Source organism: Physella acuta, unplaced genomic scaffold (assembly GCF_028476545.2).
Source record: "Physella acuta isolate Inbredline_101_S28 unplaced genomic scaffold, ASM2847654v3 ptg001492l, whole genome shotgun sequence".
Lineage (NCBI taxonomy): Eukaryota > Metazoa > Mollusca > Gastropoda > Physidae > Physella > Physella acuta.
Genome location: NW_026733007.1, coordinates 46,314 through 118,402, shown reverse-complemented (window position 1 = coordinate 118,402; position 72,089 = coordinate 46,314). Strand labels below are relative to the sequence as shown.

The following is a 72,089-nucleotide window of genomic DNA, read 5'->3' as shown; positions in this document are numbered from 1 at the left end:
CTGTCTGCCTACCTAACAAACCAACTTACGCTCACACACATATGTGTATATGTATGTGTTAGTGTGCTCTAGGACTATGTATTTTTACATTTTTCTTGTTGGGTAGAACTATTCAGTATTATTAGTTGGGCGCTGTACCTGCCGCTAAAATATTCTATTTTTTACAAGCTTTTATTTAATTCACTTCCTCGTCAGTCGTCAGTCTGTCTGTCTAGATCGAAACGACCGAGCGAAATTGCAGGCACTTCTAGCTGACAGATACGATTCTATTAAATTTTTTAAATACATAACAAGCTTATATCTACTGATACACACAAATCTAGAATACAAATTATTTTCTTTACATATATAATAATGAACTACTATTTAAATAAATAAAAATACAAACGTTCTCACGTCGAACCCATCCATATTTCTAGAACGTTTTTGGTTTGTTTAACAATGAATTACCTATACGTAAAATTGAAAAAAATGTACATGTGTTTTATATTTAACAGTAAGGGACAAATATATTATCGCTTGTGTTAAAAGGGTTAAGAGTAGATATTTAAATGCATTTAATTCAAATTAGTGTGGTTAAACAATTTATTTTTAAAAAGGTTGTGTAATGAGTTTTTTAATGGGCTTATTGAAAGATCAGCATTGAGGCTAGTGTTGTTCATTCAACAAGCCATCCAGCCTTGTTAACATATCGTAAGTACAGTATGGATAGTGTGGTAAACCTAAAAATATTGTATAATGCTTTGTACAAATAGTTTCTTCACTATAAAAATTATAGTTTGAAGCTTTATTATGGTTAGTTCATTAACTTAAAAAACAAAATTCAATTAATAATTGCTTATTAGAATTGTTGATTATTGTTAGTAAAGCTATAAGAATATATTATCAAGTGCATGTATTCTGTAGTATCGCAATGTCAAATGGTTCTATGTCAGGGGTCGGCAACCTGCGGCTCGCGAGCCGCATGCGGCTCTTTTGATATCAAGATGAGGCTCTCCAGCTCCTTGAACAAATACTAATAATCTTAATAAAAAAATAAAATATTTAAAATAAAAAAAATGTTAGTGGCTCTTTAAAACCAGGGAAATTTTGAAAATTGTAACTTTTGGCTCTTCCGCTCCAAAAGGTTCCGACCCCTGTTCTATGTACATTCACGGTCAGCTTGTTCTATGTCGCTTAATGGTAAACTGGTTCGTTATCCGTTGGAAGAAAATAAAAAAAAAAACACGGTCATTACAAATCTTATATATTATGCTCAAACAAATTCTGTGCTCTGGTGGCGGACAGCGGGCGGACGGACCGTGGGAACACTGGCCACTGTCAAAAAAAACTATCAGTAAAGGACCATGACTTGTGTGTTTATTAAGCAGCATATACCCGGCATGGGCGTTTGACAAAAGAACACATAACCCTAAAAACTAACTCTAACGTTAAACTTGACACTAACCACAACCCACAAAAACCAAAAATCATAACACAAACACAAAAGCAAACACAAGCACAAACACAAAAGATAACGAAAACACAAACACAATCGCAAACACACAAAAGCGCTTACAGGATCCAAGAAGAGAATTATATATATACGAGCCGACCCGCTGCGTATCACACGCCGCTATTTAGTTTTATTTTCTACTTTTCAGTAATTCATAATTTGTGAATTCGACAGTACCAATGCTGCCACTGAAAATATTTGCTTTAAAACACTAAAACCCTCCTTTCCCCCAATCCCTACCATACCCCCCCCCCCGGTGAAAGCAGCCTCCTCATAGTTACCTCCCCTAAGTTTAAAATCGTTTCAAACTAAGTTATCTGTCCCTAATAACCGTCACTAAACCCGTCTCTACGATTGTAAACATTTAGCGTGAACAACAGCTCACCTGACCATGTGGGGAGGGGGGTGGTAGCAATATGCCTAGAGAGGAAGAGAGGGGACTGCAAGGCGCGCTGACAGCTTGGTGTCTTTTAATGTCTCCAAGAAGAGAATTTTATATATATATATATATATATATATATATATATATATATATATATATATATATATATATATATATACGCGTACCCGTTGCCGCGGGGATAGAAGAAAATCTGACGAGATATATAAGAAAGATTTTTATCCATGCTATACCAATATTATGTTCTTAGACGCGTGACCTCGTTTTCTAAAACTGAGTTATTTAAATATAAACAATGCATGCGCTTGGATTATAAATATCGGGACACGGGTTTACATCCACTACAGCATGAAAACCTTGAGTGTACGTTAATCATTCACCAAAATAATGAGGTAGAACACACTTCGGTGACCGACCGTGTGTCAGGGACGTAGAAGGGCGCTCTCGGGAGCCTCCGATTACACTACAACATAGGCGTCTTAGTGTTCGTAGGGGAATCCGTGGTGCTTCGGTTCGTGCAATCTACGGGGCGCCGATGGTTGTGCCTGTGGAAGTTTTAACGCTGAATATATGCAGGACGCACGATTAAAGGATGCTCAGTGTTAACATAGCCGCTTTGGAACTCTGGGCGCCAGATTGTGGATTGACAAAAATCGCACCTTCTCGGGCGCCGCTCATATCAGATTTTAATTATTTTGTTAACAGAAACCTTCCAGGAAGTATTCTAATAAACTCCTTAAAGTTTTTTAGCACTCGGATGAACCGTGCCGACTGCATTCGACTTTAATCTTTTATATACCGGATATAGACAAAAATCGCACCCTCCCGTGGCGATGCCCTTGCGAAATTAAAAAAAAGATTTGTTTTTGCAGAACCCTTCCCTGCAGTGTTTTAATCAACTCCATAAAGTTTCATAGCTATCGGATAAACGGTGTCGAGCCACATCCGACTTTTATTTTATTTTTAAAATTACTTTTAACGTTTCATTTGATGTAAAATTAACGTTAAGGGACAAATACATCACTAACGTTTAAAGGGTTAATATTAGATATTTAAATGCACTATATCCTAAATAATATATTTAAACTTTTAAAAAAGTGACTCAATAATTATTTGTGTATTAGAATTGTTGATTATCTTTAGTAAACCTACTAGAGGATCTATGTTAATTCATGGTCAACTTGTTCTTCGTTCCTTGATAGTAAACTAGTTCGTTATTTATTCGTTGGAACAAAATGAAAAATTATTTCAAGGCCATTAATTTAAAAAAAAAGTATAATTTACAATCCAAAGTTTGCATGTAAACTGAAGTAACTACGTTCCCAAGCATCAAACCAGTCTTAGCTCTAGGGATAGAAACAGTATTTATTATTTTATGTACAGGGCGAGAAGCTAATGATGCATATGTTGATTTTAATGATGCTTTTGCTGATCTCAGCTGAAATAGAAGCCAACCCGTTCACAAGAAGAGCTAAAGGGTAAGTTGTATTCATTTTACCCCATACACCCAGTCATTACCAATGCCAAAATAGTTTACTACTAGACATGTTTCTACATGACTCGGACAATATACTCGGCTTCGATTTGTAAAAGTTGTTTTTAAAAAGCATTTTAAGTGTCCAACATGTCGGGGGTCGTTTAGTTACACCCTCTTATTAACAATGCTATTTTATTAATAGACACTTTTTTAAAAACGTTTTAATAACAAGATTTTATGTAATAATGCACTAAAAAGTAGAAAATAAATTATACTCTATTATTTAAATTACTATAAAGAAATATATATATATATATAAATGTGGGCTGAATTAAGCTGCAAATGTCCTTACACTTTACCAAAAATTATCAAAAACTTTTTAAAATGTATATGGGCATAATAACCGTTTAGGATGCCTTGAAATGTTTTATAATGAACATGTACATAAAAAGTTTAAAGATGCCCCCAACAATAGATAGCATGATGATGGGTATAAATATTGTATGGATGCCCTTCAAATATATCAAATGAATTTAAGCTTAAGATGCGCCTGCAGTGTATAAATATAAATATGGTTATAATTACTCTACGGATCTCCTTGTAAAGTAGTATAATGAATATGGGCATAATTACTTTAAATAAATTAAAATGCCCCTGCAGTCCCTTCAAATCAAATGGTCGAAAGTATTCGTAAAGATCCCTAAAACTATACTAAACAAAATACTTTAAAAAAACTTTAAAAAAAAACACGTTTTTCTTGTGGACTAAAAAGTAGAAAATAAATTTTTCTTCCGACCCTAGGGGATCTACCAATGACTGCTCGTAGATTTTGTGCTTCCTCGAGCTGTGCAGGTTCTTGTGATGACTGTTCATACATTCGATGACAAAAAACGTGTGTACGTTCACCATCAAATTTCCCGACCCATCTGCCCGACCCACGTTTTTTTGTCATCAAATGTCATCTATCCAGATAGATGTCACATCAATTTCATTTTTTTCAGGTGATGTGGCTGATATTGTATAGCATTTCGTAGCCAAGTGCATTATATGGAAAACGTAGCTTATTGTACTCTAATTTACAGTTTACTGAATGCTGGAATTTTAGGAACTGGGACCATGATGCCGGCTAATTATTTAGAAAGATTATTAGTAGCAACACCTAACTCAAATTTGCGCAAACGTTATACAAAAATAAATATTAAAAAGTCATATATTATATAATAATACACAACGATATCAGTATCCATGTCCGTATCCGCATCCATATCCGTAACTATATATATTTATCTCAGAACAAAATTGCAATGGCGTAGTTAGGGAAGTTCTGGTGGGGCGGCGCCACGGGCCCAATTCAGGGAGAGCAATAAAGGGGTAGAATTTTTTTTTTAAAAAAAAAGCTCATTTTATGTTTATGTATTGGTTTATACACAAATGTAATAGTGTCAACTGCTAGATAGATTTACTCTCTGATTTAACTTTCGTTTTTATACAATAATTGTGTTACACAAAAAAAGCTATACGAGATAGTGACTGCTAAATAGTATCAATAAACTTTCCAAATGGGGGCATAGGGGCGTTTTTTCACTAAACTTAAATAATTATATTTTACAAAGGGCTGGACGAGGGGCGCAACATTATTAGTTCGCCGGGCGCCGGAGTGGGTCGATACACTTTTGCAACACTGACAAAGGCTTCAAGTTCAAATACTAGTAAAATTAATGACTAAAAGTACACATATCAACTTGCTCTCAACTTTAATTAATTGTAATTCATTGTCTACAATCCTACACACTACTTTTGCTATTTAGCTGTCCAAAAATAAAATTTCAATATTTAAATTCTACTTCCGAGCGAACTACATTAACACTGGTTCGACTGGCCTTTAATACTCGACTGACCAACTCACTATGACTTATGACTCGTCATCTCACGTCTCGTTGTTGCCTATATATTTCAACTAATTAAACAATCTCTATGTTAAGTTACCTACACCATTCTACATTTTTTCTCTCTTCGATTTATTTCTAATGTCTAAACTTGTATTATCACACTATAGTAAACCCAATCTCTAACCCTAACAAAATCCTTAATAGAATTTTAACCCTATCATTAACCGAAAAGAAGAAATATACATATCTTTATTCATATCCCTTTATACGTTATCATTTAAGATTCATGTTTACACATTTTTATTCAATAGTTGTGCCGATCGGAATCAAAATTGTCACTGGAGAGTGGCTTGTTGTAGCCTTAAGGATAAATGCAAGTTAGTAATTTTAAATTTTATGTTCATATTGCAAGCAATAATATTATAATATAAACACATACACATATACGCTAGCATGTACACACACACATAAAACACACACACATTATATATGTATATATATATATATATATATATATATATATATATATATATATATATATATATATATACATACATATATATATATATATATATATATATATACATATATATATATATATATATATATATATATATATATATATATACATATATATATATATATATATATATATACATATATATATATATATGTATGTATATATATATATATATATATATGTATATGTATATATATATATATATATATATATATATATATATATATACATATATATATATATATATATGTATATGTTTATTTATTTATTTATAAATATATATTTGTTGTTTGTTTTTACTTGTTCTTTTGTACTTTTGCTCATTTTTCCTATTTTAATTTCTTCTTTTTACTTTCTCGTATATACGAAGTATAGAGAAAGTCTTGTAATCGTGCAAAAAAAAAAATCGAGATTTTTACAAATCTCGACGTTTCACACCTCACTGATACGGAAAAACATAATTTTGCAATTTTTGTCCGTATGTCTGTGTGTCTGTGTGTCTGTCTGTCTGTCTGTCTGTCTGTCCGTGTGTAAACACGATAACTTGAGTACCGTTATAGCTAGGTTGATGAAATTTCATTTATAAGTATTTTATCAAAATCGTAGATCCGTTTCAACTTTTGAGCGATTTCCGATAACCGGAAGTGGTTCTTTTTCTACTTTGAATCTTTAAAAGCCTATAACTTGAGTTCTATTTCAGATAGATAAATGAAATTTCACATGTAAGTAAAAGATCTAATTTCTACCTTCTGTTAAATTTTGAGTAATTTCCGTTGACCGGAAGTAGTAATTTACCCTTCTTCCGATTTCTCAAAAAACTAATGTAAAATTTTTAAGTACTAATAATATTGCGCACTATTATGCACTTTTTTATTTGGCGTTCAATTGGTGTGCAATTCTTTTGTCTACGAGATTTTATTCTATTTTTAAAACTTTAAGTATTTAAAATGGATTAAAAATCATGTCTATAGCTCGAGTTCCCATCCCCTGTTTTTTTATATAAGAATATTCCAAAAAGTTTAGGAGAGATCACTCCCGGTTTATTTTTCATTTGTTCGTGCTTTTATTTCCTTGTAAATTATTTTTTTTTAATTAATTAATTTATTTGTTTTTTTTTTTACATATTTGTGTATATGTTAGTTTGTTGTTTTTATTAGTTTATACGTTGATTTGTTTATTCCCATGTGTGTTTATCCTTTTTTTAAATTTTCTTTGTTTATTTACTTTAAATGTTCTGCATGTATTATAAATACACATGTAATTTCAAGATTCAAAATGTCCTGAAAACTGAAATTCAACAGGATGCGTCCAGATCACAGATTGCCAAGATGTTTATCAATTTGATTTGCCTATGTTAAACTATTAAACTCTGGATGTCTTTAAGATTTTTTTATTATAAGTTTACTTTCTTTTTTTTTTAGCTGTTTTATTTTTTTTTAATCTGGACATCAGTTACTTATTTTAAAAGGTAAATTAGCTAAAACCACTACTAATTTTGAAGTATTTTAGATTCCCAAAAATGAAATGGTAAACATAATAAATAAAACTAAAAATCAATATTAAACAATGTAAAAAGTTTTTGCACACATATAAACAACTAGCTCATCACATGTTGCTAAAAACTATGCTCAGTTTTGCTTTCTCTGACTCAAATAGTTCACAACATTTTTATAAATTATAGTATTTTGAAACGAAATATATACAAGCAATCTCTAGGATCTATGGTATATTCATCAAGCTGTTTAGGGATAGTCATAAAGATTGTTGATGTATTAAACTAGCCAACTTCTTTCAAACTTTTGCTCAGATTTTGACATTGATCCCTCCACACATACATTACATCCTCAGATACGAACTAAATATTTACAAGTATACACTATATCCCAACACAGATACATTAAATCTGTTGACACTTACATAAAAACCCTACACACAGACACTAAATCCAAACAGAGATATACTACGTCAGTAAACAAAAACATTCCGTCTTTACAAACCCTTATCGAACCTACACTTCCCGATAAAATATTACTCTTATAATTTACTTCTTTTACACTTCTACCAACAAGATCAGAATCATTTTTACACATGATTCAAATAATTTAAATGCACGATGTAGTAAAGTGAGGCAAACTCCTTGCACTAATCCTTTTATACACAAACATACTACACATACATACAAACCCTTATCGAACCTACACTTCCCGATAAAATATTACTCTTGTCATTTACTTCCTTTACACTTCTACCAACAAGAGCAGATTCATTTTTAACACATGATTCAATTATTCAATTAATTTAAATGCACTATGTAGTAAAGTGAGGCAAACTCCTTGCACTAATCCTTTTATAGACAAACATACTACAAATTGAAGCATTTAATCTCCATGTTTAATCTTTTGTTTTTATTTCAAGATCAACGTGTTTATATTACAATACATAATTTTAAATCTTATATAATTCTATCGGAGGTGGCCGATCAGTATAATTCAGTCCTGCTAACCCAAAAGGCGCTTGTTCGGATTTGAGCCGTAAGATGTCAGTAAATTTACTCTAGTATAAGTTAAGGCGTCTAGGCAAAGAAGCGACTACAATATACTTAAACATTATAGTTGAATATGAAGTCCAAATGATTATCAGTGCTACGTTTTTTAAGTAAAAGAACAAGAACAATATTTATGCTGTAACTTTATGCCAGGGCTTATTTTGTTAACATATCACATCTGACAGGTTAATTATACATTTTAAATTCGATGATTTCCAAACATTAATTGTGTTATTGAACTAAGCAAACACAAAAGTGGTTTGAGTACAAGCTAGGGTTATAGATATCAATACAATTTGGGTGCTTAAACAAAAAAATAATAAAAACCAAATGTTTAATTTCGTCTTTGTAAAATCATAACGGAGCAACTATTAACGAGGTTTGCTGTTATGTGCCTATCTGTAACGCCCTACATTAAGCTGGGTTGCGAAAAACACTGCTATAATTTACTTCAATGTCAGATCAATTTATTCAATTTATTTATTCAATTACGGTAACAATAGTAGGCACGAAGGCATTTTTTCACGTTTTAAAATAAACAAATAAAACAACAATTCAATAACAGTAATTGCATGGTAACGACATAGCAGTAGCATAGCACTAAAAATGTGAATAAAGAAATAATATTACATAGTTATAATACAAAAAAAGATAAACAAAAGAATATAATAGATGAGTGAGAAATGTTTCAATGAGTCAGTTAGAGAGGTCATTAAATAATTGTTGTTTTAGTTTAGATTTGAATATATTTTCAGATCTAGATAGCTTTGTTTTATTAGGAAGATTGTTCCACAAATTAGAACCAGAGTAGGCGAAGCTATGTTTTTGGAAAAAAGTTGTATATGGGAATGGTAAATTAAGACGACGATTTAATTTTATGTTAAAAGAAAATAGGTCTGATAAGTAGGAGGGGGCTGTTTCGTGGAATATTTTATATAAGAAAATTGATTTAGTATATATTATCTTTTTATTTAATGGAAGTATTTTAGTTGTAAGAAAAGAATCCAGACTACTAGACAAGCCAGTATCCAGTTTTATAGCCCTTTTTTTGTAATGATAGAAGAGGACGCTGCTTAGATATAAAGCTGCCGCTCAATACTACAGAAGCATAATCCAACCTAGATTGAATAAAAGCTTCATAAAAAACTAGCCTTCTCCTATAGTCCAGAAAGTTCTTTATCGCTAGTTGAAAAGTTGTCTTTAATAAGGACATTCTTAGATGATGAATACGATCGGACCAAGTGAGGTTGTGATCTATAACCAATCCTAGGCATTTGTAACTGTTAACCTCTTCAATGCTTGTATTGTCTATAGTAATGCGTAATGCGGTGGATGGAAGACGAAGGCGTTTCTGATGAGTTGTAATAATGATGGACTTGGTTTTATCGGGGTGAAGTTTCATTTTGTTAAATTTTGTCCATGTAGCAAGCTGATTGGCACATGTTTGAAGTTTGTAACTGAGTGACTCAGCACTGTCTGCAAAGATATGTAAGGAGGTATCATCAGCAAACATCTCGCACTGACCTGCGTCGATGTGCAAAGCAAGATCATTAATGTTTAAAGAAAAAAGTAAAGGTCCTAAGATTGAGCCCTGTGGAACCCCTATATTAACATATTTCTGTGAAGAGATGGTATTAAGGTGAAACACGCGTTGAGATCGGTTAGATAAAAAGGAGTGAAGTAACCTAACTGTAAAGTCGTGGAATTTGTATGGAATTAGTTTGTTAAGAAGTATGGTGTGATCAATAGAATCAAAGGCTTTTCTGAAATCGACGAACAGCGTGCCACAGAGTAGGTTTTTGTTAATATTTTAAAGCCAGTTTTCATTCATCTTATTCAAAGCAGTGGGTCAGCGTGGTCGAGTCGGTAAAGCTCATGGTTGCTAAACCAAAAAGTCTCGAGTTCTAACCCTCGGCGGATGAGGCTCATTAGCTGGGGACAGCCACTCTTCTAGGAGAGACAACTCCAAAATAAATTAAACAACTGCTGCCTTGTAGTTTGGTCTTGGTTGGACAAAGGCTATAGAAGCAAATCCAAAAAGAAAAGCAGGCTGAAATTGGAGTCAATGGCCTCAATGGCGTATAACCAGTTGACACGTAATCCTTAATTGTGATGGAAGCATGGTCGAGTCGGCAAAGCTCATGGTTGATAAATTCGAAAAAAGTCTCGAGTTCAAACCCTCTGGCAGATAAGGCTCGATCCCTTCCTACACTAAAAATTAAGAACGAAGAAGAAGAAGAAGAATCAAAGCAGTGTGACAAGAATGAAACTAAACCCAGACTGATTACTATGGAAAAGCTTATGCTTTTCGAGGTAGTTTGACATGCATTTGTTTAGATGTATTTCTAGTGGCCCGGAGAGGGAAGAAAGTATAGAAATTGGCCTGTAGTTATTAGCATCTTGGATGTTACCTTCTTGTGTAGTGGTATAACCTTAGCATGCTTTAAATGTTTCGGGTAATAATGCTTGGCAATACAGAGGTTATACACATAGGTTAAAACTTCAGAGATTATTGGAGCTGAAACCTTCAATACTTTATTAGAGATATCATCAAACGAAGTTGTTGTAGACTGTTTAAGAGATCTTAGGCTAACATAAACCTCATGAACAGTGAGAAGCGGAATGATCAGCTCTGTCCTACCACGGTGAGCAGAATGACAAACAATTTTAAGCTCCTCACTGATTGTGTAATCAGAATCTGTGTTGAGCGCTACAGATGATATAAAATGATTGTTAAAATCATCAGCAGATATCTGGCAATGTCCAGCTGTATTACATGTGCGTTTTTTTCTAATTATTTGAATTATGGCAGTCCAGATAGATTTGGAATTAGGTTTGCCTGACAGCAGCTAATTAAAATACTCCTTCTTCGACCTACGCACGAGCAGTTTGACATAATTTCGTTGCCTACAAAAGTCCTCAGTAGTTCCATAACGTTTAAGCCAGTCTCTTTTATTAATTGCAGATTCGATATTGTTGTTAAACCAAGAAGGTTTGTATGTATTCTTAACTCTTTTAGAGAGTTTAGGTATATGTTTGTCATATATAGTATAGAAAATAAGAAGCCATTCAGAAATTGCTAGATCGGGATTTGTAATTGTATACTTTGCAGAAGGGGGCAGCCAATAAATCCGCAAGAAAAAGATCTTCATTAAATTTTCTAAAAGAGCGATAATTTATAGTGATGTGTTGCCGCGAAGGTACACATAATCTCTTTGGCGAAAAAGTACAACAAACAGGGAAATGGTCACTAACACCACAAGAGGGGACACAGACATCTATTAGGTTGCAGTCAGTGATGTGTAGATGTGATCAATTATTGTACTTGATTTATCATTGACCCTGGTAGCCGTGTGTACAAATTGTTTTAGATTCAGAGAATCAACAATATTTTGCCAATATCCTTGAGGTTTTAATAAATTTATATTAAAATCTCCCAATATGATATATTCATTGTTAGTAGATAAAACGGTATCTATCATGGAGCAAAAACGATCATACCATTCCATGTTTTCGCAGGGATTTCTATAAAGGAAGCACTTTGGTGATGAGAATACCAGACACATCCTAACATGTAAATACACCCACCACTAGAGCAAAGACATGTACGTGCTGTGAACGTATATTGGCTAAACTATCTGTTGTCATGGTCCTATAGAGACCTGTTTATGACAACCATCTAGTGTGTGTCCATAGTCCTACAGAGACAATTTTAGGCCAACCTTCTGGTGTGTGTCCATGGTCCTACAGAGACCTATTTAGGCCAACCATCTGTTGTGTCCATGGTCCTACAGAGACCTGTTTAGGACAATCATCTGGAAGTGACACGATAATGACTAAATATTAACAAAATGATCTATATTGTGAAATTCCGCTCTATTTTCCGACAAAGGTCACAAATTCACCTGCTCATCTTGTCCAGGTCATTAACCTACTCACATGACATACGTATAATCCAATACCTATCTCTTTCGATGGTAGCCCTCCGCCCTCAACCAACTAACGTGACACACATATAATCCAATACCTATCTCTTTCGATGGTAGCCCTCCGCCCTCAACCAACTCACATGACATACATATAATCCAATACCTATCTCTTTCGATGGTAGCCCTCGCCCTCAAGGCTGAACCCCAGGACTATAACTGTCATCAAGACTCACAACGTAAAACCTCGCTTTTTAATAACTAACGTTTATGTAACAATGCCCTAAAAAGTAGAAAATAAATTGTAAATTACTGTAAAGAAAAGCGTGGGTCACGTTATTATCTATTGGATACCTTTACTAATATTAAAGAGGATACCCGCGCTGTTCTTTATAGTAATTTTAATGGTAGTGTATTAAGGAAAATCATTTATTTTCTACTTTTAAATGCATTAGGGGTCATCCATAAATGACGTCACGCTTTTTTGACAATTTTTACCTCCCCCCTTCCCCTCCGTCACACTTCGTCACAAAAAGCCAGACCCTCCCCCCTAAAATGACGTCACAACTCAACCTACAACTCCCCTCAAAATTGCAGTTGAATTTTTTTTTAAACATCGATATTTTTCCAAAATCTTGTCTGAAATATGTCAAAATAGAGTATTTTAATCAATTCCCATTACAATTTATTAAAACTGTTTTCTAAAACGCAAAATAACGTCTATAATTCGTTTTCTAACATTTATTTTCTGACCCCCCTCCCCCTCATCACACATCGTCACAAAATTACCGACCCCTCCCCCTTCCCCCTACGTGTGTGACGTCATTTATGGACGACCCATTATTACATAAAAGAGTGGTATTAAACAGTTTTTAATGGATATTTTAATTATCTGAATTTCACCTCACAGTAGTCTTGCAAACATCCACACAAACAACTGATGGTTCTTAACCCCACTCAAATAGATGAGTTTTCCATAACATTAAGCTAACCACTATAGACTGTACATTTACCAGAAATAAGCGATGGGCTATGAAAAGGTACTTGACAATAGATGTATCTTGCCACCTGTAAACGTAAGGATAGCAGATATATCAAAGTTGTTTAGCCTTGGTAGCTCTGTGTGTGTTTGTGTATGTGAGTGTGCGTGTGCTTGTGCGTGAATGTGAATGTGAATCCGTGTATGAGATTATGCGCGTGTGTGGGTGTGTGAGTTTGAGTGTGTGTTGTGACTTACGTTAAATTAGAAACACGTTCTGGTCGTGAAATGAAATGAGATTTCCTAACAATGTAATAGCTAGATAAATTTAAGCTTACGATTAACAAACTCAAAAGCTAAACACCGGTCTTGAAAATCAATATGTTATCTTTCGTCCAGTCATTCAAATGTCTAGATACCGCATAATGAAGAGATCAAAAACATCTGTTTACTACAGTTTACTACATAGTCATTAGGAGACAGTGCTAAGGGGTCATCCATAAATGACGTCACACTCGTAGGGGGGAGGGGGGGTCCGTAATTTTGTGACGATGTGTGATGAGGGGGAGGGGGGGGGGGGGGGTCAGATGTTGCGACGTCAAATTTTTGCATTATAAAAAAGCAATGTTAGAAAACGAATTTTAGACGTTATTTCGCGTTTTAGATAACTGTTTTAATAAATTGTAATAGTTTAGACAAGATTTTGGAAAAATATCAATGTTTTAAAAAAATTCAACTGCAATTTTGAGGGGGGTTGTAGGTTGAGGCGTGACGTCATTTTAGGGGGGGGGTCTGGCTTTTTGTGACGAAGTGTGACGGAGGGGAGGGGGGAGGTAAAAATCGTCCAAAAAAGCGTGACGTCATTTATGGATGACCCCTAAGTTTAGTAAAGTTATTCACAACCAAATTAGTGTGTTATTTTAAATTAAGGTCACCTCTATAAATATAACGGTTTTACCGTTTTAAATACATTTTGAGCTACACACTTTGCAATTATCAGCTACACACTACATTGTTATTATCAACAAAAAAATAAATGATGTATCCCTTCTGTTTCTTATGGAGATATACAATGGCTTAGCGACGACTTTTGGGCCCCTATGCAAGAATTATCAATGGACCCCTTCGTCAACCGTTAGGCTAAAACGGAGTTAATCATGGGCAACGAAGAAATCGATTGCTACTTGCGAGGGAAGATGTGCATTTTTGTATTTTATACGTCCTGATTGTGTATTCATACTGTGCTGTAATATCATGTACTATCCCGAAGCGTAAAAACTTTTGCGTCACAAGGCAAAGGTCCGCACTAGGTAATACCATTTAGGCGCGACACCATGACGAAAAAGTTGTAAAATGTACTGTCAAAAGTATGTTTTATCCAGTTAAAATAGTAAAATCTTATGAAGAGAGTGGTGACACTCCACCGAAAATTCAAAATTGTTGGAGGGGGGTGGGGGTGAGTCGTTGGGGTGACTGACGCCTTCAGTAATGCACAGCGGGACAGCCGACCTTGTGATCACCAACAAAATACAATTTTAACATTTGTTTCATAACATCATCATAATAAATAAACAAATTCCAACATAATCTCCTTCTCGATCATCATGGAATGCTAAAGAATGTGTGTACGGTACTAGTGTACCCGTCCGCGTTGCTGCGACCTAGTCGTATATACCAGTTTGAAAAAACACTGTATAATGGTTTTTTCAACGTGTTACCTTACCAAATGTGTATTTTAGAAGTGTGACCTTGTTTTCTAAAACTGAGATCGTTCAAATGTAAACGTCACTGATGCTATAGTTCATTGATCTTTGAAGCTGGACGCGGGTTTGTCCACACTAACGCCACAGGGCGTGCTTTATGAAAGCCTTGAGTGACGATGTGCACCTGGACACACTACCGCTAGGGCGCCGGCTGATGCGCCTGTACAATTCGACCTTTGAATCAAGTAATAACCCTGACTCACTGTGCAGGACGTCCAATCAACGTAGCCCAGGACAGACAAACAAACATAAATCTTATAGTGTTAGGAGCGTCATATTGATTAAATATAAATTAGATCAGTTAACAAAATGTCAATGAGGTTAAAACAATCAGAACAACATTGACAAAATGTTAGACTTAGCTTGTTGTAAAAACACTACCCATTGTAGTTACCCGAAACAAAATTGCTCAATTGTTATCGAGGATGTTTAGTAGGATGAAATTTCGGGGAGGGCAGACAGTTAAAAGGGAGATGCAGGTCTCTGGGGGTAGAGAGTTTCTCTGTCAGTTAATTTCAAGCTTTTAGCGTTCATCTCTGAGTTTATTTTATAGGCTAATTATCTCAATGGCTTGCCCGCACTGCGGCAGCGCCTGTGGTGTTATAAATACGCGTGGGCCCTGTTCGACGCCTAAACACCCCCTACACACACATTGAATGCCGATGCTGTACACCATGAAAGGACTGGGGACCTTTTTTGAAATTTGAAAATATTTCTACTGTAGTAAAAAACTACTGGATTTTCATTTCCTTTTTAAAATTATTTATATAAAATAAATATTAACATTCCAATGTAAATGTTTTGACTTTTTTAAGACGGAAAAGGGCTTACTCTAGCTTTTCGATAGCTACTACTCTAGACATACAGGCCATAATGTAAGCTACCATTTTATTTATTGTTTAAATGCCAGTGAAAAAGCGTTTTTCTGTAACATTTGAGAGTCAGGTGAGAACAATGCATTTGGTGTAAAATGAACTTTGAAGGACAAATACATCCCTTGGCGTTTAAAGGTTAAACATCGGATAAGTAGTTTGTTCAAATAAGTTATTGCTCGAAAGAATATGTAATGCGTTTTGTGATGTGTTATTGAACAATGAATCATAGTGTAAGCAGTACATTCAGCAAGCCACCCAGCCTTGAAGAAATAGCGTAAGTAGGCCTACAGCATGGATAGTGTAATAAAACTAAAAATCCTTACAGTAACTTATTAGAAAAGTGATTTGATTACTTTTAATTGATTATCTTAAAACCATAAGAATTGTTGATTCACCTTTGTAAACCTATAAAACTGTATTAGTTATTTAAAGACCTTTTTTTATTCCCGAATTAAAAAGTGGTTCTATGTCAAATGCAGTCAACTGGTTTACAGTCAACTGGTTCATGGTTTATTTATGGTTTACTGGTTCAATGTCTATTTATGGTCAACAGATTTTATGTCCATTTTATGGTCAACTGGTTCCTAGTCCATTCATGGTCAACTTGTTTATATCCATTTCATGGTCAATTTGTTCCTGGACCATTAATAGTCAACTGGTTCTGTGTCTCTTCATAGGAACGAAATGAATAAGCTGTTCAATGATATTACATTTGCTTTTAATATAATCGGCATTCGTTGTTTTTTTTTACCCAAAATATGCACGTATACTAACGCAAATAGTTTTCCAAACATCTAAACACATTGTTCGCCACGGACCAGTTTGTAATTCTATTACCAGGAAAAGTTGCTGTCGATGTATAAGCTGATTTTCATAATGCTGATGTTGTGCTCAGCAGTCATGGGTGCTAGAAAGAAAAGGTTCCAGTATATGGGGTATGTGTTTTTCACTTTATTCAAAGGTTTAGTTTACCACTAAACAGGCTAACACAGAACTTAATGACTCTGCCTAGCTGGCCCATTCTACCGCTGTTGGTTTTGTTAAACCTCTTTTAGAAGTCTTTTTTGTTTACACTTTTTTATTCAGCTATTGTGCACCAGCAAATTTATAAGTCTTTTTTGTTTACAATTTTTACTTTCTCGTATATACGTAGTATAGAGAAAGTATTGTAATCGTGCAAAAAAAAAATCGAGATTTTTACTAATCTCGACGTTTTACACCTCACTGATGCGGAAAAACATAATTTTGCAATCTTGCCCGTATGTCTGTGTGTCTGTCTGTGTGTGTGTGTGTCTGTCTGTCTATCTCTGTGTAAACACGATAACTTGAGTACCGTTACAGCTAGGTTGATGAAATTTCATGTATCAATATTTTATCAAAATCGTAGATCCGTATCAACTTTTGAACGATTTCCGATTACCGAAAGTGGTACCTTTTTCTAGTTTGAATTTTTCAAAAGCCTATAACTTGAGTACTATTTCAGATAGATAAATGAAATTTCCCATGTAAATAAAATATCTAATTCTCTACCTTCTGTCAAATTTTGAGTAATTTCCGATGAACGGAAGTACTAATTTACGCTATTTCCGATTTCTCAAAAAAAAAAACGCATGTAAATTTATAAAGTACTAATAATATTGCGCACTATTATGCACATTTATTTTGGCGTTCGCTTGGTGCGCAATTCTTTTTTCTATGAGATTCTATTCTATTTTAAAAAGTTTAAGTATTTAAAATGGATTAAAAATCATAACTATATCTCGAGTTCCCATCCTCTGTTGTTTTATATGAGAATATTCGAGAAAGTTTAGTGGAGATCACTCCCGGTTTATTTATAAGACTTTTTTATTACAATTTTTTTATTCAGCAATTGTGCACCAGCGTATATGGCTTGTGACCAGTGGATACCTTGTTGTGACAGAAATCATCAATGCAGGTCAATAACCTCCTAGCCCTAGCCCTAGCCCTAGCCCTAGCCCTAGACCTAGCCCTAGTCCTAGCCCTAGCCCTAGCCCTAGCCCTAGCCCTAGCCCTAGACCTAGACCTAGCCCTAGCCCTAGCCCTAGCCCTAGCCCTAGACCTAGACCTAGACCTAGACCTAGACCTAGACCTAGACCTAGACCTAGACCTAGCCATAGCCCTAGCCCTAAACCTAAACCTAAACCTAGCCCTAGCCCTAGCCCTAGACCTAGACCTAGACCTAGACCTAGACCTAGACCTAGACCTAGACCTAGACCTAGACCTAGACCTAGACCTAGTCCCAGACCCAGACCTAGACCTAGACCTAGACCTAGACCTAGACCTAGACCTAGACCTAGACCTAGACCTAGACCTAGACCTAGACCTAGACCTAGACCTAGACCTAGACCTAGACCTAGACCTAGACCTAGACCTAGACCTAGACCTAGACCTAGACCTAGACCTAGACCTAGACCTAGACCTAGACCTAGACCTAGACCTAGCCCTAGACCTAGCCCTAGACCTAGCCCTAGACCTAGCCCTAGACCTAGACCTAGACCTAGACCTAGACCTAGTCCTAGACCTAGACCTAGACCTAGACCTAGACCTAGACCTAGACCTAGACCTAGACCTAGACCTAGACCTAGACCTAGACCTAGACCTAGACCTAGACCTAGACCTAGACCTAGACCTAGACCTAGACCTAGACCTAGACCTAGTCCTAGACCTAGACCTAGACCTAGACCTAGACCTAGACCTAGACCTAGACCTAGACCTAGACCTAGACCTAGACCTAGACCTAGACCTAGACCTAGACCTAGACCTAGACCTAGACCTAGACCTAGACCTAGACCTAGACCTAGACCTAGACCTAGACCTAGACCTAGACCTAGACCTAGACCTAGACCTAGACCTAGACCTAGACCTAGACCTAGACCTAGACCTAGACCTAGACCTAGACCTAGACCTAGACCTAGACCTAGACCTAGACCTAGACCTAGACCTAGACCTAGACCTAGACCTAGACCTAGACCTAGACCTAGACCTAGACCTAGACCTAGACCTAGACCTAGACCTAGACCTAGACCTAGACCTAGACCTAGACCTAGACCTAGACCTAGACCTAGACCTAGACCTAGACCTAGACCTAGACCTAGATCTAGATCTAGACCTAGTATTTTGTTAGAAATCAATTAATTAATATAAATTATATATTCACTAGTTCGTTTTTTATTAATTGATAGATTTTTGTTTGATTTTTATTTTTTTAAATATATTAAAATTGTATTAATTACCTAATTTTTATAGCTTTTAAAAAAATTGTATATATTGTGTATGTGTTGAAAAAAACAATATATGTAATTGATTCACTATTGACTCAACCATTAATTGAAAACAGATGGCAAAGGAGAAAAGATTTTTGGCCAAAATGTCTACCGAGTTGATGTTCTACTATTAAACATTGTATTGCCTTCATGGTGCTTAGTATAAACCATTTTTGTGAAGGTAGCTAGTAAATAAATTACACACTACTCGAAAGACAAGTTATTCAAATCATCACTCATTTGTTTTTAATTCAACTCGTGAAAAAGAAAGGATAAGCTTAATTAATAAAATAATAAATGCAAATATTAAGCGTAAGTGAAGATTGAAAGTAAGTGTTTACAAATCAATTATGTAAGATATAACAAAGTAACTGATTACTTTAAAAAAGTTCAGAGAACATATTTCTTTGGTTTTTTTTTTTTACAATTTCCCTAGACATTTTAGTAACTTGTTAAAGGAACGTGATAGAATCTCTGGAATCGCTTATTCCAGTAAACAGAAAAAAACAGGGTGCTTATTTTGGTAAAGTGCGAACTATATTTCAGTAAAGTGCGAACTATAATTCAGTAAAGTGCGAACTATATTTCGGTAAAGTGCGAACTATATTTCGGTAAAGTGCGAACTATAATTCAGTAAAGTGCGAACTATAATCCAGTAAAGTGCGAACTATAATTCAGTAAAGTGCGAACTATAATTCAGTAAAGTGCGAACTATATTTCAGTAAAGTGCGAACTATAATTCAGTAAAGTGCGACCTATAATTCAGTAAAGTGCGAACTATATTTCATCAGCTCCAGTGAATCCAGATCAGCCTATATTTTAAAGTTTTTGGTCGACCTATTTTTGTTATCGTTGTGGATACCAACTCGATGTCTGCCTTGGGATATTGGTTGGCGGTCTGCGCAGGGTATGCCCTCGTGAACCCGTTTTTTCCTAATTTCTTAATCTCAGGAATGATGTCCTGTCGTTCCCCATAGGTGTGTGTTGCTAATGTTATCGGATTGATTTGTATTTGATTGAAGCAGCTATGTATAAAGGTCTGGACTTTATAAATGGTTGTACTGGTCGTCATCAAATTCTATACATTAAATAAACTGGTTTGCGTTGGAGTTAGAAAGCTTAATGGAGGCCCAGATTTTCCTTACATGTGTAAAGTCTGCTCTAGCTTTGCCAATCCTTGCTGTAACTTCCGTACCTTTTCTCCCTGATGGTCCTAAATCCTTTCTAAGTGGGTAAGGACTTCTTATTCTCTCAGAGGACCCCACCAGTGTGACATGTCCAGCGTTAAACCTTAGCCCTTATGTGTTTTGTTAAGTTTTTTCTGCATCCGTGTTTATTTTCTCTTGCATCTGCTGTTGGTTGTGAGAGAGGAGAGCAATGTCATCTGCAAAGGCAAAGTCATCAATTTTCCAAAGGCATCTTGTACAGATACTAGATACACACAATTTTAGATGGTTTGTGTTAATAACTCTATGTGGGTGGGGAATGTGTGTGTACAGAAAAATAAAAACATCAGCACTGACAGATGTACTAAATGAACATATACTTAAATACCTCGGGTAAATTTAGTAAAAACAATATAAAACACTCAGGATAAGAGAAAAACTGCCTCCAAAAGATGAATAAGCAAACTCCAAATAAAGATTAGCTATAGTACTTTATTTTACAATCAGAATCATAGCTTTAAAAACAGATAAAACTCTGTGAATATTGTTTTAGCAATTATATGTAAAGCGGTGTGTGAGCAATACATTGATTTAATCCATACCTTATGATTATGTTAAAAAAAAATAAACGAATGAACGAATGAACAAATTAACAAATGAACGAGTGGCCAAATGGACGAATGGACGAATGGAGGAATGGACGAATGAACGAATGAACGAATGAACGAGTGAACGCGTGAACGAGTGAACGAGTAAACGAATGAACGAGTGAACGAATGAATGAATGAATAAATAAATAAATAAATAAATATATATATATATATATATATATATATATATATATATATATATATATATATATATATATATAAACTTGTAAACAACTCGAATTTTAGTAGTGTATAGATAGATATGTATATGTATGAAAAGGCTGTGGTCCTTCTCTAAAATCAGTGCTGATCGCCCCACCCCTCCACTCTCCTTTATTGGACTGCGGTGTGTGGTGGTCTTGTAATGCAGCCACTTTTTTTTGGCTCTGTTTAGTCTGCTGATGTCAGGATCAACCACTGAGGAGACGAATCTAGTTTGAGATAAGATTATTTTTAAATACATGGGTCCAAGCTTTTCATATACCCTCCCTTGCTTTTCCAGATTATTCAAATTGTCTACAATGTGATTGACATATTTTTATCTTATGTAAACAGCGTCAGCATTGTAAATGGGGACATAATTGACTTTAAGAAGGTTATGACAGAGGCAACGAAAACTGCTTTAAGCTACAAGGAGAAGGGTAAATAAGAATGGCTCAAAAATACATGTGACAAGATTAATGAAAGTAAAACATTGTAAGAGAAATTATTAAACATCAGAATAATGATCATGAACATGAAAATAAAAAGTATAACAAGAACACAAAGCCAAACATTAAGATATAAAAGCCCAATGCAGTTGAGAAAACCTCACTTATCATTACATACTAGTAAATAAAAAAAAACAGCATGATTCAACAGAATAAAATGTTGCCGATGAAGAAGTCCTGAAAACTAAAGTTGTATTAATTTTCTTTGGAAAATTCCTATTTCTCGCTAATGACAGCAATCTCCCCACTGTAACTGATTTCAGATTTTGATCCACTGTGAACATATGGCAACCAGTCACTTCCCGGCATGTAGACAAACGCTCCACTTGAGCCTCTACAAGTACATGTTGTGTACGTGTACTTGGTGTGCCAACCATCCCTCCTATGTTCGTGTGTCCATTGTCCTACAGAGACCTGTTTAGGACAGCCATGAGGATGTGACACTATAACGGTCAACTTGTCCACATCAACAAATCTCCTGTATTTGTCCCTTACTTTCCCACATAAATCATCAAAGTGCCGACACATCTTGTACAGTTCATCAACCAACTCCAAGTCACATGACACACATGCAAACTCACACCAGTCTTCTAAAATGTCGGACACACTGATGACCCCCCAGCCATCAAGACTGACCACTGGACTTTTATTGTCATCAAAACCTACAACACACCTTATCTGTCTCGCCTCACTGTCATCAAACACCACATGTCTGGCTGTCACCACACGAACCTCCCCCCACACTTTGCTGGGTGTGGCCGAGTATCGACACTTGACACATGGGCATGTGCCATAGTTTTCAATACCTGTGTGATTGAAAACACGCCATACTCTCCCCGTCCCTGTCCTCAACACGTCACTTCCTCTGGTGTTATAAAATGGATACTGACCCCTGAAGCATCCACTATTCTTAGGCCTCTCTACACTGGTGTTATTAATCTTTATCAAGACCGTTAGGGCAGACAAAGCTTTGATAACCTCCAACATGATGACATCACGGTAACGTAAGGGGAGATGATCCAAGTTAAAATCATTAACAGGTACAAAGTTGATATGCCCTGGATTCTTCTTACAGCTGGTATAGTGCTTGTGTAAGTCAGCTTCACCCCCATAGCAGATCTCGGCTTCATGGTGTCCTAAAGATGTACAACTGGAGTTTATACTTCTCATCAAACAATGGTGTTCAAAAGATTCAGAGAAAATAAATAAAAAACAAAATCATAAATAAATTTCAAATAAATAATTAGAAATTAGAAATTGTTAAAATATTGGTTAATTAATAATTTAATAGTTATGATGTATAAGTTTGGAATAAGACACTTATTTAAATACATTTATAATTTTTCAATGATAATTTAACTATTCAGAAACTAACCTCCCTTAGAATATTTCTTTCCACCTGTATTCCCCATACCGCATAGTTACTTTTATCTGTCAAGGTATTTTTAAAGGTTTAATTATCAAGCTTTAAAAGATAATAATATAAACTAATAAAAAAATTGCTAGTATTCTCATATTCAAAACGATTCTAATTTGCAAGGATTGATAAAGTGCAATGTGGTAGATAAAACAGAGGTATTCAAAATACTACCGATTTTTTTTTTATTTTATGCACTGAACGTACTGTTTACTAATTATTATTTTTAATCAATAAATTTTAGTAGCCGCTCGTCCTCACTGCTTACTTCTATCTTTCGGTTTGCTGCAAAGTTTTTACTCTTTCGCATACGTCCACAAAAGAACAAAAAGAAAATATTAAACGGATCAATGTCAAATAATATGTTCAATTATATACCTAGAAATAAAATGGATAATAATTGTAGGTTCGAAAAAACATAGTTGATTAAAATGTTTAATAATTTTGCCATGAGAGGTAATTCAAAAAGAAATTCAACTCACGATAAATATTGATATTTAAGTAAAAAAAAAATGTGAATGCAAATTGTGCAGACATCCGTGAGAACATTATAGTTGGAATACAAGGCTGTTTGTTTGATAAAGCTATTTGATACAGCGCCTGCATTTGTGTTTAAATTTTTATATGCGTGTGTGTTTGTGTTTGCGTTTGTGTTTTCTTTTGTTTACATTTCGTTTGTGTGTGTGTTTTTGTGTTGTGTTTGTGTATGTGTTTGTGTTTGTCTTTTTCTTTGTGTTTGCGTGTTGCGTTTGGTTTGCGTTTCCGTTTGCGTTTGTGTTTGCTTTTGTGTTTTCATTTGTGTTTGGTTTTGGTTTTGTTCTGTTCTTAAGTTGGTACATTTAAAAAAGATTCACCGTTGCGGAGCACGGGTATGCAGCTAGTATAATATAACAATCTACTTATTGAAATGCAGCAACTAAAAGTAACTTTATAGATTTCGACAGTGTAGAAAGAGATCCAAATGGAAATCATTCGACACAAGTGTGTGTAATACAAAAAAGAAAGCAAGATTATTAAAACGACATACAATTTGAAATGTAACATCATTCATGAAGGTCTGCGAACCAACGCATCTGAGATTAATTTTGGTGTTGCAGTTTCTCAAGTACACCGCAGAGTGACTGGAAAAATAATAACAGACTGAATATTTTAGAAACAATTTATCTATGTCAAAATATTTCAAGAGATATACATCAGTAAAAAGTATTTAATGAACAAAAATATCTGGGAAATACATTTTAGATCGCAACGTGTGCCTTGTTCGATATAGCAACAAGAAACTTTCAGAAAACATTGTATGTGTGGTTGTTAAACGCGAAGTAATCCTGCGCCTTAGGTTGACAAAATTAGAACATAGAATTGACTTTTTTTTTCTTTACTGAAGACACTCATTTGCGATTTCTCATTGTTTAACGAGAGAAAAATATCGTAAGAGAGGTCCTCCCGTGGTAAATGCCTCATTGAGCTGTACTGAAAAGTCAAAATGTTATATAATGCTGCGTCCTTTCAAACGTCAGCTGTTCGAGAGCAAAGCTATTTGCAATGTGCAGGAAAGCAAAGCAGTATTAATGGATTGCATTTTATTTTCAGCTAATACCTTTAAAGTTTATTTAATAATAATATAAACTGATCTAGAACATTTTCCTAGTGCATCTTTTACAAATGCATATCATTTTAGGTGGATAGTATTAAAAACTTATTTGCAAATATAGGGGGAGGTTGTTGAACTGAATAAATGTACAGACAATTTATTTTCCTACAATGTTAAGAATGGTAACACAAACGCATCCACAACCACAATCATAATCACAATTACAATCACTACAATAAATACAAACACAAAACCCAAACACAAACTCAAACTCAAGCACACTAACAAACACAAACACACGCAAACATAAACATAAATGCAAACGAAAACACAAACATAAACGTAAACACAAATGAAACAAACAAAAACACAACCAACGGTAAACATAAAAGCAAACACAAACACAAACTTTAACACAAACAGAAACTTAAGCACAAAGGCAAACGCAAACATAAACGTAAACAATAACGCAGCAAATAATGCAAACATAAACGCGAACATAAACTTAAACTTAAACGCAAACATAAAAACTCAGTAAACTACTATAACACCCTATCTTATCTATAGTCTATTAAACTTACTAAGACGAACGTAGGCGCCAAAGCACTCACTGAAATAGCACCCTGATGGAGCACCAGAGGACGCCCTGGATTCGATTCAGTGATCGACTATAGTACCCCTTTTTTTCCATATCCAATCGCACTCTTTAAAATGAACCTATGCACCATAGTGCTCACATGATAGCCTATAGCGCCAAATAGAACCCTGTCGGGACGCCGGCAGGCGCGCATAATTCAATTTTGTGAACATTAAAATACCCCATCTTATCCTCAAACGGATATGTGAAAGTTAGCATAGAGGACATTTTGGAACGTTTATAAAAATGTTATTGATTTAAAATAATAATATTAGTAAACTGTACGTTCAGTGAACAAAAAAATAAAAGATCGTATTTAAAATACCCGTGTTTTACCTACAACATTGCACTTTATTAATCCATTCTAATTTTTACTTTCTCGTATACAGAGTAGCCTATAGAGAAAGTATTGTAATCGTGCACAAAAAATCACATTAAATTCGGACAGTTTTCACGGTTTTACTCCTCAGTCGTTCATCACCTCCGGGATATAGAGGACTTATTTAAATCGGGCAAAAATTATAAATCCAGATTTATCAAAATTTTGGCGTTTTATGCGTAATGGAGTTTGAAAAACGGGATTATCCAATTCTGTCCGTGTGTCTGTGTGTGTGTAAACACGCTAAATTGAGTACCGTTGCAGCTAGGTTGATGAAATTTCATATATAAGTATTATATCAAAATCGTAGATCAGTATCAACTTTGAGCGATTTCCGATAACCGGAAGTGGAACTTTTTCTACATACAATTTTTCAAAAGCCTATAACTTGAGTACTATTTTGGATAGATAAATGAAATTTCACATGTAAGTAAACGATTTAATTCTCTGCCTTCTGTTAAATTTTGAGTAATTTCCGTTTACTGGAAGTAGTAATTTTTGTTATTTCCAATTCCTCAAAAAACGCATGTGAATTTACAAAGTACTAATAATATTCTGCACTATTATGCACATTTTATTTAACGTTCACTTGGTGTGCAATTCTTTTTCTACGAGATTTTATTCTATTTTAAAAAGTTTAAGTAGTTAAAATAAATAAAAAATCATTTCTATATCCCGAGTTGCTATCCCGTGTTGTTTCATATAAGAATATTCGAGAAAGTTTAGGGGAGATCACTCTTGTTTCTATGATAAAAGTAAATAAATAACAACGTTATTTTTTGTTTTTTTTCGAGGTAGTGGTTTTTTTTTTTTTTTGTGATCTATCAAGGAATGTAATTGGTACTAATGGAAGTAATGTATACACTTTTTTCAGACCCATTAGAATTTTTTTGTGAAGGGTGATTAATTTATTTTGATTTTGCATTTTGAAAATTACGTCAAAAAATTGATAACTTTGGAAAATAAAACTTTTTAATTAAAAAAAAACATCAATATTGATTTTTTTAGACATCTATTGAGATTTTTGAACAAAATCAAACGGCGATCACTTAAGCATAAGTTTCAAAACATATTACATACATACAAAGCCACAGAGTCCATTTGAGCTTGATATATTAGATAAATAAACATTGGCGCCTGAGTGGCAGTAGGGAGCTGGACTGCTCGAAAGTCTCGAGTTCGAATCCGAGAATCATTCACACTGGAACGTCCCTGAGTCCACCCACTTCTGCTGGGTGCTTAAATCACGTCAGGGAAGTAAAAGTGGCTGGGCAAATCTAAAAATACGTTATTACTTCCCTCTGAAATTAAACCTGCGTTTCTTACAGTTTATTGCCTTAAAAAACTTGCTATTGTTTACACTGAGGAGGGTTTGGTCTAATAAATATACATATATATATATATATATATATATATATATATATATATATATATATATATATATATATATATATATATATATAATATATATATATATATAATATATATATATATATATATGTATATATTATATATATATATATATATATATATATATATATATATATATATATATATATATATATATATATATATATATATATATATATATATATATATATATATATATGAGCCTATATATATGAGCCTATATTTATTTTTGTTATCCTACTTACCATGACTTTATCGAACACTTCTGACTAAATGTATGGTAAGTTTGCAATACCTCTACAGCTTGGTATCTAAAAATAAACACTTAAAACCGGTTTTAAGTTGTGGATATTTCCCAGAATGATTTTTAAGTTGGCATTAATAGTTAAAACATTATACAGGGCAAATGAATTGGGAAAAAACAATACTTTTTATATTAGAATTCTTTAAAAAAAAATTAAATTCATCATAACATAACTAAGCACGAATTTATTACTATTACTTAAAACAGCAGCTAGGAAAGTGTGTCATATGACGTCACATCCGCTGTTGGGCGGGGTTCAGTACTTGTCTCGAGTTGCTTATCAAAAGGATTATCAGGAAAGATTAACCTTCCCCCCCCCCCTATCTCCCCTCTCTCACCATCGGCCTCTACAATGACAACCATCTCACATCAAACTATAGCTCTTGATCTATAAATCAGAGCATAGTGTATCTTTCACATGAGTAGCGATATTTAGTTTATAAATGATAAAACAATTAAGTTCCCATATCAGAACGTTCTGCATTATTAAGACGAGACTTTTGGGTTAGCAGTCTAGTGCTCTGCTACTAGACCACACCTCTGTGTAAACAATAGCAAGTCTTTTAAGGCAATGAACTATAAGCAATGCAGTTTAGTTAACTTCAAAGGGGAGTAATAACGTATTTTTAGATTTGTCAATTCTTAAATGAGTTATTTCTCTTTTTACAATTTAACGCATTCAGGCGCTATTTTTAATAAATTTTTCACGGATTTGTCGAAAATATTTCATAAGACATGAGCGTTTATAATTTTTCAAAGTTGGTCACATTGTTTCAACGTGTTTGATTGAGAAAAAAAAATCTTTTGAGCGAATCAGTATAAAATATCCAACAATGTTTTTTGTTTCGTTTTTAATTTACTTTTAATTTATTTTTTTAGAATTCCATGTATTTTTTTTTTTTACTTTGTGTAAAAATGTAATAGAACATTATGAGAATCCAAAAATGTTGGTTTCCTTCTTAATGAAAAAAATATGTTAGAACTTTTCTCATTGGAGCGCCGCCATTTGATGACCGTATAAGTGTAATGGTGTGAGTTCTGGACAGGGTCGATGCTTGAAGTTGTAGACAGTGTTTCTTACAGACTTTTTTCTCAGGGGGGGGGGGGGGGGGGCACTTGAAATATTAGGGGGGGGGCGGTAGACTTTCTTCGCGGGGGGGGGGGGGGGGGCGGACACTTTTAAAAGTATATATTTTCTATATAAATTATATAAATTTCATTTCGTTCGGGGGGAGGGGCGGTAGAATTATTTTTTTTTGGGGGGGGGGGGCTTTGCCTCCCCCCACCGAAGAGATGCCTGGAAGAAACTCTGGTTGTAGACGATCCAATTTAAAGTATCACAGGACGGCATTGTTCCTTTTCATCTTTTAATTACATATAATAGACACGACTACATCGACGACGACAAGACGACTATTTCCACACCATCACACAACAAGGCCACAACTAAGACTAACTTCAACTACTTCCCCTAACAACCAAATCATGCTCTCACACATCACATCCTTCCTTGCCTCGTCACATTCAACATCTTTTATTAATATAAAACATTCCACTACACACATACTTCATACTCATTCGATAACTAAAATACATTTCACAACAATAAGGTTGTACATTAAAATTGATTATAAAATTATTGGTGCGGAATTGAAAAACAGGTTAATGTGGAATAGCTATAACTGGCAACTCCTTTTATTGTGGATCAACTATAGCTTCCAGCTCCCATGGACTGTAAGTGCTATAGCTTCCAGCTATTTTGGTTGTGGATCAGCTACAGCTCCCAGTATTTCGCAAAATTATCAGAAATAACGAAACACGAAAATTTTTCAGGCTTTTGTTAATGAAATCATCAGAAGTCGGCAGGAACAACAGACTAGTTTATTTCCATCAAATTGCTTTAATTGTGTTCAATAACCTTTTTATTCTGTGCATTTTTATTAAATCCATGCCCATATTGTGTTGTTCAATTCAGACTTCGTAAACTCTAATGAAAGTAATGTAAAGCAAGGCGGACATAAACGTTCTTTCAATGCAAAAAAATGTAGGTTCCACAGCTTTATGTTGGGTGAATAGATGGGCCATTGGTGGCAGTAATTATTGGTCTCTCTTTTTAATACAGATTCATTTTCCTACCAGGTCCAACAAAAGTGTTTACTGCCTGTCAGCTAACACAAAAGTGTTTAGTCTCCTTTAGTTTCCTTATATACTTCTGTTAACGTATTTGGTCTCTGTTTTTTTTCTTGTGTTTATATTTGTCTTTACAGATAAAAAAAATTGTATTGTATTATTTTGCAACGCTCTTGCTGTTTGAATGTCTATCTATAATCTATATATTTGACCTGTTAAAATAACTTAAAATATAGTTTTAAAAAATGTGTAGAGTTATATACATTACCAAAAACAATTGTTTGCTTTAGAAGTAATTGTAGTTATTAGGCTATTTTCCTACTTTAAGAGATTTTAATTAAAGGTTTAAAATGTTTTTAAAGATTAGTGTTTATCTAGCATATTTTCTTATCACAGTGAGTTGGTTAATTAGTTATGTATGTACTTTAATATACAGTTAGGCAAAGAATAATGTGTAGCATTCGAGCATTCGATAACAATTTTGCTGTTAATCGAAACAAAATTAAATAAAAAATAATTTGAACTTTAAAAAAAGAATATCACTTTTAATAATTATCATTAAAAATGTTTTTAAAAACCCACGTTTTCTGATTGAACTAAAAAGTAGAAAATAAATGCTATACATCACAATAATGCAAGCGATCACTCTACTATAAGCGATGAAAAACGTGGGGCGCCGAAGTAAAAGTTTTTTATCGGTCATTGTTAATATAAGATGTAAAAAATATATTACTATTGATTAGATAATACAATTGACTTTTATAAGGGAGCTTGTAGAGAGTCAACAGTATTAGAAACTGTAAGAAAATCACGGCGCCCCACGTTTTTCATCGCTTATAGTAGTAGTAGAGTGATCGCTTGCATTATTGTGATGTATAGCATTTATTTTCTACTTTTTAGTTCAATCAGAAAACGTGGGTTTTTAAAAACTTTTTTAATGATAATTATTTTCTACTTTTTAATCTTTGTCATTTGTTTGCTTTCAAATCTTGCTATCGATTTGATCTTCTCGCATTCACTTTTTTTTTTTTTTGGGGGGGGGGGGGGGGGTAAACGAAGACAACTCGTAAAAAATACGTGCCTTTTCCAATCGACGTTTCTTCTGTGTTAGATTTGCATAGGTTTGTACACAAACACCGCGTGACCACTACTCAGTAAGCCTGAAGAGGAAAAGTACCGAACCTTTTTTTCATCAAATTACAATTACTAGGTTATGTCCCTTTTTGTACAAATATATAGGGGTCTAAAATGATCAATAAAATGTTTCCATGGATCAATTTAGTAATAATAACAATTGAATATTGTATTGTCATCCGAAACAAAGCTTCCCTGAAAATTTCAGCGCGCTAGCTAACTGGTAAGTGCCCGAAATTTCGATCGCAATATTTGATTGGAAAACCAAACAGACGCGAAAGCAAGTTAAAGAAAACGTGGGAAAATAATTTCTAGCTCTTGAGTTAAAATGTATGTGTACTAGTTTATCAACATTATGAACTCTAATAAATAGTTACTTTTATTAAAATAAGAATTTACTAATAAAATAAACCGGGAGTGATCTCTCCTAAACTTTCTCGAATATTCTAATATAACACTACGGGGGACGGCAACTCGGGACATAGACAATATTTTAAATCCATTTTTAATTACTTAAACTTTTTACAATAGAATAGAATCTCGTTAAAAAAAAGAATTGCACAGCAAGTGAACGCCAAATAAAATGTGTATAACAATGCGGGTTATTATTAGTACTTTATAAATTCACATGCGTCTTTTTGAGAAATCGGAAATAGCGTAAATTACTATTTCCGGTCGACAGAAATTACTCAAAATTTGATAGATGGCAGAAAATTAGAACTTTTACTTACATGTGAAATTTCATTTATCTATCTGAAATAGTATTCAAGTTATAGGCTTTCGAAAAATTGAAAGTAGAAAAAATTCCACTTCCGGTTATCGGAAATCGCTCAAAAGTTTATACGGATTTATGATTTTGATAAAATACTTATATATGAAATTTCATCAACCTGTAACGGTACTCCAGTTATGGTGTTTACACACACACAGACACACAGACACGCATACACACAGACATACGGACAAGATTGCAAAAATCGCCATTTTTTTTTTTTTGCACGATTACAAGACTTTCTCTATACTTCGTATATACGAGAAAGTAAAAAAGTACTGTAACAAATTGCTGCGTCTGCTATTGATTTCTCACACTAATCGTCTCATTTTACTGTTAAGCTAATATTCTGAAAAAAATGTAATGCTGAAATACACTTTTTCAGTTGACGGTACTTTTAGAAAAAAAATATTATTTGGAATTTCTGAATAACAAGGCATGTTTTTTTTAAAAATCAAAACCAGACATATTTTTTTATTCTATCAACACCAGACATATTTTTTATCAACACCAGACACATTCTTTTATCAACACAAACATATTTTTTTAATTCCATCAATACCATACATATTCTTTAATTCTATCAACACTAGACATATTTTTAATTATATCAACACCAGACATTTTTTCATTCTATCAACAGCAGACAAATTTTTATTCTATCAACATCAGATATATTTTTATTCTATCAACACCATACACATTTTTTAAATTCTATTAACACTAGATATATTTTTATACTATCAACACCAGACATATTTTGTATTCTTTTAACACTAGACTTATGATTTAATTTTATCAACACCAAACATATTGTTATTCTATCAACACCAGACATGTTTTAATTTTATCAACACCAGACATATTTTTGTTCTAACAAAAGCAGACATATTTTTAGTCTAACAAAACCAGACATATTTTTAGTGTAACAAAACCAGACATATTTTTAGTGTAACAAAACCAGACATATATTTTTTCTAACAAAAGCAGACATATTTTGCCCTATAGCCCCTTAATCTGTCTACAATAACGATCTGACCCGCTGACCCTTGTCCATCAAACCTAGGCAGATTAGTTGTCAGGCGAGGCTTAATTCCGGTAATTAAATCTCTTTATCACACGTTTTCAAGCTTAAGCTGATTTTTTTCTTCTTTTTTTTAAAAAGCCTGTCCAGCTTTCGAGAATACAGTCAAAGATTGAAGTAAATCTACACAAAAATACAAATGTCAGATAGTTTCAGTAGACAGTTATAAAACGGCCACTGTGTCACTATATCCAATAACAAAATGTAGGGTTGTTCGATCTACATGATAGACCAACTTAAAAAAAAATTAATGCTGTACAAAAATATTTAGACCAAAATTAAATACTTTTAATAAAACAGGCAGGCGAACATTCAATAGCTGCAATACTGGATGAAGCACCATGGGCCAGCGTTATATCGTTTGAATGATGTTTGAAACATGTTGGCCCACCATATTATAATTTAAAGGCTGTAATAACCAAGCTAGACCAACATTAAATATTAAATGCTGTATGGATTATGCTGGATCAAAATTAAATAATGTCAAAGTTCTATGAAACATGTTGGAGAAACAATTAATATTATAAATGTACGAAATATATTCTGGACCCACAGTGATTATTATATGTTTTATGAAACAAGCTGGACCAACATTTAGTATTATCAACGCTGCATGCAGCACGCTGGATCAACATTTAGCATTATCAACGTTGTATGCCCCACGCTCCAGCAAACCCAGACCACCAACCGACACAATCACTGGCCCACAGACCACCAACCGACATAACCACTGGCCCATGGTGCAGCCAAAGACCACCAACCGACATAACCACTGGCCCATGGTGCAGCCAAAGACCACCAACCGACATAACCACTGGCCCATGGTGCAGCCAAAGACCACCAACCGACACAATCACTGGCCCATGGTGCAGCCTCAGACCACCAACCGACACAATCACTGGCCCACAGACCACCAACCGACACAATCACTGGCCCACAGACCACCAACCGACACAATCACTGGCCCATGGTGCAGCCAAGTTTCAACCCCTCCCCCCTCCCAGCAGACAGCCAGCACCCAACCTCTCGACCAACCCCAGCCCGACCTGCCTACCGCCTGATACCTGTTGCCTGCCTACCTGACAGCTACCCGCCACGCCCACCTGTCAGACGATCCACCCCCGTCCCTTGCCGACAGGTAAGTTCACCCCCCGATCCGTCCTAGGTCGACCTTTCACCTCCCAGCCTTTGCAATGAGTCACGTTAAAACGAACGCCTTACAAATTATAGTCTTACATTTTTTCCCCCGTCTACTTTGGCTGTCAATAAAATATTGACATGGCCTGATTCAGACAGACGCTCAGGCAACATGCAGCCCAGATTCCAACGGACGTTGCACGTATTCTAGAATGTTCGGTCGCATCGACACACGGGCAGCCAAATCAACATTCTATCAATTATATTTCCTGTATAGTTTATTAGTGGGTTCAGTGACCTTTAGCAGCTAACGATTCACTGCATCTACGATACATTGAGCCTTTTATGTGTTGATAAAAACGAATTCAACGCAGTAAATCGAGCTATTAGAGGACTCAGGGTGTAGGAACTAGTGATATTTAATACTGAAGACATGTTCTATAGGATTTTACAATACACAAAGCGGTTATATAAACTCTAAAACTTGTTTTGTTATATAAAAAGCAAGCCTCATAAAGGAAATGAAATAAAAATGCTTAACTCTGCCATCTTGTCTTTCTTTTTTAGAATTTTATCCGAACTTTTTCAAAGTTTATAAAAAAATGATGAATATTTTTGTTTTGTTTTTGTTTAATTTAAAAAAAAAAAGAATCGCAAATAAAAAAAAAAAGAAGCACAAAAAAAATGGTTGCGATGGAGCCAAGCCGGCAAACCTGTTGCATCCACCCGTGCCGTTAAACTATCAACAGGCCGGGATCTAGCGCCATTGTTACAACATCCACCACCACCTACCATCCACCATCCACCATCTACGATCCACGATCCACCATCCACCATCCACCATCCACTACCCACCATCCACCATCCACCATCCACCATCCACCATCCACCATCCACCATCCACCATCCAGAAACACTTACAACGCGGGATCACCTGATGGTGCCGAAACTTGAATGAACACTGTAATGCCAATCTCTGCCTCTCCATTAGGTTCGTCTTAGTGTTCATTAGCTTTCACGGTCCCCTCTCACCCCCCCCCCCCTCACTCCACCCACTCACCCTCAAAGCAGCGCGTTAGATGTGAAATGGTGGGTGTGATGACCCAGTCCACATTCTCCAGTGCTTGAAAAAAACAGAAATCTTCAATGACTCCCAACCCGTTTAAGTGCCTTAATGGTTGTTAAGTCTAGTCCTGCGCGCACGACGGTCTCGCGGAGATGAGGCTAGGAAATTGTTCCGAAATTTATTTTTAAACCTCATGTTTATTGAAACCCATTATGTGCAGCAGTACCGAAGAAAGGGGTGTTGGTAGTCCTTAGCGCGTGTATAAACTGGCATATTTATATGCAACGTCTTTTACAAGCGGCTCCTCGATGGTTCGCAGGCAGGATTGGGAAGCGCTCCAACCGACTCCATCATTTGATCATCGGTTTTGGTCTCTGGAGAACGGGACGTCTTCATTGAACGTAGTTGTGTTTGGAATTCCCCCACAAAGTAAAGAGGGGATTGGACCGCACCATAAAAACCACTCTGTACAGTTCATTTCAAAATGCGGTGCTCAAAAAACAGGTGGAAGTTTCGGGAATGCCCGCGGCTGATGTGAAATCGGTGGTCATAAATAACGAAAAGATACGTGCGCATAACAGTTGCACCGAAACGCCAGCAGAGACTGAGGCAGTGTCTACGGCTGGGGCCAAACGGGGGGTGTTTAGTACTAGTCTGGGGGGCTCTAAGAGCCCTTCCCTGTCACGTGTGGCTCATAAACCGGACCAATTAGTAAATAATTATAGCTCGCGCCGCGTTATAGTGTTTTAACACATAATCTGTCAATCAAAAATATCTCTTTATGGATCCTTAAATAGAACGTTTATTGGCGAAGTGTTTCGCGATAGGTCTATTTCTTGACTTTTCATTGCCAAGAAACTTTGGCCGTATTAGTTTGGCCACCGAGTTTAGAAATATCTTGGCCACCATATGCTGGAATGGGCGGTTCTACGTTTTATAAAAACTATTTTGGAAATCATTTTCAAAGGTTTTCATTTTTCTTTTTGGCTAGCAGATGGGAGCTTTATTAATGAAATATTTAAAACTTGAAAAAATATGCCGTGTTCTCGGCTGAAAATAAATAAAAAATAACGTGATCATAAAACAATATTTATACACTTAGTTAATCGCTTACATATGAAACTAAATAGTGTATTATGAAGTGATCCTTATATGAAAGTGACCTAGCGTCTAGTATTCACATTTTATTCTTTTATAAAAAAGTATATTTTAGTGTTTCAGTTTGTAACTGGGCATTGTATTTTGTGTATAACACGTAGAATACAAATATTATAATTTTTCTTTATTTAATGTTCGGCCGTTTGTTCATATTTAAGGTTCAGCCGTTTGTTCAAATTGAATGTTCGGCCGTTTTTTCATATTTAAGGTTCTGCCGTTTGTCCATAACTCTAATGTTTCTCTGATTCCTTGCTGCAATTATCTAGTGGATACCGCCCCTCCCCCCCCCCCCCCCCTTCCCCAACGCCTTTTAAACATAGCCTTTCATTAATCACGAAACCCTCCTTAAACACACCTGTTCAATTACGCATGCGCAGTACCACGTCAGACATGAACACGTAAGTGAACATTTGCAGGAGTATCAAGGTAGGAAGATTCGAGCTTCCCCCACTTTTACCCTCATCACGTCCCGGCCTTAACGTTGTAGACATTTATGACTGTTCACTCTCTCCGCCAAATAGCCCAAAAAACTATTCATGTCTGGGTATGGGGGTGGTACACCAATAATACTCAACAGCATTCAAGTTAACATACACTGTAGCATTACTGTTTTTTTCTTCTTGAAAGACGAATCCCGCTGCGTCGTGACGGGTGCATCCAGCCTAACAATAAGTATTTAAAGAAGCATTAGCTGGGGTCTAGGAGTCGAGTTGGACTTTTTTCTACAGCCGTCTGCTTATCTTGTTGGCGCTCTAGAGATTTAATATGGAAGCTGGAGGTGGCGCGTCGGTAGAACGTTGCGCATGCGCATCAATGCTGGCTCGCGTTGATGAGACACAGGATCTCATAGTTACAAGTCCAATATTAGAAGATTTTTTTTTCATCGAGTTTAAACAAAGACTGTAAGAAACGAAAGTAGGGTAAACTATAGAGGTTATTACAGGCAGACGTCATTGTAATACCAGTACAGGCTATAAAAGGCAGACGTCATTGTAACCAACACAAAGGGACGTCAGTGTAACCAACGGACAGTACAGACGGACGTCAGTGTAGCTAACAGGCCATTACAGGCGGACGTCACTACATTCTTAAATTGTTTGCAAGTTGTTTTTTTTTAATCTCAGACTGAACGACAGTTTGGGGGGTGGGGAAGAAAAAGGGGTGGGTGGTGAGGTGAGTGAGTGGTGTTTATAGAACCGTCGGGTACACAATGTATTTTTAGCCGTGAGGTAGTCTGTCGGCATGGGCGTGTCAGTTCCAGACTGGTTTGGCTCCAGAGCAGGCGGGTCTAGGGGCGCAGCTGGTGTGGGGGTGTGGGTGGGGGTCTAGAGGCGCAGACTGCCAGCTGGTGTGTGGGTGTGGGGGTGGGGTGTGGGGGTCTAGAGGCGCAGACTGCCAGCTGATGTGTGGGTGGGGGTGGGGGGTGGGGGTGAGGTGGGGGTCTAGGGGCGTAGACTGCCAGCTGGTGTGTGGGGTGGGGGTGGGGGTGGGGTGGTGGTCTAGGGGCGCACTGTCAGCAGGTGTGTGGGGTTGGGGTGGGGGGCTAGAGACGCAGACTGCCAGCAGGTGTGTGGGGGTTGGGTGGGTGGGGGTGGGGGTGGGGGTCTAGAGGCGCAGACTGGCAGCAGGAGTGTGTGGGGTGGGGGGGGTCACAGCGAAAGTTTTTGAGAGTCATTGGCAGTACATTTGTGGGGTGCACGGCGAAAACTCTACAGTAGTCTACAGCATCGATGGTAGCACACTTGTGGGGTGCCCAGTTCTACAGCGTCACTGTTGTGAATGGTATTTTAGTGTACTGAATAGCTATGAGAGTATATTTGGGTTGTTAGGGCAAGGAGTGGAAATGAGTGTAGGTGTTATCGCGTTAGGGTGTGGATGTCTTTGTCTGTCGTCGTCCATGTAGTCGTATCTGTTGCAGTGGCTTAGCTAAGGGAGGGCGGGTGGGGCGGCCGCCCCGGGCACCAACCTTAGAGGGGCGCCAAACGGGGTAGAAAAATATATACAAGGCTAGTTTTGAGATTCATTATTTTAAGACTACTTATTGGGTTAACAGACTGATCAAACTAAATCGAGTGTGGGACACTAAATAAAAACAGTTTAAACACAGTAACTGTTAAAAAAACGTGTGTGTATGGACACATAGTTCGCCCCGGGCGCCGGAATAGGTCGCTACGCCTCAGTATGCAACTAAACTATGAAATGAACAACTGCCGTCCTGTCTTGATTTTTAAGTGTGTTGGATCGTCGTTTTCTGCGTTCATTGTTCTTCGACGCTGTCCACATCTCGCATTCGTAACACTTATCATTACATTCATTTGTGGGGTAAAAAGCGCAAGTTCTTAAGCGCCCTTGGTAGTATATATAAATATATATATATATATATATATATATATATATATATATATATATATATATATATATATATATATATATATATATATATATATATATATATATATATATATATATATATATTTTTTATTTATTTATTTATATTTTTATTTATATATATATATATTTATATTTATTTATTTATATATATTTATATATATTATTAGAACTTTTTACCCCAAACACCCCACCCCCCACATTACCATCTTTTAGTCCGCCCCTGGCCAGACCCACACGACCCGCCTGTGCATTAAAAATGTCTTCCATCTCCCAGCTATTGTGTGTGGTCGCGCGGCCTAAGAAAACAGGCGCCTTATCTGAGCGGGCAGGTAACGTGTTTATTCGCCCGACATCAAAGGGCACCCATCACGACAAATCGCCCCGGCATTATTGTCATTAGGAAGTGCCCTTACAATTTTCTTTAATAAAAGAGAAACCGAAAAAAAAATGTTGAATATTTTATTGAATTTTGTTTATAATTATCTAATTTAACTAGAAATAGATTAGTCTAAACAGAAAGAATTTACGGTTGTATTGTTGTTTCTTAATCAGATTTTTTTTTCGCTTTAGAAATAGGGGAATGTCTGGTAGATGCTGTTTGTAGTTGTGTCTTGTGTTTTGATGTTTCTCCTAAGTGTTTGAGACATTGTTAACACATTTTTTCCCATTATAACACACACATCAGTAGAATAATAATACACCAACAAATCAACATGTTTAGATCAAAATGGACCCTTTGTGATCACAGGCAAGAAATAAAAGTATGTTCAACATATTAAATTGTTTTTATTTTAAAATTTATTTTTATAAATTTAAAAGAAAAACTAAATAGAAAGGATCATTTGTCATTAAAAACCTTTAATAACTATTTAGTTGGCTATTATTTATTTATAAGTTTAATACTTCTACAAAGTTAATATGCATTGCATATTACAAGCTTTTATTTAACTCACTTCCTCTGTCGACAGTCTGTCTGTCTAGACGGAAACGCAGGAGTGAAAATTCGGACAGTTCTACTTGACCGATACGATTCACACTTGGCACGTGGGTCAAGACATGAAGACAATGCAATCTGAAACTAAATTTGACTTAATTGGATGCCTAATTAATTTTTATGAATTAATTAAAATTTGGACCGAATTAGTAGGCATGTCTAGCCAACCACACCACACGCGTCATCACCTTCAATAGCTGCGCCATCACGTAATGGCTGCGTTCAAAAACCATTGCGCGCCTACTGAACGTGATGTTCAGTAGGCGCGCAATGGTTTTTAGTCATGTAACTCTATTGTAAATAAAACATGTAAAGTACTGAAAAAAAATTCATAAAAAACGTTTTAATAACAAGCTTTTATGTAATGATGCACTAAAAAGTAGAACATAAATTATAGACTACTATTTAAATAACTATAAAGAAAAGCGTGGGTGTCTTCCTTAACATTAGTAAAAGTATCCAATAGATACTAAAGTGACCCAGGCTTTTCTTTATAGTTATTTAAATAGTAGTCTATAATTTATTTTCTACTTTTTAGTGCATCATTACATAAAAGCTTGTTATTAAAACGTTTTTTTATGAATTTTTTTTAAAATATAAAGACGAATAATTTACTGACATTGTTTATTATGTTTGGTTATGTTAATGGCATTTGCCAACTTCGTAATAAGGGACCCGATTATTATACATATGGATGAAAAACTGTAGCCTGTACTTTAAAAAAATAGTTATATTTTTTTTTTTTTTAAATTTAGTATTTCAAGAAGGTATGTAAGGTAGTTTACTTACAAATAGATCTTAAAAATAATATGTTTACAAGAAAGTTTAATATCTGTTAATTTTTAAAAATTTAATGTTTATGTTTGTTTGGTCGTAGTATAATTGTAATACAAACTGTGAATGTCTTTCTAACTAGGACCAACTTTATTGTGCGATATTTCAGTTAGAATTTTTATTTTAAAAAATAGTTCGTAATGTCCGATGTTGGCATCTAATAACAAAAACAACGAAATCGGAGGGAACTGATGAACATATGCACTGAGATATAGATTTCTAAAACAAAGTTGATTCATCCATTTTCTTATTCTATACCGACACCATCGATAAGTGGCTCAACGACAGTGTCGTTGAGAATAGTCTAGGATCGGCTGTGATTAGCTGTAGCACGACGACATAAAATATTTTGGCATTATTTTGGGGGGTGAACTAAATGATGAAACAATAATACATAGCAATTGTGCAAAACATGAAGACAAAAACACATAATACAATTTGTATGAGCACATATGTTTAATGGCACTGGGGAAAAGGGTTTAGAATATTCTCTCCAGAGTGTGTTCATCCTGTTCATCAGTATCGAATACATGACAGCTGACCTGCTATAAGTATCGAATACATGACAGCTGATCTGCTATAAGTATCGAATACAACATGACAGCTGACCTGTTATGAGTATCGAATACAACATGGCCGCTGACCAGCTATGAGTATCGAATACAACATGACAGGTGACCAGTTATGAGTATCGAATACAACATGAAAGCTGACCAGTTATGAGTATCGAATACAACATGACAGCAGACATATGACATGAAAACACCTGGTGTCTTCTGGTTCGTGGAGGACGACTAACTTGATTTCATCTGGAAAAAATAAAAACAAATACAATCGATCAAAATCGACCAAAATCGAACATGATTGAAAACAATTTATTTCCCACCTATTGAAAAAGAAAACCTAACCTAACCTAACCTAACCTAACCTAACCTAACCTAACCTAACCTAACCTAACCTAACCTAACCTAACCTAACCTAACCTAACCTAACCTAACCTAACCTAACCTAACCTAACCTAACCTAACCTAACCTAACCTAACCTAACCTAACCTAACCTAACCTCACCTCACCTCACCTCACCTCACCTCACCTCACCTAACCTAACCTAACCTAACCTAACCTAACCTAACCTAACCTAACCTAACCTAACCTAACCTCACCTCACCTCACCTCACCTAACCTAACCTAACCTAACCTAACCTAACCTAACCTAACCTAACGTAACCTAACCTAACCTAACCTAACCTAACCTAACCTAACCTAACCTAACGTAACCTAACCTAACCTAACCTAACCTAACCTAACCTAACCTAACCTAACCTAACCTAACCTAACCTAACCTAACCTAACCTAACGTAACCTAACCTAACCTAACCTAACCTAACCTAACCTAACCTAACCTAACCTAACCTAACCTAACCTAACCTAACCTAACCTAACCTAACCTAACCTAACCTAACCTAACCTAACCTAACCTAACCTACGAAACAGCATCCAATATGAAACCAATCAAGGAAGTTCACGTTTAATTTGATAAATAATTAGGCAAACAAAACCTTCCGATACACAAAGTTCATAAACACAAGCGTCTTATAATAGAGTAGACGGCACACTTATGTTATTCAAATGTAAACAAACAGCGTATATGTCTAAAAAATGACAAGTACTTGTACAGAAAGACATGTAGCCAGTTTTTGTCTAGCCAGAAAAACGCTACCAAACATAACTCCATGACATATAAACATATCGTATGTCTATCTTAGAGCTAGTCCCAGAACAAGCACGTTTGAATAGACAACAAGAAAGATAACCCTGTTTGAATGCTAATCTCCAAGTGTGGTTCAATCGAGGGCCCCAATAGCCTAACCGGTTTAAGTGTGTATCAACTAGGTTAAGCACCTTTAAGTCCCCCTATTGTAATGAACCCCGGCTATTGAGGTGTAATCTTATGCCCCCCCCCCCCCCCCCCGCGCCATGAAACAGGTCTATTACTTGGGTAACGTTTTAACGTCAACACTTGTAATGGACTTTTTACTTTGGTGGATGAATTTCACACGAAAGTTAAATTGGCTTAGATGTTTTGAAAATTAATACGAAGGGATTTAATTAGATTTTCTTAATTAAATTTTAAGGATGCTAGGGACTAAAAGTGGTACTAAAAGAATAGTCAGTTTCACGGCGTAATAGAGAGTTCTCGGTTAGGGGGGGGGGGTGAGGAGCAATTTAAAATGAATTTAGCCAGAAGTGTACAGAAGGTTAGCGAGGCTAAATGCTAGCATGTTATGGTTGTAGGTACTGCAAGTTTGGGTGTTAACAGTTTTACGTGTAAGTACTGTGTCCGTACTGCTAGTGTGAGTATTAAGGGTGTACGTACTACGAGTGTAAGTGCGAGTCTGAGTATTAACAGTGTGAGTACTGTTAGAGTACTACAAGTATCAGTACGACGAGTGTGAGTCTGGGTATTATCACTCTGAGTACTGCTAGTGTGAGTACTACAAGAGTGAATAATACGGGTGTAGGTACTACGAGTGTAAGTACTACGAGTGTAAGTACTCCTAGTGTAAGTACTCCTAGTGTAAGTACTACAAGTGTAAGTACTACAAGTGTAAGTACTCCTAGTGTAAGTACTACAAGTGTAAGTACTACAAGTGTAAGTATTCCTAGTGTAAGTACTACACGTGTAAGTACTACAAGTGTAAGTATTCCTAGTGTCAGCACTACAAGTGTAAGTACTACAAGTGTAAGTACTACAAGTGTAAGTACTAAAAGTGTAAGTACTACAAGTGTAAGTACTACAAGTGTAAGTACTCCTAGTGTAAGTACTACAAGTGTAAGTACTACAAGTGTAAGTACTCCTAGTGTAAGTACTCCTAGTGTAAGTACTACAAGTGTAAGTTCTACAAGTGTAAGTACTACAAGTGTAAGTACTACAAGTGTAAGTACTACAAGTGTAAGTACTACAAGTGTAAGTACTAAAAGTGTAAGTACTACAAGTGTAAGTACTACAAGTGTAAGTACTACAAGTGTAAGTACTACAAGTGTAAGTACTACAAGTGTAAGTACTACAAGTGTAAGTACTACAAGTGTAAGTACTAAAAGTGTAAGTACTACAAGTGTAAGTACTCCTAGTGTAAGTTCTACAAGTGTAAGTACTACAAGTGTAAGTACTACAAGTGTAAGTACTACAAGTGTAAGTACTAAAAGTGTAAGTACTACAAGTGTAAGTACTACAAGTGTAAGTACTCCTAGTGTAAGTACTACAAGTGTAAGTACTACAAGTGTAAGTACTCCTAGTGTAAGTACTCCTAGTGTAAGTACTACAAGTGTAAGTACTACAAGTGTAAGTATTCCTAGTGTCAGCACTACAAGTGTAAGTACTACAAGTGTAAGTACTACAAGTGTAAGTACTACAAGTGTAAGTACTACAAGTGTAAGTACTACAAGTGTAAGTACTCCTAGTGTAAGTACTACAAGTGTAAGTAATACAAGTGTAAGTACTACGAGTGTAAGTAATACGAGTGTAATAGCTACAAGTGAAAGTACTACAAGTGTAAGTACTAAAGTGTAAGTACTAAGAGTGTTGACTTTAGACACTTGACGTTTGTCAAATGACACAACTACATCCAGTCAATCTTGCACCACAACCTACGAAGGATTCAGCCACCTTTACCACCACCACACCGAGACATGTTCCAGTCTTCTTCTCCCAAGTTTGACCTCCAGACTTCTCCAGTTCTGACAGCACCATCACAAATCTGACCCTAGGTCCCAATAGTTTTTGGCTGACCACCGCTTTCATCTGCCTGTGATTTGACGTTCTCTCCAGAAGACCTTACAATCCCCGTCTTCCCTTATTAGTTCCAGTCGCTAGGGTCTTTGGGTATGTCATACCGCTCTTGCGTTGTTCATGATATCGCTGTTACAATATATATAATACGTGATATACTCGACCAAGAACTCAACTGTTTTCACTACAAAATATGATAGTTTTTGTTAACTTATTTTGTATTGATATAAAATTAACTGAATAGGTGTGTGATATCTTTACGATTGATGGATACACATTGGGTGTAAAAGTTTGTTTAGGGTTAGATGCATCTACAAATAATATTTTACAGCTAAATGTATACAATGATATGCACTATTCAAACTCAGACAAACTCCGCCATACGTACTAGCCCGGCCTTATTCTCAAATAAACAAAATAATATATTTGATTGATTGATCACGTGGTCTACTAGCTTTGTTAACCATCATATAATTTAGGCATTTAATTACTTCCTTGTATTTCATTTTTCAAGGGTTTCAAGTTTTCTTGATTTTCTTAAATACAAAATAATGATACTAGATCTAGTATGTAACGTATTGTGTGGGCAGTGGCGTTACTAGGTCGTGTGTTACCCGGGGCGATCCCCCCCCCCCCCCCCACACACATCCACTAGGAGTCGCTACAATTGGTTAAATCATCGACGTTGATAAACAGAGGTTTTGGGAGTTAAGTTAGCTGGAGAAATAAAACAGGAGACTTTCCGGGAGTTGGAATTAAATTTCCGGGAGAGAGCGTACGTTAGTAAAATTATATATTGTCTATAATGTTTAAATATTAGTTAGTGGAGGGGAGGTGGAGTTGTTTCGGAGAGGGGGTGGGGCAGTGTCCCCGAAGTGATGTCTGAAGAAACTTGGGATCAGTGTTTCGTCCAGACTTTTTTCTCCGGGAGGGGGGGGGGGGCACTTGATATTTTCGGATGAAGGGAGGTCTACATTTTCCGGGGGGGGGGGGGGCGGACACTAAACGTATATGTTTACTATATAAATTCCATCTCGTTCGGGAGGGGGGGGGGGTGCAGTAGACTTCCTCTTCTCTCCCCCACCTTCCAAGAGATGCCTGGAAGAAACTCTGCTCGGGATGCGAGAAAAGCAAGTTGTAATTACAATGATTTTAATAATTGTTTTAGGCAATTTTATTTTGTAAATTATACAGTCGTCTCAAGGTGTAATACCACAAGTATGCTGTTTCCCACGGTAATCGTAATTTAGATCTAGTCTCAAAAAGAAATTTTTGCTCCGAAATGTAGCTCTGAGGCATAAAATAAATTTTAAATCACCAAACTTTGAAATATCCTCCCCTCATTGAATCTCAAAAGGCCAACCACTTCACATGAGAAGAACAAGAAAATATAACTCTCCCAACGATCATATCATTTTTTATCTCCCCTACTCGGAGTTCTCCGGGCAACAGAGGCGGGACTGATAACTAGCCTGTTTACTATGGCGCTCATGTAAATCACAGCACGGGACCTCAAAGCCGGCATCCCTTGAAGCCCGCGGCCAGTGCTACAGGTATATGGGGATATACCCGTACCCGTGCAAGATTAATGGACAGTTTCAAGTGAATGACATATCCCAACTCTTTCCTGGTGCTGTTCCAGCTTCAAAGTTTTATTTAGCCCATTGTACGCGTGCGATGGCCTTTCGATGTGTTCGTAAATTTTAATTTTTAACAGTTAACGGTTTTTAACAATAAACGAAAGTTCAATTTTTTTTATTCGTTTATATAATTTATTTTTTTACTTGTGATTGTGGAACAATGAAATGGCATGACTCAAGCGAGTATAAAAGTAGTTTTGTTAACTGATGGTTCAGTTATTATTTTGGATTTTCGGTTTGAGAACAAGTTGTGGAGGGAGAGTGGTTGAGGCTAATGCCGGACAGAGTTTCTTCCAGGCATCTGTTCAAGTGCCCCCCCCCCCCTCTCCTCCGGAGAAAAAAGTCTAGAAGAAACACTGATGCCGGATAAAGAAAGGCTGAAAAGGGAATATGTATAATATGACCAGATAGACAAGCCTAATATTGGGCTTGTATGTCTAGCATATGTATGATATAACCAAATGAACAAGCCCACTATTTGGCTCCTATTTCTATTTCCTGCTATTGATTCTATCGTTAGCTCTTCCTCTTTGGGCATTTATCGTGAGATATAAACAAAAAGTTTCTTACATATTTAGACTGTGATGTTTCATCTTGAAAACCTAGTCCTAGTATGTTTTTTTTTATAAAATGTTACTCTTAAGGTCGCATATTTAAATTTAACTGTACTAAAATTATTGGATCATCTACTTACCATAAACATTTTTCATTATCCTACGGTTACTGCTTTTATAATAGTTCTAAATTCCATCTTTGTGTAATGTTTGAAAACCCATTAGATTTTTTAATATGACGTAAGTCTCATCATCAACTGATGGTAAGCCACGACAGCCGCATCAATGGTCCACGACAAGCCTCTTTCTGGTGTACAAGCCTCATTCTGGTGTATAAGCCTCGTTATGGTGTACAAGTCTCGTTATGGTATACATGTCTCTTTCTGGTGTACAAGTCTCATTCTGGTGTACAAGTCTCGTTATGGTATACATGTCTCTTTCTGGTGTACAAGTCTCATTCTGGTGTACAAGTCTCATTTTGGTGTACAAGCCTCATTCTGGTGTACAAGCCTCATTCTGGTGTACAAGCCTCATTCTGGTGTACAAGCCTCATTCTGGTGTACAAGCCTCATTCTGGTGTACAAGCCTCATTCTGGTGTACAAGCCTCATTCTGGTGTACAAGCCTCATTCTGGTGTACAAGCCTCATTCTGGTGTACAAGCCTCATTCTGGTGTACAAGCCTCATTCTGGTGTACAAGCCTCATTCTGGTGTACAAGCCTCATTCTGGTGTACAAGCCTCATTCTGGTGTACAAGCCTCATTCTGGTGTACAAGCCTCATTCTTGTTTACAAACCTCATTCTGGTGCACGCCAAGTATTCTTCTCATCTAACCAACTATAGTGCTGTCTACGACTGTTCCTATCCACAAAAAACGGCGTCTGTAAAATAAAGAGAAATGAATTTAGCTTAGATGTGTCACACTACAGACAACATAGAATAGATAAATCAATTTGTTTACAGATATAATTACATTTTGTCAGAATGGTTTATTATTACTCGTGTTACCAGCTAAGTGAGGTTGTGGTCGTGGGGCAGACACAGTTACAGCTGTCCCAAGAATTCCTGTTCGATCCCCCAATGCTAGTGTTATTTTAATAACCTTTCGACTCCCGTCCATAGGGTCATACAGCATTGATGGTAGCCGGGTTATATGGCCATACGGTTTGGATGGTAGCCGGGTTATATGGCCATACATCTCTGATGGTAGCCGGGTTATATGGCCATACAGATCTGATGGTAGCCGGGTTATATGGCCATACAGTTTGGATGGTAGCCGGGTTATATGGCCATACAGTTTGGATGGTAGCCGGGTTATATGGCCATACAGTTTGGATGGTAGCCGGGTTATATGGCCAAACAACTCTGATGAGAGCCGGGTTATATGGCCATACAGTTCTGTAGAGAGCCGGGTTATATGGCCATACAGCTTTAATGGTAGCCGGGTTATATGGCCATACATCTCTGATGGTAGCCGGGTTATATGGTCATACAGTTCTGATGGTAGCCGGGTTATATGGCCATACAGATCTGATGGTAGCCGGGTTATATGGCCATACGGTTCTGATGGTAGCCGGGTTATATGGGCATACAGCTCTGATAGTAGCCGGGTTATATGGCCATACAGCTTTAATGTTAGCCGGGTTATATGGCCATACATCTCTGATGGTAGCCGGGTTATATGGCCATACAGTTCTGATGGTAGCCGGGTTATATGGCCATACAGTTCTGATGGTAGCCGGGTTATATGGCCATACAGTTCTCATGGTAGCCGGGTTATATGGCTATACAGTTCTGATGGTAGCCGGGTTATATGGCCATACATCTCTGACTGTAGCCGGGTCAAAGTGTGGAAAATAGAACAGCTGGTCAGAGTTGTGGTCAGACAATAGCTCACTACATCGTCACCATGGCAACAGGCGGACGGTCCGCTAAAAGGTACATTAATTTTTAATGGCTTATTAGAGCCTGGTAATAGAGAGAAGTTAACAGGTGGTGGAGGTATAACTTAACGTTACTCCTAGGTGAACTTGTCATTCTGTGTGGCGGTCCAACTAAATGGTATTTTTTTTTGAACTTGTCATTCTGTGTGATGGTCCAACTAAGTGGTATTCGTAGGTAAACTTGTCATTGTGTGTGTCATGTTTTTCTTGTGTGAACTTGACATTTTGTGTGATAGTCCCACTAAACGTCTTTGTTAGGTGAACTTGCCATTCTGTTTCAGTCAACAGATTGTTCAGACATCACAGTTTTGCGATTTTTACATCCACACCGATATCGTCACACGTCGTCACACGTCGTCACACGTCGTCACACGTCGTCACACGTCGTCACACGTAGCCACACGAAATCAGATCGCTTATCCCTTACATGACGTCATATATCACGTTCGCACCCATTCACATTTTTCACAAATACCCATGAACCGATTCAAAATCACATTGGTGATCACTATTTAAGTGTTTAGAAGATATTCTCAACATAAATGCTACGTCAAACTTTCGAATGGCCCAAAAGTCCCCAACTCCGCACAAACACGCACATTATACACACATCCACACATACACGCACATTATACACACGTCCACACATCCACACTCGCTGTTTCATAAATTAAACAAATATTTTTACATAAACTATTCTAATGTTTAATTTTGCAAGATAGAATGATGTAATTTATTATTGTGTGTTATCAAAAAGCAAATATTGTTACAATGTATCATCAAATTCATGTAAATCAAGTGCGGCTGGGCAGATGGTACGGAAATGTTTAGTTATTAACACCAGGCTTTAAGATAAGGTGTTGCGGGGTTGCTTCTCAATGTAGAGATGGCACGTTCAACAGATCTATTTTATTGAGCGAATTGACGCGAATTTGTGCTCCATCTGCTAGGGGTGTCTTTTTCTGCGGACACACAAATTCAGAGGCGTAGCGAGGAGGGGAGGGCGGGGGGTAAATATATCCCTGGGCGCCGACCTTTGGGGGCGCCAAAATGGGTTGGAAAAACAAATTAAAATCTCATTTCAGTTGCATTTTTGCTTTATAAATATAAAAAAAATATATGACGGAATATATAATTCTTCAAGATAAAAGTAAAATTTTTTATACAAAAACACGTGAAGTTTTTTAAGGTCTGGATTTTTAAGGAGGAGTTTGTTTCTAACGAATGGCGTCATTTTAAAGGAGTTGTGATATATTCTGACGTCATGGGTGTAGAGGGGGTATGGGATACAGTACCACACCGAGGACAGAGTGGAGAGTATATTTCTCTAGTTGGGTCACGTGCACTGCATGTACGTGCTGCCTCGTTGACCTTGTGAGCTCAGTGGTTGACCTTGTGAACTCAGCTCAGCATAAAGTCTGGTGGAGCCAAGGTTCTGGCACTACGGTTTGGTGTTGCGGGGAGGGGCGAGTCAACATCTTTATATGACACATTTTTCTGGACCACCCTACTGTGTGCGGTTAACATTATTATATGTGTGTGGGCTTTCTGTAAGCAAATATGTTACACTAGCGCTGTTCATATGTGTGGTGTTTGTAACCAACCACATATATTACCGTGGCATGGATTTATATATAAATGATGTCATACTGGCGCGTAGTTTATTGACATATACTGTAGTTATAAAGTTCTAGCGTAGTTCCAGCATATAAGAGAATCGTAGGCTTCAAATATTCATAGCAACCATGGGTTCTTCACACTTATGACAAATATGGGCTCCAAACATTTCTAGCAATCGTGGGCTCCAAACATGTTTGCAATCATAGGCTCCAAACATTTCTAACAAATATGGGCTCCAAACATTTCTAACAAATATGGGCTCCAAACATTTCTAACAAATATGGGCTCCAAACATTTCTAACAAATATGAGCTCCAAGCATTTCTAACAAATATGGGCTCCAAGCATTTCTAACAAACATGTGCTCCAAACATTTCTAGCAATCATGGGCTCCAAACATTTCTAGCAATCATGGGCTCCAAACATTTCTAGCAATCATGGGCTCCAAACATTTCTAGCAATCATGGGCTCCAAACATTTCTAGCAATCATGGGCTCCAAACATTTCTAGCAATCATGGGCTCCAAACATTTCTAGCAATTGTGGGCTCCAAACATTTCTAGCATCGTGGGCTCCAAACATTTCTAGCAATTGTGGGCTCCAAACATTTCTAACAAATATGGGCTCCAAACATTTCTAACAAATATGGGCTCCAAACATTTCTAGCAATCGTGGGCTCCAAACATTTCTAACAAATATGGGCTCCAAACATTTCTAACAAATATGGGCTCCAAACATTTCTAACAAATATGGGCTCCAAACATTTCTAACAAATATGGACTCCAAACATTTTTAACAAACATGGGCTCCAAACATTTCTAACAAATATGGGCTCCAAACATTTCTAACAAATATGGGCTCCAAACATTTCTAACAAATATGGGCTCCAAACATTTATAGCAAATATGGGCTCCAAACATTTCTGCAATCATGGGCTCCAAGAATTAATGACAGTCGTGAGGCCCAATGATGACTGAAAAAATCAAACACCTTGAGTATTTGCGTTATCTACACAGAGCACCGCCTCCCCCCTCCCCCTCCCCCGCACCCCCTCCCTCCCCCGCTCCTCCACCTTGCCCCTTCCCTGTCTGGTGTAAGAGGTAATTACCAAAGTCTTAATTTATCTCTTGGACGTGCTCCCGTCTGTTGGCACACTTTACTGACCTACTTGATCCAGCTGGAGCTCACACACACACACACATGTGTACACACACAGGTTGGTATGTGTGTACCACATCTTGTCTGACAGCAATAGCACACACAGCAACGTATATCGTTATGTCTTACATCCATAGCACACACAGCAACGTATATCGTTATGTCTGACATCTACACACCCATGTCAATGTGTGTATCAACACATCTACACACCCATGTGTATCAACATTTCATCGGACACCCACAACACAGTAAACTAGGCCAACACACTCGGCAAAAACAAACGACTTATCGCAACAACACATTGGAGTTCAGTAAAATCATCATTGTAAATAATGTCTACCGTACTTTACATTACCGCTTCTTCCAACATCTTTAAATACACATCATTTCAGGAATATTCTAGCTAGGCTAGAACATTGAACAACTTGTTCTTTTTATTTCATCATGTCATTATCCCACGACACATGGGAGAGATGAAGCAGAGTTCAGCTGTTTCAGGGACATTGGCATATGATTGGATAGTGTGGTCAGCACTATGTCCAGCCACCTTTGCTTTTCGTAATGTGAGTTATGTACCCACCAGAGCTGGGTGGACTCATGGACACCGACGCGTAGCGGGGGGGGGGGGGGGGGCGTGAGGGGGACATATGTCCCCGGGCGCCGACCTTAGGGGGGGGCGCAAAAATGGGTTGGAAAAACAAATTGAAAGTTTGAGGGGGTGGGGGTGCAAATAAAAAGTTCGAGGGGAGGGGGGTGCAAATCGAAAGTTTCGCAGTCTAGCGCTCTACCGCTAGGCCGCAATGCCACAATATTTATTCTTATTTAACCATGAATCAAGAAAATTCAGCTTTGTGTATAATCTACTTTTATTTTTTATGGTTATGATCAGAGTTAAGTAACAGGTTGGACTTGAACTAGAATTTTTAGAAAGGTTTTCATTCAATATTAAAATAGCTTCTAGTTAGATTTACTAGCTAGAACTAAAACTAAATGTATTTTATTTCCGTTCCCAATACTGAAAGACTTCAGCACAGCCAACCTTAAATATCCTATCTTCAATAAAAAAAAATATTTAACATTTAATGTTAAATCTAGCGTAAGAGCGAAGGTTAGCGACATTATTAAATTAAGGGTTCAATTTGAAACAGAATTACCGGCAGCACTATAGGTTGAATGGCGAGGCGAGGCTAAGTGAAAACTACCAGCAAAATAAAAATAAAAAAACCGGAATGTTCGCTATTTCTATTCCCCGGTGATTTGAAAGGAGCAGAGAAAAATGGCGTCACTGACTACCCACACGACCATCAAATCACTTAACCGTGTCGGACTAGCGTGTTGGAAATGGCCGTACGGTCTTGTAGTGGCGACGCTTCCATGTCGGGTACAGGATTTCCCTATACATACACCGTAGTATCGCGTCGGGTCGGGGTATAGGGACGGTATTGTACCCCTGTTGTTGATATATTTATTAGATGTTTTTTGGATTCGTTTGACTGAGTTCCCGAAGCTAGAAGTCATGGTGTGTGTCGTTTGGGGGTGGGGTGGGTCGTCTAACTTCAGCGTCGACTTTCATTCACTTTTTCTGGCGTGTTTAGACTGTAAGTTTCCGTAGTTGGGTTGTGAGATTTAGCTATTTTCTGGCACGTTTAGACTGTAAGATTCTGTAGTTGGGTTGTGAGATTGAGCTATTTTCTGGCATGTTTAGACTGTAAGATTCTGTAGTTGGGTTGTCAGATTTAGCTATTTTCTGGCATGTTTAGACTGTAAGATTCTGTAGTTGGGTTGTCAGATTTAGCTATTTTCTGGCATGTTTAAACTGTAAGATTCTGTAGTTGGGTTGTCAGATTTAGCTATTTTCTGGCATATTTAGACTGTAAGATTCTGTAGTTGGGTTGTCAGATTGAGCTATTTTCTGGCACGTTTAGACTGTAAGATTCTGTAGTTGGGTTGTCAGATTGAGCTATTTTCTGGCACGTTTAGACTGTAAGATTCTTTAGTTGGGTTTTAAGATTGAGCTATTTTCTGGCACGTTTAGACTGTAAGATTCTGTAGTTGGGTTGTCAGATTGAGCTATTTTCTGGCGTCTTTAGACTGTAAGATTTCGTAGTTGGGTTGTAAGATTTAGCTATTTTCTGGTTAGATTCGCTGGACTTAGTTTTATTGATCAATCTACGTTGTCCAGGTCTAGGATTTTTTTTTTTACAGAGGAATATGGTTAAGCTCTGCAACTGTTTTATGACTATATGTTATTAAGATCAACTACTGCTTTATGAGTATACGAGCCGACCCGCGGCGAATCATACGCCGCTGTTTAGTTGTTTTATTTTCTACTCTTCAGTAATTCACAATTTGTGAATTCGACATTACCAATGCTGCCACTGAAAATATTTGCTTTAAAACACTATCAGTGGCCGTTAAGGACGATACTACCCCCACCCTCCTTTCCCCCAACCCCAACCCCAACCCCTACCCTACACACCCCCCCCCCCTCCGTGAAAGCAGCCTCCTCTTAGTTACCTGCCCCTAATTGCCGTCACTGAACCCGGCTCTACGATGGTAAACATTTAGCGTGAACCACAGCTCACCAGACCATGTAAGGGTGGGGGTGCTAGGGAGCGCGCTTACAGCTTGGTGTTTTCTAAGGTCTCCAAGAAGAGAATTATATATATAGATGATGTTGAGCTCAATTACTGCTTTGTGATTAAATGTTCTAAGCTCTTTAATAATATTAATATAGCTCAGCTCCAACTTCACTTTGTTACAGAGTTGTTTATTCTGGTTTTCGTAACAAAGTGAGCTCATTAATGTATGTGGCGAAACTAAGAGCTTATTAACCTGTATTTTACTTAACTGACTGGGTTATGGTTAAAGCTCCGAGCTATTTTTTCTACTAGTCTTGGATTTTAAGCTCCGCGCCATCTTCAGCATACGCTAGCCGTCTTGTCCACGTCACTGACCACATTGCCGTCACGCTCCATTTCTCCCCCCCCCCCCCCCTACCCCACCCCCACCGTCCATGGCGAGCGAGGAAGAAAACAAAAATGCGTCGCCCGCAGTTGTCAAGAACAACCACTCGCGGGGGGGGGGGGATCATTCAGGGCCACCCGCACGTCGTGACTAGGGGTGGCAACTCACTTAGAGGACATCAAAGTAATCTCCCCTTTTGGCGGCCTGCACCTGAATGGTATGCACCGTACAGCTTCGGCGGCACACGTAGGGGACCCGGTGTATTCAGCACTGGTACAGCGGTCAATTGTGGTACTTGATTGCGGACATGTTTGCTAGACTGCAGTCATTTGTACTTGACTGCAGTCATTTGTGAGGGATGGTAGTCTTCATCACACACGTCAACAATCCTATACGCATCAAATACACATACACACATCAACACAACAACACATCAACACTCTAACAGATTAACACACTAGCACACATCAAACAACCAACACACATAATTTCAACAACACACATTAACACATCAACACATTAACACACCAAACACCAACATACCCTTCACACATCACATCTTACACATACTACACACATACTACACACAAACACACCCATACCACAGAAAAACATACTACCGCACCGGGTGACACCATTTAGGGGGGTGACACCAAGGCAAACAATAGCAAAATATATAGAGAAAAGTTTGAGGGGGGTGGGGTGCAAATCGAAAGTTTAAGGGGGGGGGGGTGCAAATCGAAAATTGAAAGTTTGTCCCCGGGAAGAGTCGCTACACCTCGGGGGGGGGGGGGGTGACACCATTAAGTGCCGCACCGGGTTACACCCGACCTCGCTACGCCACTGGGTCTCCCTATCCCAGTCCTAGTTTGTCAGTCATTTATAACTCAAGTTAATCCATCTAATAAAAAAATACAACGAACAAATAAAGAAATGTATCTAAAAATATACTCAACAGTAAATATGGGTGTACAAGACTAGGTATTGTCTACTAGTAAATCGGGCGTATGTGTTAGTTTATGTTAGATATCGAGTGTAGTGATGATAGCAAATACACATATAACACCGTTAACGCGCAAGCGGGTTTTAACTGAGCTCAATTCGAAATAATAAAAAAAAAAAACAGTATGTAGCCGGGACAGGACAAAATGGAAGGGAATGGTTGAAGCCCAATGTTCAACAAAGAGCCGAGGACTAAGTCAAGTAAGTCAAGTTAATCAAGTCATTATCTACAAGGCAATCAAGTGTAATCATGTGTATCAAACAAAACAAAACACAAATAATCACACAGATGTTGAACTATTAGCAGAGATATGTCTTTTTTTGCCCTCAAAAATTAGGTCGAGAAAGTATTTTTTATTTATTTTAAATTACACAGGAAATAATAATTTTACGGACTGTAATTTTCAAAGCAGGAATTTCATTTTTTTTTTAAAAATTTCAAATCGTGAAAAGCTTCGGTGAACTAACATTTCGAAGATTGTTTTGAAAACAGTGAGTGAATGGTGAAATGAGATGGAAGGAGCATGCTGGGTGTAAGCGAGCTTGAGAGCGACTGTTCAGGCATGATTTAGCGACAACACACACAGCCCCCCCCCCCCCCACACCCCCTACCCCACCCTACACAAAAAAATTTTACGTGTAAGCAGGAGGGTAATGGACATTTTTTAAAGTTTCTTTTTTCCATCAATTTTAATTTATTCACACATTGAGAATGCCTAAGGTAAAAATAAATTTAAAAATTAAACATTTCGTTAAGTGAATTTCAATTTGAGATATAATAAACCTTTCTTTTAATTTAATTTATATTTACCATATATTAGATGTAATTTTAGTACTACTTAAATATGTTTAAGGCAAGTAATTATCTTTATAACATGCGAAATATAAAAAAAAATTAAACGTTACTGTGGAATACATAAGAATTTGTTTAAAACATTTTTAGAAATAGTTAAATTGCATTGTCAAATTGCAAAGGTTTAACTACAGGAGAATCATAAATCCAATAATTAACGCCTTCATTGTTATTTTAGGGGAGAACTGTATGTTACAAATGTATAAATGGTTCCGTGTCAAATTTGAAGAAACGAACTATGCCGAACAGATTTTAAAATGTATAGGCCTAGGCCTAATAATTTGAGTAACATTTTAGGAAACGAACTATGCCGAACATAATTCAAAACGTATACGTGAATATGTGTAAAAATTTAAACACCCAAACAAAAATATGCCGCATTGTTGCGGGTGGGGGCGTCAAGGAGAGGGGGAGGGGTGGCGTTAACTAAAGGAACGCGACAATGGGAAGCCACTGGGCCGAGCGTGAAAGGGGGGAAAACGTCACCAGCAGCTTCAAACGCTAGGCGTGACTTGACGCCTACGCCGTAAGATGGGGGGAGTCTACCTTCGCTAGCCGTCCCCTCATCTTCCGCCCCGGCCCAGGAGTCGATCACCACCTCTACCTGTGCTGCCTCCAGTATTGTGGCATTAATAAACAAATCTACAGACGTTTTTTCTTTCTTCTTTTTTCTTCTCTCTCTCCCTCTCTCTCTCTCCAACAATCCCAGAGCGCCATAGGGGTAAAGACGGACGTAGAAAGACCGGCAGTGAAGTCTTCAAAGTCTGGCTTCACACGGCTTCAATTGTCGGTTGAAACAAAAGCATCGAAGGACCGCGCGAGTAGTCGAGTCAAGGGACTAAAGGTAAGTCCATTTTCATATAACTGCCGGTGTGTGTGTGTTGGGGCCGTTCCGTGTGTGTGATGATTTAGTGTGTGTGTGTCCGTGTTGAGTAGATGGGCTATGGGGGGATAGTTGAAGATAAAATTTTTAAAACCAAATTGTCGAGCGACGCAGATAGTTTCTATAAATAGCTGTTAAATTTTAAGATGGTGGTTCATTGATGTAAAAAAAATCAATTTTTCCATTGTTTACGTGTGTTATGGTGTGTAGTGGTGTGTGTTGGAGGTTCAACGGTTTAGGTTCGTGTGCTATGGTTTACACATGGTGTGTTCGATTGAAATGTCGAACCATCTGGTTATTAGTGGCTACCACTGGTTAGAGCAAGGGGGGGGGGGGGAGGGGGTGGGGTCGGGGTGATTAACACTGGTGTGTTGGGTCTTGCTTCTATAGGTCAATGAACTTTGGTTCACGTTTCTCAAGCCGTTGATAAAATATCAACTAAACATGATTTAGACGTTAACTTAATTGTGTACATCAACTTTAAACTTGATTCAAACAAAGTGAAATACATAAACCATAAAGTTGACTCAGACGTGTAATAAAGTAAAATACATCAACTCTAAACTTGATGCAGACATTAACCTAATTGCATACATTAACTATAAACTCGACTCAGACGTGTAATAAAGTTATACATCAACTCTAAACTTTACCTACACATTAACCTAATTGCATACATTAATTATAAACTTGATTCCGAGGTGTAATAAAGTTAAATACATCAACTTTAAACTAGTTTCGGACTTTGAACCGTCTTACATTAATTTAAAACTAGATTCATACTTAAAATAGAGCTAATATAGGTACATCAACTCTAAACCAAATCTAAATTAAATTAAGTCTAAGCACATACATTAAACGATAAAATTACTAAATTACTGTAATTAAATATATCAGTTCTTAATTGAATTTAGACTTTTAAATTAAATAGTGCAAAATCGTATTAAACTATTATTTTAAAAGTTATATTTAAATATTTACACTAATGTAATTAAAATGCTACACATGTTAATTAGCTTTAGTTTAAACTATCTAATAAAGCTTAAATTGTATTTCCAAACTAATTTTAGACTTCAATTAAAAAATTACTAGATGTAATGCATATTGACTAAGAATATGTTTTGAGAAGAAAATCTGACTTATTTTAGTTTAATAGTAATTTTAATTACTAAATAGGTAAAACATGTAAATGTTTTTAAAACTTTAAATGATTGTGGTTTTAAACTTTACAAAGTTAATACAAAAACAGTTTATGTAATGGAAATTATTGGGATTGTTACACGTACATTGTGAAGTTCTAAAGGTGGGAGTAGGACTGAAAACAAAAACACAAACTTAATAACCAAAGTAACTAAAGTAACATTAGCACCACCAGTAGTAACAGTAGTAATAACATCAGCATCATCAATAGCAACAGCAACAACAATACCAACAACATCAACACCAACACCAAACGAAACAACAGCACCAACAACAGTAACAACAACATCAGCACCACCAACAGTATCAACAACATCAACACCACCAACATAAACAACATAAGCAACACCAACACCAAAAGAAACAACAGCACCAACAACAGTAACAACAACATCAGCACCAACAACAGTAACAACAACATCAACACCACCAACATAAACAACAGCAGCACCACCAACAGCAACAACAACCTCAGCACCACCAACAGTAACAACATAAGCAACACCAACACCAAAAGAAACATCAACACCAGCAACAGTAACAACAGCAGCACCACCAACATAAACAACATCAGCAACACCATCAGCAACAACAGCATCAGTACCACCAACATAAACAACAATAGCACCACCAACAGTAACAACATCAGCACCACCAACAGTAACAACAACATCATAATTACCACCAACAGCAACAACAACATCAACATCACCAACGGTAACAAAAACAACAGCAACACCAACATTAACAACATCAGCACCACCAACAGTAACAACAACATCATAATTATCACCAACAGCAACAACAACATCAACATCACCAACGGTAACAAAAACAACAGCAACACCAACATTAACAACATCAGCACCACCAACAGTAACAACAACATCAGTAACACCAACAGTAACAACAACATAAGCAACACCAACACCAAAAGAAACATCACCATAACCAACAGTAACAACAACATCAGCACCAACAACATTAACAACAACATCAGTAACACCAACACCAAAAGAAACATCACCACCACCAACAGTAACAACAACATCAGAAACACCAACAGTAACAACATCAGCAACACCAACATAAACAACAACAACAGCACCACCAACAGTAACAACATCAGCAACACCAACAGTAACAACAACATCAGCACCACCAACAGTAACAACAGCATCAACACCACCAACTTTATGATGTGTAGCGAAAATTGGTTGCCCCGTGTTAAGATTGTGTGTTGGTTTATCTAAAGTTAACACACACTTGTGCCGGCATTTTTAAACCTAATCAATGGAAGATCTGGAGATCAAACACCGGTGAGGGGTGGGTGGGTGGGGGGGGGGGGGGGGAGGAGACGATGGCTTCAAAGGAATTCTACGTTTTAAATTAACGCTGCTTTTACCGTATTTGTTATAATCAATTTAGTTATGTTTCATCTAAATAATATAAAACGTTGTAATTTAATAAAAGTAATTTAATTATATATATAGGCCCTCTCGCTCTCTCTCTATCTCTCTCTCTCTCTCTCTCTCTCTCTCTCTCTCTCTCTCTCTCTCTCTCTCTCTATATATATATATATCACCCCATGCGAATGGCTATCTCTGTTTTTGTCAATGATCAGATCACTGAGTAACAAATAGATATACCCGCACTTCCTGTGTGGATCAGACGACTAACTCAATGATAATTGCTCCGTCTCTAAGCAGTTTGAATCTATAAATAGAATAACAAAAGGAAGGAAACGAAATTTTAAACTGATTTCCGCCATTAAAAAAATAACATGAAACCTACAGTTCACGACACATCGCATAGGAATTTAAAATAAATATTAGGCCTATAGGTTTAATACATATTGCTTAGAATATAGAAATTTAGATCTAGTGTTCTGGTTAGTAGTTATTTCATGTTTATTAGAATATAGTCTAGAATCTAATCATACGGCTGCATAAAAAGAAAGTTTGAAGGAAATAGAATAGGAATCTAGAGAAGCGGAGGTAAGAAGGTTAAATTAGTAATTTACATGATTTTTATTGTAGTTTCACTGTTTGTTAGGCCCAATTATTAAATCTTTAGATCAGAGGTCCAGCTTGATCATGTGTGGTATCTATTGTGGTGCATTGGAATGAAAAGCCCACATACTTAAATATAGAATCTAGAAGGCCTATACTATAACTGTACTGCCCTATACTTTAAATTTGTTGCCACAAGAAAAAAGCCTATTTACTATTAGGCCTATTAGTTATAATTTAATTAAATTGTAATATTTGATTATCTTTATAGTTTATAGTGAATGCATGCTAATGAGCATTATTCAAGCTGCTGTTATATTTAGGCTCATAGGCCTGTATACTCTATAGCTTAGGCTATATACTATAGACTATATATTATACCAATATTGTGCATAAAACTTAAAGCATGTAAGCATACACAATAATAATTATCATTAGACCTATAGTAACTTAGACTCGTACTATTTAGTACTACTTTAATACGACCTTTAAACTATTAGGCATAATGAAATAATGATTAATGATTTCAGTGTTTTCCGCACTCGAGAGGAAAGAGGTTGCAGGGAACTTAGAGACTAATCTTTGCCAACATACTGGATTTCTGGTGATGACAATAGCAGCAGATAGTATGCGGCTCAGTTAATACTAAAAACAATTGATTTTAGTAATTAGTGGTAAGCTTTTTAAAATAATATATTATAACATGGTATCGCAAAGGTTCAGGTTGTCCAATAAATGGTAATTAGAGTCAGGTTTAGGACTATAGTTTAATGCTTGGTTAGTAATATGCATCAAGTTGGGAAAGATATAGAAATGGAAATACATAGAATTTAATGTGTTCATTCGCAAACGTTACTATTTAATTTTTTTTAGGCCTGCTATTTATTGCTGAATAATAAAATCACTATACTTATCCACTATATTATGTTTAAATAAAGTGAGTTTAGATCAGTCGAGTAAATAAATTTAATAGCAAGACATAGCTAAAATTTACAATGAATATATATATATATATATATATATATATATATATATATATATATATATATATATATATATATATATATAATTTGATTGCTATTTTATAAAAGTATGTAAATCACAGACCAAACATTACTTTGTATTGTGTCTACAACTTAACGAAAAATGCTACTACTTTGATGGATTGCACTAAATAGGGGTTAGCTTTAATACAATAATTTGTGAGATATTCTTGCTAATCTATGTGTAAATTGCTTTTCAGGACTATGAGTGTGTGTTTGGCCATCCAGATTTCATAACTACAAAAGATGTTCAATTACAAGGGATATTGATCAGTCTCCGTGGACTATACACTGTGCCTAGTTTCATCCTCAGGTAACTGTACTATAGGCATAACCCATTTTTTAAAGTAATTATTATAGCAAGAGATAGCATTGTATGTTATAATAAATATAATGGATTTTAATCCAAAATATTTTATTAATTATTGTCTTTTTTTAAATTCTAATAAATCAGTGAGTTGTACAACATAGAGGGTATTATATTTGAATGATAATTGAAAAACATATTGTTACAGAGCTCAAAACTATGTACTTATCTAATATAATTAATATACTGAAACAGTTTTATTGAAGCATATTATTTCATATTTTACCACACAGAGACTGATGTGTAAGCTTAAAGTAAAGACATCAAATCAAAGTATCAGCCATCAAGAGGGTAAATATTGATAGTCTACTTCATTAATCTTCAATATGAATGAACACAATTTTAAATCTATAATCTTTGCTGATAATGTTTGTTTCTTGTTATTCATCATGTTCAGTGCTTTATCTTTTCAAAGTAATTAGTTATAGTAAAGAAATATTAGAGATAGTAATATAAATTTGTAATTTATTTTTCTTGCAAGTTCCACAAAAGAAAGTATCAAAATATTTTGCCTTTATTTCATTTACAGAAAAACATTCAAAATCATATTGTGATACACAAGTCAAGCAAGTCTGACCAGCATTTTGATACAGGCCAAGAAAAAGCTGGATACTTGATTGGAAGGGTCGCACAAAAAACATGGGTTATCACTAGGGAAACAAGCTCGCAATACAGTTCACTGTTAGGACAGCAAGCCAAATACTTCTAAACTTATTTGAATCATTTTTGCTGTTTATTATAATTCATCCAATTGTCTTATTAAATATATAAATTTATATATATACACAATTCCTAATATAGAATTTCTAAAAATGTTTTATTATAATATTTAAAATGAAACAAACATGTTCCCAGAACACAGCCACATAATGTCAACATGTTCCCAGAACACAGTCACATAATGTCAACATGTTCCCAGAACACACAAAATGGCAACATGTTCCCAGAACACACAAAATGGCAACATGTGCCGAGAACACAAAAAATGACAACATGTGCCGAGAACAATGCCCCTTACAGATGACATGTTCCCAGAACACAGCCCGTAGTTGGTCTGCCATAAAAAGTTAACAATACTTTACTTTTTCCTTAACAATTTTACAAGCAGGTAATAAAGCCATACATCTTTACTGTGGATATAGCCAATAAATAGGCTAACCTTCACTATATGCAATTTGTAGTTTTCAATGCCTGTCCCATGCATATTATTTAGCCTATTGTTTTGGGTCTTGCTTCATTTACTCAATTAATTATATAGGCATGAGAATTTTCATTTTAATCTGCAAAAGTTACATTCTGTACATTATTATTTTCAAACTACATCATATATTTTTCTCTTCTCTGATAAAAAATATTCCTCATATTGTTTGTGTCAAGTATTTTATTTTTATCTATGCAATGCTATATTCTTATTTTATAATAATTACTTTTATACAAATTCTTTTGAAAACTGTTCTTTATTGATTTGTATCATTTTCTTTATTTCTGAAAAATAAAACTTTGTTTGGGAATCCTTTTTTTGTTTCTGTACAAATTAATAAACATAAATATCCAGCAACATTAAACAATTAAGTAGGGCCTATTGTTAGTAATGGTAAATTATATACTAATTAATGTGATTTCTCCTGGCCACCTTGTTCTGAATACCTTCAACTGTGTCAATGTTGCTACCAACTCCAATAATTAAAACTGAAGCCATTTACTATGAAGTAAAACTTGGGTGTAATCCAAATCCACCCAGTTGCCGGGCGCAAGGTACCAAAAATGATGTCCAGTAGAGGGTTAAGAAAGTATCATTATTAAATCACTATTAAACCCCTCCTCGCCTACGCCATTGCTTGTATGCATATGGACATTATCGGAATTTACTGTATTGATTATAAGTCGAAAATGCGAAAAAGACACGTTTAACATTACTAGTTTGAAGAATAACATTCATGTTAGCCGAAACAGGTGTATTCTAAAGTTGTTTAAATTCATTTTATTGTTCATTACGATTATGATGTCGTAAAATATAGGCCTATTTAAAAAAAGCATAACTAAAAAGTGTTTAAACGCATTTTCTTCTTAGAAAAGCCGCACATGCATGATATCATTAACATTACGGGAAATCAAACCCTTGAAGAAGCCCCATCAACCATTCAATTATTACGATGGGCAACAAATAAAACGCCCGCATCAAGGTACAGTCCTTATGCTATCGACATTAGCTCAACCCCGGCAACTAACGTGTCCCAAAACCAAGAATTGAAATCTTGACCCATTATTCTGATTAATTAGTGGTTAAACATCTTTAGGCATCTGAAAACGTTAGTTTTTAATCTAGTGTACTCAAAAAGGAACAACATAAAGCTTTATGCCGCCTTAAAAACCCAATCCCATGTTACGCAAGGCGTCGATAGAGAAAGAATAAGGCTTTGAGTCAGAACAGGCAAGGGCTTAGATAACTGCCAAAATACCTAATCTGTAGACCTCACAAGTCTAGACGATATATTTGTGCCTCTGTTTTTAGACTTTCAGAACAAATGCATGTGATGTGGTCAGTAGGTACATAAAAGAGAAAAGTAGTTTTAATCTAGAGACTTCAAACATTTCTGAAGGACCGAATTTGAACTTGTAGGCCGTGGTGTCGATGCCAAAGTTTAGCGTTGTCCGCAAAGATAAGCTATCGTTATATCATCTCTATGCCCATATTGTGACAGATATTTACCAATGTGTCTAATATAGGACAGAATACATAGCTACTCAATAGAGATAAGCGCAATCATTTGTCCACGACTTAAGAAACCACTGTACTGCAAAACCCACCTAAATGGAAAATGTCTTAGATGTGTGTTTTAATACAAATGTGTACCTCGTCGCGAGTTAGGACCTGTAGGTAGTCTGTTACTACTCTATATCTAAAAACAATAAAAAGATAACGTGAATTTTATTTATTCAATTTCTTGGTTAACTGTATTTGTTGCATCTTGTTCAATTTTGTTAATATTGATTAACCTAAAGGGTTCAAATGTAACAAAGAAAATTGTGACTAAGTTTCCGGGTGCGGGTATGCTGACACTAGTTAAAGTAGGCCCTATATATCTATTTATATTTATAGAAATGAAAGTATGTTTATCTGTTTGTCCTATATGAATTACTACATCTTTTCCATCGGATCACCATAAAACTTTGTGAACAGAGTTTTTTCCAGGAATCTATTCGGAGGGGGGGGGGGGGGGGAAGCAGAGCCCCCCACCCCCCGAAGAAAGTCTATCGACCCCCCCACCCCCGAACGAAACGGAATTTATATAGAAAAAAATACTTTTAACAGTGTCCGCACGCCCCCCCCCCCGGAAAGATTTCGCCAGGGCGGCACCCTAGCAGGAAGCAGAAGCGTAGCAACCTATTCCGGCAGCCGGGGCGAACTATCAATTATGTGCCAACCCTATTCAAACGCTGGCAAAAAGGCGCCCATCCCTACATACACTCCCCTATATAAAATAATTGAGGATATCAGCCATGTATAAATCTGTTTTCTTAAATTTTACTGAAGAATGAGGATTTTTAAAAAAATTGTCTACCCCTTTTGGCGCCCCATTCGATCTGGGGTCTCTGACAGGAAGCAATGCAATTTTTCTCCATAAAAATAAAAGCCAGATGCAATTTGACACTGTTCGTACGAGAGTCATAAAATTTTGGGTAGTTGGTGAAAAGGGTTTCGAGAAAGAAAAAAATTCTTAAGTGTGGCACCCTGGGAGGGTTCGATTTTTTCTAATTATACGATTATGAGCTCAGAATCCAGAGAAGAATCCAGAGGGGCTATCTCATCAATTGCGGTCATAGGTAATACTAGATTCAGCAGAGGCGCAGCGAGGGGGGCGGGGGGTACATATGTCCCCGGGCGCCAACCCTAGGGGCGCCAAAATGGTTGGAAAAATTTAAAAGCTCATTTTAGCTATAGTTTTGCATTATAAATATTTAAAAAATACGGGGATGGGGCACCAAATTGAAAGTTTGTCTCCGGCGGGAGGGGGGGGGGGCGCCAAATTGAAAATTTGTCCCCAGGCGCGAGGAATGGTGCTACGCCTCTGAGATTCAGTGATAAAACTACACCAGGTTCATCCGCCAGCTCCCCGGTGGTTGAGTGGCCCAGAGCAGCCAAGACCCATCTCGGGCGACACTACGGTTTAGATGGGCTACTATAAATGTTCACTAAGTAGAATAATGAGCGCCCGCCGGCGCCCTGGCAGTTGGCGACAGCGAGCGCCCCGGGCTCTACAGAGAGTGCCTCCTTAAAGAGCACCCTACAATAGGGACACGGTGGCACACGACATTTTATAATTAAACCGAATTAGGGGCGCCCCTGCGGAAATATAACCAGTGGCTCCCTGGAGCGCCAAGGGACGCGTCTCTAACACACGGGCGGTCGCCAATGTGTGTTCTACCTCACTATTACAGAGGTTGATTAACGTACACTCAAGGCTTTCATACAGTGAGCCTTGGTGCGTCTAGGCGGCAGTGTGGAAAAACCCGCGCCCCAAAAACGAATATGTGGGTTTGTTTGTTTAAGCATTATCAAAGATTTCATTCGTTTGTCATTCAAATTTGAGAAGTTAATGTTAATACCCCTGTGGTGGTTTCTACGAAAAAAAATTCGATTTGGTGGCGCCCTGGCAGGGTTCCATTTAGCTCCCCGGGTTTTCCCGTGAGTACTATGGTACCTTTGTTCGTTTTAATAATTGCGAAACGCTATGAATATGATGGGCTACTATAATGGCTCTCTATACCGAGTGAGGCGCCTTCCTAACTAGGCCCACCTACCTACATACCTAACTCCCTGCCTACGTACCTACCTATCTACTAACCTGCCTGCGCTGCTGCCTGCCTACCTACTTTCCTACCTACCGTTATTCCTGCCAAACTGCTTTCCTTCCACCCCGCCTGTCTACACACCTCACATCCTACTTACACACACATATCTTCGTATGTATATATGTATGTGTTAGTGTGCTCTAGGACTATGTATTTTTACATTTTTGTTGTTACGTAGAACTATTCAGTATAAAGGAGTTTCCTTTTTTTTTGACGTTGTAACTGCCGCTAAAATATTCTTTTTTGTATGTGTGCATAAAATAGTGTAGGTTTATTAACAAAAGTAAATTTTAGTATGTATTTAAGTGTATATAATCATTTTCGTCAAGCCAATGTGTTCATAATCTTAAATTTAAAAACCCATGAAACTCGATAGCCAAAGATTTAGAATGAGAATAATTGCTATTTAACCAGTAACACCTATTCTAATTATTGTAATAATAATTTTTTTAAATAAATATACACAGAGATAGATTGTTTTCTTATATAATTTATTTAAAAAGTCAACTGTATTTCATAACGAAAATTAACACAAAATACATTCGAATAGAAACTGTCAAGGGAGACTACTCTAATATTTGTAGGAATAATAGTTTTTATTTTGAGTTTTTTTAATTATTAGAAGAAAAGTTAATCATGTAGGTTCCACAAAAGATTACCTTGCATTTAAAAAAAAAGATATTCGATAGGTTTAGAATGAGAAATAGTCAAAATTATTTATTATATTCATTAGATGTTTTTTTTAATAATATAGTACAAAGACCTGTTTTAATTATTTTTTTAAAAATCTTATTTTAATTAATAAATTATCAATGAAGATCGAGGATCTATATTTTTAAAAAAATAGTTTAACTGTCCCTAAACAATTGTATCAATCGCTGAGAAATTAAGGATTAATAATTAAGTTTAACGCTTTATTAATTAAACGAGTTGAATTATTTCCGTTTTGATAAACTCTCTCTCTCTTTATAACTACTAACGCTTGATCATTGAGTTTCTTAAGAGAAAAATACAGGAGAGCGGTAATTATCATTGACTCTGTCATTGATAATTTCATTGAGTCTTTCATAGAAAATAGTGTTTGATCGGCTGATATATATATATATATATATATATATATATATATATATATATATATATATATATATATATATATATATATATATATATATATATACAGCAGTAAATACAGTTATAATTTTTAAGTATTATATTTCATATAAAATATTTTTAAATGTGGATATAATATCAAAATAATATTTAATGTAGTTTTAAAATATCAGATTATTTTTTTGAACTTGCATTATTATTATAATTTTTTTTAAAGAAACGTCGTAATAATATTAGTAATATTTGTTACATTTTTTATTGTACAAAATATTAAAATTTAAGATAATTTAAATTTTTAATTAAAATTGCTGTCGATATACTAAAAATTAAATCACAGAAATATTTTATAGAGTAAAACAAGAATGCATCTTCCAAAAACTGTTGACTCAATTATTGGTATAAGAATAATTAGACTTACTGTAAAAAGTACTCAATTATTGGTATAACAATAATTAGACGTACTATAAAAAGTTCTCAATTAAAAGAGTATCTTAAAGTATAACTTGACCCAGCTATTGTTATAGGTAGAATAGGCATAAGTCTTACAGCAAAGTGGACTCAATAATAGGAATGATAAGAGTAGGTCTTACAGTAAAAGTGGACTCAATTATTGGTATCAAATAAGTTTTGCAGTAAAAGTAGACTCAATTATTGGTATAATAAATGTAGGAATTACAGTAAAAGTTGACTCAATTATTGGTATTAAGAGTAGATCTTGCAGTAAAAGTTGCCTGAATTAACAATAAAAGTTGAGTGAATTAACAGTAAAAGTTAACCGAATTGACAGTAAAAGTTGACTCAATTATTAGTATAACAAATGTAGGTCTTACTGTAAAAGTTGACTTAATTATTGGTATCAAGAATAGGTTTTACAGTTAAAGTTGTCTGAATTAACAGTAAAAGTTGACTCAATTATTGATATTAAGAGAAGATCCTGCAGTAAAAGTTGCCTGAATTTACAGTAAAAGTTAAAAAAAATTTTTGATACAATGAAATTAATGCAAAAGTTGTCTGAATTATTGGTATAATGAAAGTAATGCAAAAGTTGCCTGAATTATTGGTATAATGAAAGTAATGCAAAATTTGCCTGAATTATTGGTATAATGAAAGTAATGCAAAAGTTGATTGAATTATTTATGTACCGTGTAAGTCATCTGTCAACATTGACTCGCCCGTCCCCCCGTCCACCCATGTCTCTCGCCTTATTTCCCCAGAATCGGCTGCCTGCCCCGAAAATCAATACCTGACAGGCCGGCTCACGGTCAGGTGAGGACCGGTCAGATGAGCACAGCCGGACAATTTACCGGCACAGAGAGGACCGTCGAACGTCTCTAGCCGGTTGGTGTGGGTAGTGGTAAGCTTCTGCGTGAGTGTGTTGGTTTAGTGCTAGTTGAACTCGTTGATGAGATGTGTCGGTAAGGTATGTTAATTTATGTTAATTAACTTCAGCAGACACGTGATACACTAACAGACGGAGGTCACAACAGCTGTTTGTCTTCAGGCTTCGAGTACTCACGCATGATACACCCCGGGACTACACACCGGGACTACTACACACTGTCAGCAGAGTGGACGACACATAGTCAGCACAGTTGTGTACACACGTGTGAGACACAGTTGGCTACACACCTTTTTGATACGGTTCACTACACATCAACGTCAACTACACCCCGATCTTGCCCGTTGAAAATCACACGAAAACTAACAACAATACGACCTTAGGATCAACATTTTGTCGCGGGAATTTCTGAATAAGACAGAGGCTTATACCAAAGTGTAAGGCAGTGTGTTACTCATCGAGAACTACACATCACTCTACATACTCACTCTACATATATACGACGTGGCAGAGTGTGTTACACAGAAGAATGGATAGTATTTTTTTTATGTTTGTTCGACAAAACAAAATCTTATCCGGATTACTAGGTAAACACAAAGTATAAACAAGTATACAAAATATAAACAAGTACCTGAAACAGTAGGACACGTGCCTTATGTTGATATTTGCGTGTTTGCTCATAAAGGATTTAAGAGAAAGTTGTCTTATAAAAGATCTGGGGAGAGTCCTGTTTATAAATCATTTCGGAGGATTTTCGATCAACTGAAAAAGTTTGAAGAGTATTTTTTTTTTACAAAAGTGTGAAAACTCTTTCTTCTAAAAGTCTACCATAGATAAGCGCAGTCTTCAGATATACACGGTATCTACCATGTGTGATTCTAACTAAACGGTTACTATTTTGGAAGATTCAGTAAACTTCAGATGCACCTAGTGCTACTGACCACGTGTCACCCGGTGCACACCGTGCTACCCATCTCCAGCATTCAAGTGCACATGCACCGCCATGGATACGCCCCTGTTCTCGCTACCAGGACCGTTTTCTGATAGCAGTGGTCTCCAACTCAGTGGCGGCACCACGGGGAGCCCCGCATCGCTTGATGGTGATTAATCTCGACACACCTATGACGAAATCAATGGATTCTATCTGCGCTCTTTGTGGCCTCTGGTCGGAGTTCTTTAATTAGGACCGTGTTTAATTACAATACTGCCCTGGGGCGGCACCGGATGTGACGTCAGACAGTGTGGACAACATTGTGCCGTGTCTCAGGCTCCACCAGGAGAGATTATTTTTGAAGACTGACGCGAACATTGTGTCGGAAAATTGACGCCACATCAGCGGTTAAAAATTAAAAAGTGGGTTTTCATTTTCTGCGATTTTAAGCACGAAATTAGAAACCGTTTTAATTACTAATTAAAAAAAAAAAATTACACCATTTGTGGAACAAAAATAACTACATTTTTTTCTCAAATGTACTCTATAATACACGTGTTTTTATATTCAAATGACCAAGAAACAAAAGATACAGTTCTTAAAAGCTAAAATCTATTCATGTATTTATTTTCATTCGAATGAATACAATTTATTTTTATCGAAGGCCTATATGGATAAATAATTTTAAAAATAACTCTATACACATTTACGGTAAGAAAATTATGATAACTTTATTGCAAAATCTCCCTTCCCTTCTCTTACACTTAACAAACTGTAGTTGTGTTGAATATAAGTGTATGTGATTTGTATGTTCCAGAATTTAATTAATAAATATCACATACAATTTTTCCTGCGAGCGTAGCAGAATTAGATGGTTGATGGAGCTACCATCGGATGGTTGACGGAGTTTAGATGGTTGACGGACCAGCATGTGTGATGGTTGACGGATCAACATTGTGTGATGGTTGACGGATCAAGCTAAGAGCTAGGTGGTGGGATTGTTCAAAGGACGAGTTCTCCCCCCTGCTGTGTGGTGGATATCGCCATGCGAGTTCAGGCTATCGTCACCTGCTTGTATTTCTTATTGATGTTTCCCGCAGACATTATTGGGCTCTGGTGGTAAGTCTGTCTGTCTGTCTGTCTGTTTACCTTTTGGTCATTTGTTTGTCTGTTTTTAATGTTTTTTCAGTCTCTTTGTAAGTTGGTCTGTTTACTCTCTGTTCGTCCGTCTGTCTGTTTGTTTACCTGTTTGTCAAATTGTGTTTGTTTTAAATGTTTTTCAGTCTCTAAGTTGGTCTGTTTACTCACTGTCTGTCCGTACGTCTGTCTGTTTACCTTTTTGTCTAATTGTTTGTCTGTTTTTAATGTTTTTCGGTCTCTTTGTAAGTTGGTCTGTTTCTGTTTTTGTGTCTATTCGTCTGTTTGCCAGTCGTTTGTTTACGTGTCCGTTCTATTTGTTAATCTGTTCACCTGTTTATTTGTTTGTCGGTTTGTTTGTCTGTTTCTTTGTTGTTTAAATATGTAATATGTTGTTTAAATATATTTAAAAATGGTATGTTGTTTTCATTGTGTTGTAAAAGTCTGTCGATTTTGTCAATTTTTGGTCTGGTGTTTTGTCTATGTGTTTGTAATTGACTTTGAACAAGTTAATCAACATGAAGAGGTTTGGGGATGGTTATGATATAATTGAATGGGCTGACGGGTCAGTTCAGAGAAAAGGTTATTTAACATTGCCTTTGAATGTTTTAATAGTTTTATTTTTTAGATATCTTCTTTAACCAGCAAGACGAATATGTCTATTATACAGTAACCGAATTTGTTGATCACATTAAACTGAGTCTTAATTTTTTTTAATGTGAAACGTGCGTTAATTACTTGACTATATATTGCACATATCAGTCGTGGGTTTTATTTTAATAAGCTGGTTTTAACGACCACTTATAACCAGCTACACATGATTAACCATACATAATCAACAACACATCTTTTTGTTTACTTGCTACTTATATTTTACAACCAAATAACAACAAGCTGTAATTTTTTTTACTGCAAGAACACCACTATGATGAGTTAGTGAGATAATTATACAACATACAAATAGAGAGATTACTTTTGAAATTAAAATCGATTTCACTTCTTCAGGAGGAAACATAATTTGCTTATCATTTCTTGAAAATGCATGAATTAGGTGTGTCCTTTATCTAATAGTTGAATGAAAATATGCCACAAAATAATTTGAAAAATTCCAAATTAAAATCGCTTCAACCATGCTTTTAAAATATTTCCGACATAATTATATCCCTAAAACATTTCTAGAATTAACAAAATATAAAATTATCGCACAGTTGATACAAAGGGTTTAGATAAAATTACAGCAAATTCATCTTTGTCAAATAGCATCAAACATAACCATACATCAAAAAGAATCTCCCCCCCCCCCCCGTGCACCCAACCACACAAATAATGCAATATTTATGCTATTTTTGTCATTAAACTTGGTCATGATGAAGTACATAAGTAAAATTTGTTTTGCAGCTTAGAAAACTAAAAATAACTATTTAAAACATTAATAGCTACGAAAAAAATCGGGTCAGGATTATTGTTTTTAATCTAAAGGTCTAGTCATACGTTCTAAATTCATGTGCCTCTCTATTCACTGCCTCAAATGTCGACCCCCTCCCCTTTCTACCCCCTCTAAGGAGACGT

General features: G+C 36.3%; 1 protein-coding gene and 3 long non-coding RNA genes across 4 annotated transcripts; all 4 read left to right on the top strand.

Moving 5' to 3' along the window:
- Window positions 1–636: 636 nt before the first annotated feature.
- LOC131928364 (uncharacterized) lies at window positions 637–7,164 on the top strand. Its single transcript, XR_009383765.1, has 4 exons — window positions 637–693; window positions 3,279–3,373; window positions 5,573–5,638; window positions 7,083–7,164. It is a non-coding gene; the product is annotated as an uncharacterized LOC131928364 (long non-coding RNA).
- An 8,744-nt stretch (window positions 7,165–15,908) lies between these two features.
- LOC131928369 (uncharacterized) lies at window positions 15,909–19,382 on the top strand. Its single transcript, XR_009383769.1, has 4 exons — window positions 15,909–16,143; window positions 16,710–16,804; window positions 17,737–17,805; window positions 19,228–19,382. It is a non-coding gene; the product is annotated as an uncharacterized LOC131928369 (long non-coding RNA).
- Window positions 19,383–42,402: 23,020 nt separating this feature from the next.
- On the top strand, window positions 42,403–43,879 carry LOC131928367 (mucin-22-like). The gene is given in 3 exon segments (XM_059284371.1): window positions 42,403–42,538; window positions 42,541–43,550; window positions 43,748–43,879. Coding segments are annotated over 3 exon segments (1,278 nt in total).
- Window positions 43,880–59,385: 15,506 nt separating this feature from the next.
- LOC131928366 (uncharacterized) lies at window positions 59,386–62,663 on the top strand. The gene is made up of 5 exons (XR_009383767.1): window positions 59,386–59,724; window positions 60,270–60,413; window positions 60,983–61,095; window positions 61,383–61,440; window positions 61,679–62,663. It is a non-coding gene; the product is annotated as an uncharacterized LOC131928366 (long non-coding RNA).
- The last annotated feature ends 9,426 nt before the right edge of the window (window positions 62,664–72,089 follow it).